The sequence below is a fragment of the Ranitomeya variabilis genome, chromosome 3 (genome assembly GCF_051348905.1).
Source record: "Ranitomeya variabilis isolate aRanVar5 chromosome 3, aRanVar5.hap1, whole genome shotgun sequence".
Lineage (NCBI taxonomy): Eukaryota > Metazoa > Chordata > Amphibia > Anura > Dendrobatidae > Ranitomeya > Ranitomeya variabilis.
The window spans coordinates 766,794,845-766,866,933 of NC_135234.1; positions in this window are offsets into that span (position 1 = coordinate 766,794,845).

The following is a 72,089-nucleotide window of genomic DNA, read 5'->3' on the forward strand; positions in this document are numbered from 1 at the left end:
TTACATCAACACAGTTTAAACATCCTAGCTCCTTAGGAAGAAGGTAACGAGGTATTCTCATACCCAAACGCCACCTATGGCAAGAAAAAGACATCCTAGCTCCTTAGGAAGAAGGTAACGAGGTATTCTCATACCCAAACGCCACCTAGGGCAAGAAAGCTCAGGAAAAGAAAATGGGGAATAAGCAAACAAAGTCGGAACCAGAAGAATTAGATATCTATACTATCATAAAGGAGAGAAGTGGTGAAGATGCCACTAAGGGGCTGAGAAAGATTTTTAGTAAGTTTGGAGTTACTAGGGCAGAAGCTTTTAGTAGAAAACTATGGGAAGGAATTCAGGAAAGAAAAAAAGGCATAATCAGAGACAAGAAATGGATAGATCAGATCCAAGCGTTGATTGATGTCTCTAGGGTAGCAGAAAATGAGGGATGGACATATAATCAACAGAGTAAAAAGTGGTGTATTAGACCCGCAGGCTGTGGAGAAAAACAAAATGTGGAATCTAAAAATACCCCACCCCCATACCTTAACCCACATGCCCCATCTTTTCTCCAAACACCACCTCAAAGTTTAGCCGGACCAGGAGGATGGGTATGTCCGCACTGTGGACAACAAAATCCAGACTGGAGAAATGATTGCCTAGCCTGTGGTACACCTAGACATGGCGCTGTACTTGCCCCTGTTAGGGTAGTACCAAGACCCTTTAGGGAACCTGGTGCTGACGGAGTAATGGGAACTAGATACCACCAAACTCGACAATATTTCCCTTGGTCCCCCGCTGAAGGCATGTCTCTCTTGCATAACGCACCAGATCCCACCCAGTGTCCAGTTAGATTTGCACAATATATACAGCAAATTATGCAGACTCACGCAGGAGTTTGGGCAGATGGAGAAGAATTATGTAGAATGAAAATGACTCCTGGACTCTTCCAGGAGCTATTAGCAAATCTACAGGTACATAGGCCCCAAGCAGGAGATGGTGCCTTACAAACGATAGAATCAGGTACGCAATTTGTAGATCACTTAATGGTTTTCATGAGGGAGAGACAGAGGCAGAGAGGAACAACGGGAGTGGTGGCTCAGAAATCTGGACAATCAGTAGACGAATATTATCTAAGTGTAGAAAATAATTTCAGAGATGAAGGCATGGATCTAACCGCTTCAGGAATGATGAGGTTAGTTACAAAAACCTTTATAGATGGATTGTCTCCAAAAGTGAAGGAAAAGCTTAAGGCCGCAACCCCTGATTGGAGAACCTTGGAAGACCCACACTTGGCTAGACAGAAAGCTGTAGGGATAGAAATGGACTTAAGAGAAAATTCTAAGCCAGTAAGAATTGCACAGGCTAATACTGGCTCTGCTAATCAAAAGTTTACTTGTCATTACTGTAAGAAGCCAGGACATTTCCAAAGGGAATGTAGGAAGAGAAAAGCAGATATAGATTCAGGAACCTTTGTACCCAAAAATAGGATAAATAACCCAGCGCCTGATCAAACAGACAGCTCAGAATGACTGAAGGTTATGCAGGTCTCTCTTCCTTCTAGAAGACCAATAATACAAGTTGAGGTTGAGGGTAAAAATGTACCTTTTCTGATAGATACGGGAGCAACATCCTCCATTTTAAATCAAGACTTTTTACCATATCCTGACAATATATCCTCAAAGGTAACATATGCAGAAGGGTATGATGGTAAAATTCAGGCGTTGCCCTTTACAAAACCTTTAAATGTGAGCTTTGGCCCTAAAACTTTTGTATCCAAATTTTTATTTGCTAAAGGTGCACCTACCTGCTTGTTGGGTACTGATGTCTTAAGTAAAATGCATGCAAACATCCATTTTAGAGAAGATGGCACAGTTATGCTGACCATCCCTGAAGATGCAGAAACTCTGGAACCATATGTTAGAATACAGGCAATGGAGGATTTTCCCGAAATTTACACTCAACAAGCAAAAATTGACTTGTCTCGGGTTCCTGACAGCCTATGGGCAAAAGGAGACACTGATGTAGGATTTTTATCAGTAGCTCCTATACTGTTAGAAACTGCCCCGGGAACCATTTTACCTCAGCTCAGGCAATACCCCATCAGCGCCCAGCAAGAACAGGCGATTTCTCAACAAATTCAGGATTATGTGTTACAAGGTGTTTTGGTAGAAATCAGGTCACCCGCCAATACACCCTTATATCCTGTTAAAAAGAAAGTTTCCTCCAAAGAAACTATGGTGAAATATCGCATGGTGCACGACCTACGGGAAATCAATAAGGTTTTGGCACCGGTCACCCCTGTGGTCCCGAATCCTCATACCTTACTGTCTCAAATTCCCAGCACTGCTGCATATTTTACGGTAATTGACTTATCAAACGCATTTTTTTCTGTGCCACTACATAAGAACTGTTGGCATTTGTTTGCCTTTACATTCAAGGGTAAACAATTAGCATGGACAAGATTGCCACAAGGTATGGTACACTCCCCAACTTTGTACTCTGAAGCAATGCAGACCGTGCTGAAAAATTTCACCCCAGAACCAGGAGTAGTCATTCTACAGTATGTAGATGACTTACTTATTTGTTGCCCTGATGAGCAGACGGCAGTTACCTCAACTGTTAATTTCTTAATTTTCCTAGCGCAAGAAGGCTGTAAAGTAAATAGACAGAAACTCCAGGCTTGTCAACAAACAGTCGTGTTCTTAGGTCACTGCATATCACAGGGCATCAGACACCTCACACCTCAACGTACGGAAGCCATACGTAACATGCTTGAACCCAGGAATCACAAACAGCTGCGTGCTTTCCTAGGTATTGTTTCACACTGTAGACAGTGGATCATACATGCAAGTCAACTCATGCAGTCTTTATATGACTGTATTGCCAACACGCCATATTCACTCAGTGAAGAGGCTAAAACAGTCATTTTCCTCTTTGAAAACAGCACTGGTATCAGCTCCGGCTTTGGGACTCCCAGACTACACTAAACCTTTTCAATTGATGGCAGCTGAGATATCCTCACATGCTACAGGGGTGCTCACACAAAAACATGGAAACAAACAGAGACCTGTGGCATACATATCAGCTCATCTGGACCCTGTAGCTAGAGCCGCACCTTCTTGTGTAAGAGTAGTAGCCGCAATTTCACTGTTATTAGATAAAGCTTCTGAGATTGTTCTTGATCACCCACTTCTAGTTCAGACCACTCATGATGTACATGGCATTCTTAACCAGGTCCAACCTAAACATATTTCAATGGCCAGACACCTCCGTCTCCAATGTTCCCTACTACTGCCGCCCAACATTTCCTTTGCCAGGATTCAGACTCTTAATCTCGCGTCTTTGCTCCCTTTAGAGTCTGAGGGGGGTACCATACCTGAGGAAACTGCACTCTCCAACTCCTTTGACCCATCAAAGTCAATGCATGATTGTGTACAATTAATGGAACAAGAGACTCAGGGCTTATGTAATGTACTTGACAAGCCACTCTGTAATGCTACATTTGAACTTTTCATAGATGGCAGTAGATATGCAGATATGAATGGACAATTTCATACAGGTTATGCGGTAGTAACTCAGCATGAAGTGCTGAAAGCAGAACCTCTCCCTGCTAATCAGTCTGCACAAGAAGCAGAACTTACGGCATTGGTTGAAGCTCTAAAAATAGCCAAAGATCAGACAGCAAACATATACACTGATTCTAGATATGCACATGGCATTATTTTCGATTTTGGCGTAATATGGAGAGCCAGAGGTTATATGACTGCTTCAGGCCAACCTGTTAAACATGCCTCCCTCATTAGACAGATTCTGGAGGCAGCACAAGAAACTAAAGAAATAGCGGTGATAAAGGTAGCTGCACATGTGAGACTCGACACCGAGGAAGCCAGGGGTAACGATAAAGCCGATAAGGCAGCAAAACAGGCAGCACGTAAACCCTTACATCATGCCCACACACTAGATAGCTCTGAAGATGATGAGGAGAGATTGAAGGAAGCTCAGAAACAGGTAGACGACGAAGAACGAGGGCAGTGGCAGAAAAAAGGGGCAGAAGATCAGCAAGGATTATGGAAAAAAGGAACTTTGTTGTGTTTACCCAGAGCCTGGTACCCCGCAGTGGCAAGTGACCTCCACCTACCCACGCATGTGTCGGCAAATGGTATGACGCTCAAGGTAAAAGAAAGGTGGTTGGCTCCAGGCTTTGGTAATTTTGCTCGGAACATGTGTGCTGCATGCGCTATATGCCTGGCACACAATCCAGGTCAGACCATTAAAACCCCAACCAAGCATCATGTAAGACCACTGTATCCCTTTCAAAGACTCCAGATCGACTACATCCAACTTCCTAAGTACAATGGATACGAATATGTGCTTGTGTGTGTGGACATGTTCTCAGGGTGGCCAGAGGCTTATCCAGTTCGTAAAGCCTCAGCAAAAACTACTGCCATTAAAATAGCACATGAACTGATACCCCGTTACGGCATGCCTGAGGTGATCGAGTCAGATAGGGGTACCCATTTTACTGGGGAAATATTCCAGAATGTTATGAAAATGTTGGGAGTAGAAAACCAGTTTCACACTCCGTATCACCCACAGAGTTCAGGTAAAGTGGAAAGATTAAATGGAACAATAAAATTAAAAATCCAGAAGGCCATGGCAGAAACAGGAAAGCCTTGGACCGAGTGTCTACCACTTGCCCTGTATTCCATCCGAAACGCCCCAAGGGGGAAGGCTAAGCTGTCACCACATGAGATTCTTTTTGGTAGAGCAGCAAATTTGGGTTGTTATTTTCCACAACAACTGATGTTGAATACTGAGACTTTAACTGCTTATGTACAAGAATTACAAAAACGTTTAACTAAAGTGCATTCGCAAGTTTTTGCTTCCCTTCCAGATCCAGAAAATCTCGAAGGAGGCCACAAGTTGGAACCTGGTGATCAAGTCTACGTGAAAAGACACACCAGAAAGACTCTGGAACCGAGATTTGACGGACCTTTCCAAGTCCTGTTAACAACTCCAACAGCAGTCAAGCTTGAAGGAAAGGCATCATGGATACATGCAAGCCATTGCAAAAAAGCAGTATAAGACTCATGATATTGATGTTAATAATGTTAACCTTAACGGAGGCATGGGAAAGACTGAATTCTCTAGCCCCTTTGAACAATAGATTCGTACAACATCATAGAAAATTAGTGCATGACTTGTTAAATAATACGCAACCCCTGGCAGATTGTTGGATCTGTACCCATTCACCAGTATCAGCCACAAGTATACCTATTCTAGCAGTTCCCGTGTCAGCTGAAGAAATATTCGCTTGGCCTAATTGTTCAGACAACCTGGCCAACAACCAACCTGGCAATACTAGACTATGGAATACTACAATCGCCATACCAGTTGTGGGATGGGTAGAATTTCCTTGGTGGCAGGGCAATCTTACAGGAAAAATAGGCAACTTACAATATTTAGCACTCAGAGGAGGAGCATGGGTACCTAGGAATAAGACTGGATTAACTGATTTAGGACAGGTCCCCACTGAAAATCTACAGCTCAGTTTCAGTACAACCACCCCTTCCTCTGATGCTTTCAAACCTACAGTATTGGAAAGATACATACATAATAGAAAATGGGAACATTCTGAGTTGTTCCCCCAAGGTGATGCAAACAGTTGTACAAGTAAGCCGGGGAACCTGGTTTGTAATGAATCCAATGAGTATGTCAACGGAATGCATGTATGTGGGAATCCCGCAGCCGGGTACTGTAGCCCCTTGGGACAAAAACCCTCTTGGTGTATGCTTCAGAATGTATCTAGTTTTGTGGATTTGGCTCACAGATTGGTATTGCAGCACTCAGCTTTGTGGGATCTGCCTGAGGGTACATTTTGGATATGTGGAGAAGGAGCATATAAATGGCTTCCCGTAGGTATAAAGGGTACTTGTACATTAGGACGCCTAACCCCGGCTACTTTCATAATTTCAAATAAACAAGTGAATATGCAAGCCGTGCCCAAGCACACACTGTATAAAAGAGCTGCAGATAACTCACCACGTCCCTCGGGGAGGCCGCATATAGTACAAATGGGAATTCCCAACAAAATTGCTAGTACCATTTTTATTTATCCTATGTTAACACAGATGTGGGATAAATTAGTTAGAGCCACGGATTATCTAGATGACCAGATTTGGGATATATTGGACATATTAAATACTAGTATAGCTGTACAGAATCAGCTTATAATAGTCACTAACCAACATACCCTGGTATTGGATTACCTAACTGCCTCACAAGGGGGTATGTGTCAAATCATCGGACCCACCTGCTGTCATTATATAGACCCAAATAGTACTATGAGTATGAGATTTAAATTAGAAGACGTACAACGACTCAGGGATCAGTATGACAAAGACAATGACCAAAATAAGGATAGCTGGTGGTCAGATACCTTTTCTTTTCTTAACCCGGCCAATTGGTTCAGAGGGATCGGTGGGTGGGTTACCGGGATTATGCAAAGCCTAATACATACAGTTATGGTTATTGTAATTATATATGTATTATTCAAGGTTGTACTCAAGGGTATCTCGGTATGCACAAATAAATTTTGTGTAATGGATGCGAGAATATAAAGTTTTTTTGTAATATCACAAAAAGAATGACTAAAATGATCGACAAGGTTTTGAATGGAATATGTCAAAGGGGGGATTGTGAAGAGCAGAACAAAAATGATTACCTCAATGAACCAAAAAAAAAAAGAATTTGTGATAAATATTGACCTGTCCATTCAAGGACATTTTAGCTATAGTATGAAATCCTGTTTTTCTTGTCTGTGGAATTGCCTTTGTACTGTTTGTTGTGAAACTGCCGCCCACGAAACTGTTTTCTTTTCTTTTCTTTCTTTCCTGTTTTGTCTCTTTGTTTAAACATGCAAAACTTGTATAACCACTAAACCTACCGAAACAACTATATAAAGAAGGGATAGCACCTTGAAGGCAGGCGTGCTTCAGAGACTTCCCAGTGATACACTATACAAGACGTGTCTTGTGTATTATTTCTGGTGATTCCCCACTTCCAAAGGCTTCTCCGACTGAGTGTGATCCTGACACTAGTGTGGCATATACGAAAGTCTGAACTTGTGTTTCTCTTTTTATTTTATTTATAATTCTTTTAACATAATTATTTCACCCTTACCAGAAAGGAATGAACAAGAAATGCTAGGCAAAAGTCCAAAAATCAAGCATCCACAATAGACTGCAGTATTGGTGTGGCATGCCCAAATGTCAAGTTTGACTCCTAAAGTAGATGAGTAAAAAAATATTATTCCATTAGGCATCATCTTTGAGAGATAGATACCTGCAAATAATAGTCTGGAGTTTTGTCAATTTTCTTTAGTATTTTTTTTTTCATCTGAATTATTCTTCCCTTCCTTGTGGGACACACACTTTTCTCTGGCAGACACTGAGTTTAGAATTTTGCTCTTTAAGCAATATTGTTGGCTTGCTGCTTGCTTCTGCATGAAGAAAATGTGTAATTGATATGCAGCAGCTGCCAGATACACTATATCACTGAGTGATCAATTACCCCATACTGCTGTTGTTACCATCTCTTCCACACTTATTTGTTCCTCACACAACCGCCTCCAAGATTTCTCCCGAATAGTCCCCATCCTCTGGAATTCCACACCTCAACACGTCCAATTATCCACCACCCTCGGATCCTTCAGACGGAACCTGAAAACCCATCTCTTCAGGAAAGCCTACAGCCTGCAATAACCATTCTGCCGCCTAACCACCACCCGAGCTGCCTCACCACCACCAGAGCTGCTGCACCCCCGACCTTCTGTCTCTTCCCCTTGTACAGCACCAGGGAATTAATGGCGCTATATAAATAAAAAATAATAATATTCTGTATTTTTCGGATTATAAGATGCTCCAGATTATAAGACGCACACCAAATTTTGAGGAGAAACATTAGAAAAAATTATTTTTTAATAAAATGGTGGTGCTTCTTATAATCCATGTGTCTTATTGCTTACAGGGGGTGGTAGGTGTGGTGAAGTGGGGTCCCAGGGTCGCTGCTGGAGGAGACAGGAGTGGGGTGATGCTGCAGGCCGTAGGCTAGGATGAGGGGTGCTCCGATGTGCGGCACGCTGATGTGGAGGTCTTGTGCTGGTGCATGTCCGGTGCTGCTGCCAGGTGTCTCCGGGTGCCCGGCAGTTGCTGGCTGGTGCTGTGGGTGTCTCCAGTGCCCAGCGGTGCTGAGTGCGTGTCCGGCACTGCCCGTGGCTCTGACGACATTTTGCCACAGGCCAGAGCACCAGTAATTCCACGGTTCCCTGTGCGTGTGCGGTGGACTCCGGATATATGGCCGCCGCCGGGGGCGGCTCATGCATAGATGGTGATCTCAGGACCAAGATCTCGAGAGATGAGATCTCAGTGCTGAAACCTCATCTCCCGAGATCTTGGTGCGGAGATCACCATCTATGCATGCGCTGCCCTCGGCAGCGGCCATATTTACGAAGTCCACCGCACACGCACAGGGAACCGTGGAATTACTGGGGCTTTGGCCTGTCGTAAAATGTTGGCAGAGCCCCAGGCAGCGTTGGACACCCATGCAGCACCGCTGGGCACCGGAGACACCCGCAGCACTGGCCAGAAACCGCCAGGCACCCGGAGACACCCGGACACCCACTCATCCCAGCCTGCGGCCTACACCCATGGTATCGGTAAGGCATGTCCACTTTGTAAGACGCACCCCCATTTCCCCCCCAAAAAAGGGGGAAAAAGTGCATCTTACAAAGCGAAAAATGCGGTATCTCTCTAGATCAATTAAATAAGTGTGATGTAACACATTATTGTCTGCAGTATTTATCCAACGTTTTTCAGCTCTTTCAGTTTATCTCAGTGGCTAAGCTGTGAGCTATTAAGCACCAAAAATGAAAAAGGAAAAAAAACACTTCCGCACTGCTGTTATAAGTTAGACCCTTGAGTCTCCCTATGTTATTGCCAATTGCCGCTTTAGCCTGAAATATGGAACAAATTTACCGGGGTGCTGCTGTATAATAGTCCATAAATGATATCCAAAAAAGAAAAAAGATGAAGCGCACTCACCGGTAGTAAATCCAAGTCTTTATTCTAAGTCTTTATTCGGACATAACTTAATGTGCTGCAGGGAGGGTGGTGAACACTCGGACGACAGCTGTTTCGTGCTTAATGCACTTCAACAGGTCCTGTTGAAGTGCATTAAGCACGAAACAGCTGTTGTCCGAGTGTTCACCACCCTCCCTGCAGCACATTAAGTTATGTCCGAATAAAGACTTGGAATAAAGACTTGGATTTACTACCGGTGAGTGCGCTTCATCTTTTTTCTTTTGTGAGCTATTAAGTCCTTTTACTATCCAGATTTACAGTTGTGCTCAAAAGTTTACATACCTCAGCAGAATTTTTGCTTTCTTGTCCTTTTTTCAGAGAATGTGAATGAGAGCACCAAAACTTTTTCTCCACTCATGGTTAGTGGTTGAGTGAAGCCATTTATTGTCAAACTACTGTGTATTCTCTTTTTAAATTATAATGGCAATCAGGGGCTCTGTAAAAACAAATTGTTTGGAATGCAAAGAAAAACCCAGAAATAACATCAGCTGAAATACAGGACTCTCTGAAAACTAGCGATGTGGCTGTTTCGAGATGCACAATAAGGAGGCACAAAGTATCTCACCTACACAACACAAAACAGCACAGAGACAATCCTCAAAACTAAAAAAAAAGGTTATTTGGAGTGATGAGACCAAAATTTAACTTTTTGACCACAACCATAAATATTACATTTTGAGAGAGGTCAACAAGGCCTATGATGAAAAGAACACCATTCCTACTGTAAAGCACGGAGGTGGATCGCTGATGTTTTATGGGTGGGTGTGTGAGCTACAAAGGCACAGGGAACTTGGTCAAAGTTGAAGGAGAGATGAATGCAGCACGTTATCAGCAAATACTGGAGGTAAATTTGCACTCATCAACCCGGAAGCTGCATGTCACGCCGCCGCCTCTCATGCCGCTTCCCCCCGACTCCCGCTATGCTTACCATCCCGCGGCATCCTGGCGAGGTCCTGCTTGTCCCCCGGCATCTGCTTCTCTGCTCGTTCGGCCAGCTCTGCTTCCCTGTCGGATGCATGCGCGCACTGGCCTCAGCGGTGCACACTTCTCTTCCTGATCTCGGCCGCTCCCTCCAGCTCACTCTATGCTCCTGGAGGACCCTGACCCGGAAGGTACTCCGCCGCTCTGTTTATCAGTCCCCCTCTTCCTCCTGACAGTGCTTGACTGTCATTTGTATTTTTCAAGTGATTCTGGCTCACATCTCTCTGCGGTCTCTTTACCCTGCTTGTCTGCTCTGCCGTTTGACCTGTGCTACTCTGCTACTCTGTCCATTGTCCTTATCATTGTCCTTCTCTTTGCTCTCCTCTAGTGCCAGTTTTTCTGTGTCTCCAGCCAGTCCGTGTTCCAGTGTCTTGGCCGTGTCAGCCTACTAAGTGTCTCTATCCCGTTCGTGTTCCTATTACCCCGCTGTTCCAGCCTGTCAGTGTCTTCTACGTCTGTGTTCTCGTGTCTCCACCATAACTGTCTGCGTCGCAGTCCTGCCCGTGTTCCCGTGCTCATTCTGTGTCATTCTTCCCTCCTGTCTTTCCTTGCTCCCGCTCACATTCCAGTTCTCTGTCCATGGGTACCAGCTGCCATGGCAGTAGTCTCCCCTTGGCCTGCCCCTAATGCTCCCTGTATAGGGGGTGGTCCACCAGGTCTACTCGCCCTAGGGAGGTTGACTGTCGTGGTCCAGTGCATTCACCTTTGGAGTTCCTCCAGCTCTTACACTGCGCATGAGATGCACTTGGACGTTCCAGCTTGACAACGATTCAAAACACACGACCAAGTCGACCTGTCATTGGCTACAGTAGAACAAAGTGAAGGTTCTGGAGTGTCCATCTCAGTCTCCTGACCTCAATATTATTGAGCCACTCTGCGGAGATCTTAAGCGCGCAGTGCATGCTAGACAGCCCAGGAATTAACTGGAACTGGAGGCTTTTTGCCAAGAAAAGTGGGCAGCTTTACCATCTGAGAAAATAAAGAACCTCATCCACAAGTACCACAAAAGACTTCAAGCTGTCATTGATGTTAGAGGGGGCAACACACAGTAATAAGAAATGGGGTATGTGAACTTTAGATCAGGGTCATTTGGATGTTTTGAGTTGACATTATCATTTATAAAGAGAAAACACAGTAGTTTGACAATAAATGGCTTCACCAAACCACTAACCATTCATATTATCTGAAAAAGGCCAAGAACGCAAAAATTCTGCCTGGGTATGTAAACTTTTGAGCATAATTGTATAAAAAACAGGTCACAGAAAGCATAGGCTTAAAGGGAACCTGTCACCCCCCCAGGCGTTTGTAACTAAAAGAGCCACCTTGTGCAGCACTAATGCTGCATTCTGACAAGGTAGCTCTTTTAGTTCGGTTCCCTGGCACTGCTGAAAGAATCGTTTTTGAAATTTGTCCCTCATACCGTGAAATCCCCAGGGGGGCAGGTCTCTCCCCCCTAACACAGACGCCTCCCAGACGTCACTCAGGCCCTCTGCGCGCCGGGCGCCGCCTCCTCTTCCTTCAGTAATAGAAAGTAATAGGGTACGTCACGTGCTAATTATCATGTGCTAATCCCATGATCTAATTGTCCTCATATGTCACTATACAGTGAGGTCCTGTAGCAGCAGTGAAGCGTGCACATAGGACTCTATTAGCACTCCTGCAGACCCCACGTGCATGGACACAGCGCAGCCAGCAGCTGCAGGCAACACACCTACTTGTTCGTCAGCTTCCCTGCTCCGCTCACTGTATGGCAGCAGATGCAGCGTGTGCTGCTCACGGTGGAGGCGCCAATGTGTCACATGCGGTGCCGACTTTCCCACTTGTCAGAATCGGCCCAAGTGATACATTCTCCGGCGCAAGAGCTATGACTGTAGTGCAGGAAACTGTGCCGACGCTACTGGAGGAAGAGGAGGCGGCGCCCGGCGCACAGAGGCCACAAGTGACGGCTGGGAGGCGTCTGGATTAGACCTGCCCCCGTGGCGATTTCACGGTATGAGGGACAAATTTCCAAAATGACTCTTTCAGCAGTGCCAGAAACAAGAACTAAAAGAGCCACCTTGTCAGAATGCAGCATTAGTTACATACGCCTGGGGGGGGGGTGACAGGTTCCCTTTAACTAAATGGACATTTTCTATGACAAATGTTGTGACAGTTGAATGAAAGGTGTAAATCTAATTAGTTAGAATCTAAAAAAAATAAATTATAATTTGCCTAATTGGCCGTAGTCCTACGGTAGATGTCACTGGTTTGTCACTGCCAGCCTGCTTGTATGAATATATAAAAATTTGAACATAACATTTTGGTCATTTGCAGCTGTTTGACACAATAATGTTTTTTGTTTTTTTTTTAAATTAGTGAGAATTAAGTAATTAGTAAATTTGAAAGTTCTTTCACAATAGTTGTCTCTTCAGTGATCTGTGAAATTTCCCTGGCCAGATAGAAACCTTATGTCTTGGGGACACATGAACCATTATCTTGTCTGTACTTGAAGATCCTTAAAGAATCCAGTGAAATGTGAAGAAATTCGTCCTTAGAAATCACCGAATGATTCAAGCACCAAATAATCCCCCGGAGTAGTGCTGTGTGTAACCTCTTACAGATTAGACGATCACCTTTAGTGCACAATAGCTTCTGATTTTTTTCGCTAATGCAGCAAATTTAGAATTTTTAAACAGATTTATTTTTGTCATCTTGTTATGGAAATTGAAATATTATTTTTCATATACGGCAGAACAAAATACATGCAAAATGTTCACAATTTTATGCCTATAACTGTCAGCAGTCACTGCTAGAAATTAGTAAATATTTTGAAATTGAAGCTTAAGATTCGCCAAGAATTTCCCTAAAATTTGATTCTCTGCAAATCAATTTACCATAAATCAAAAATACTGCAAAATCTCCAATTACTCTGAAAAATGCCTCAGACATTAATCTCTTTTCCTCATACACTCACTTTCCTCACTACTGTGCTACCACACACTATCTGTAATGGCTAATCAGGGTTTTATGCTCATGGTTTCCTTATCTCTGTGGCTGAACTGTGACATTGTGATGTCCTCTCAACTGTCCAGATTCACCATTAAAAAACATGGGCTGCTTTTCCTGCCTCTGCTTCTATACAGGCTATGATAGACCCTACTATCAGTGCTAGGCAGGCAGTGTATGTGGGTATATAGATATCAGGGCTAGGCAGGCAGTGTATGTGGGTATATAGAGATCAGTGCTAGGCAGGCAGTGTATGTGGGTATATAGGTATCAGTGCTAGTCAGGCAGTGTATGTGGGTATATAGGTATCAGTGCTAGTCAGGCAGGCAGTGTATGTGGGTATATAGAGATCAGTGCTAGGCAGGCAGTATATGTGGGTATATAGATATCAGTGCTAGGCAGGCAGGCAGTGTATGTGGGTATATAGAGATCAGTGCTAGGCAGGCAGGCAGTGTACGTGGGTATATAGAGATCAGTGCTAGTCAGGCAGGCAGTGTATGTGGGTATATAGAGATCAGTGCTAGGCAGGCAGTGTATGTTGGTATATAGATATCAGTGCTAGTCAGGCAGGCAGTGTATGTGGGTATATAGATATCAGTGCTAGGCAGGCAGTGTATGTGGGTATATAGATATCAGTGCTAGGCAGGCAGTGTATGTGGGTATATAGAGATCAGTGCTAGGCAGGCAGTGTATGTGGGTATATAGAGATCAGTGCTAGGCAGGCAGGCAGTGTATGTGGGTATATAGATATCAGTGCTAGGCAGGCAGTGTATGTGGGTATATAGATATCAGTGCTAGGCAGGCAGGCAGTGTATGTGGGTATATAGACATCAGTGCTAGGCAGGCAGTGTATGTGGGTATATAGAGATCAGTGCTAGGCAGGCAGGCAGTGTATGTGGGTATATAGAGATCAGTGCTAGGCAGGCAGGCAGTGTATGTGGGTATATAGAGATCAGTGCTAGGCAGGCAGTGTATGTGAGTATATAGATATCAGTGCTAGGCAAGCAGGCAGTGTATGTGGATATATAGAGATCAGTGCTAGGCAGGCAGTGTATGTGGGTATATAGGTATCAGTGCTAGTCAGGCAGGCAGTGTATGTGGGTATATAGAGATCAGTGCTAGGCAGGCAGTGTATGTGGGTATATAGGTATCAGTGCTAGTCAGGCAGGCAGTGTATGTGAGTATATAGAGATCAGTGCTAGGCAGGCAGTGTATGTGGGTATATAGATATCAGTGCTAGTCAGGCAGGCAGTGTATGTGGGTATATAGAGATCAGTGCTAGGCAGGCAGTGTATGTGTTGAGGAGAGCCATAAGATCAAATACTTAATTAACCTCAACACATAAGGTAATTGAGGAAAGCAACCTATAACATGTATTGTTTAACCTTACATAAGTTTTCCTCAGACAAAGTAAGACACTTAAGATGGCTGCCATCTCCTATACCAGAGCCATGCGGTCTGATGAACAATGAAGACACTGAAGATGGCTGCCATTTCCTGTTTTAGCAGACCATGCGGTCTGGTATCCAAGACGACGCCCAAACTGATGACCTCATGGATCCACCCACAGCGACGCCCACTCTGATGACCTCACGGACCAACCCACCTTGATGACCTCATGGATCCGCCCATGGACTTGCTCATGCCCAACCCACTAACCAATGGAATACATCCGATCACTCCCATTTTAGAGCTAACCGAGCCCCCTTACAGGAGATATATAACATTGTGTTTTCACTAATAAAAGCCCTTCTTGGAGCTGAGCCACACATTGATCAAGAAGAGTTACAGCTGACTGTGTCTGGTGTATTTCTTTAGTGCACATGATCAATATCCATTAGGCCAGGAGTAGGCAACTAGAGAATTGAACATTTATATTAATTGTTCAACCCTAATATTTGGCCGCCCAACCTGGGGCCAGCAGAGGAAGAGCCCTGAACCGTGAGGACCGGCGGGTGGAACGGCTGGATGCACTGAGTACCCCGAACCTGGAGACTGATCAACTCCTTAACAGAACACGGTAAGTCTGCTGATTTTTATAATCTGTAGTCTTTACCTGTGTCTTTCGGGGTATCCTGTGCAGATTGCCTGACCGTGTCCGGTTTTCTTGGTATCTGTAAGACGGCAGAAAGGGTATCTCCGCTGCTGGTCATTTAATTGCAAGAACCGTCACATGTTATAGTTGCCTACTGCCTGTTACATGTTGTGAAGAGGGGAGATGACAAATAGAAGTGTTTACAGAGGGCTAGAGGCAAGTGATAAAACAGGAAAAGCAGGTTTCTAGGAAAGAGTGAATAAGCAAGTGTTTACAGAAGGGGAAGCATTGTGTTTGGAACAGGATGAGAAAGAAAAGCATGTGGAGAACGGGATAAGCAGGTTTTTTTTATAGAGAAGGAAAGAAAGCAAGTGTAGAAAAAAAATAAAATAATTTTTGTCTGTGGTATACGGTTGTCGCCTGTGATAAGATTTTCAGTTCTGTACATGAGGACTAGGACCTTGAGTGAATTGACTCGGCCTAGGGGGACCCGGTAAATCTTGGAGCGAATTGGCTCAGTTCGGGCATAATAAATTGTGTAGCGGCTCATTGAAACTTGGAGCGAATTGGCTCAGTTTGGGCCAATTAAATTTATAGTTTTTCTTTTTTTGCCCCGTGACATCGAGTGAGTTGACTCTGCACGGGGACCGGTAAGTTAGGGAGCAATTTGACAAAGTAGGGAATAATTGGTTTGTAAAGTACGGAGCACGGAAGTCAGACAGGGACCACGTGACAATAAGCAATAGGAGCTGGGTACTGCAGACTCAGTTCCCTTTAGAATCTCAGGTTTGAGTCATCTCCCCCGTCTTATTGTTTGTTTGGTGTTTGTTATCTTGATAGATAGATATATATACTGTGTATCTATAGAAAGATGGAGAAAGTAATGCAGTTCTGCCGTATGGGCACTAAGCCAAATTCAGATGGCAAGTTAGACTCATGCACATTAGTGGAAATTGTGTGGAATGCCAGAAGGGGGATGGTTACAGCCCCTGGAGTGGAAGCTTGTCTTGAAAGAAAGAAAAGGTATCCTGGAAGATAATGGATTGTTGTCTATTGCTAGGGCAGGAGAAAGAGTCTCTGAAAGTCTGTATATAAAAAAAAAAAAAAAAGGGAAAAATTGGAAATTGGGTAGAAGAGAAAAGGAATAGAAAGAATAGAGTTTTGACCTATGTGTACTACAAAAATATATCCTGTGAGCGGCCACCACCGTATAATGGTGGCCCAGAGCCATGTGGTAAATGTAATGGTGGCCATTTTGTTAATGGCCAATGTGTTAAATGTGATAGCAGCCAAAATGGTGGCCCAGAGCCAGGTGCTAAATGTAATGGCGGCCATTCTGTTGGTGGTAAATACAATTCTGACGGCAGCCATCTTGTTGGTGGTAAATATAATTCTGACGGCAGCCATCTTGTTGGTGGTAAATATAATTCTAATGGCAGCCATCTTGTTGGTGGTAAATATAATTCTGATGGCAGCCATCTTGTTGGTGGTAAATACAATTCTGACGGCAGCCATTTTGTTGGTGGTAAATATAATTCTGACGGCAGCCATTCTGTTGGTGGTAAATACAATTCTGACGGCAGCCATTTTGTTGGTGGTAAATATAGTTCTGACGGCGGCCATCTTGTGAATGGCAAAGGTGTTAATTCTGACGGCAGCCATGTTGTGGATGGCGAATGTGCTGCTCCTGGTGGTGAACATCTCAGATTAAGGTTACACGCCACATCACCAAATCCTTGTTACCCAGTAATGACCACTAACGGCCAATACTATATTCCTTCGGGAAGTGAACAGGCTTTACCCATGTTTCCTATCTAAGTTGTTTCCAATGGGGCACCAACCCTTTCCTCTATCACTCCTGTTGTGAATCCAGCAGTCCTCCCACCTGGATCGTCCCCAGCACCTACCCTTTCTACTGTCACTTCCACTGCCAATTTAGCCGCACACCCACATGAGATGCTCCAAGCAGCGGCCTCTCCTCCCAATGCTTCCACAACAGCACTCTCACGCAGCCTACATAACCCTATGCCCAGTACCTCACAGGCTGTCTCACAGCCAAGCGCACACCTGTATGGGACGGTGGCGACTGCATCAAAGGGGGGCTCAATCTGGGAGGAGGATACCAATAGCACAGGAAACACAAAGGAGAGGGAATGTTGGCAACCTAATTTTTGAAAAAGAACTTCCTGAGGGACCCTTGTTAGTGGTGGAAAAGGGTGACATAACAACAATGGAGACAGACGCTATTGTTAATGCTGCCAATTCTCGGTTAGAGCACAATGGAGGTGTAGCTAGAGCTATAGTGGAAGCAGGAGGGGCGACTATTCAAGCTGACAGTCGAATCATTGTTGAGTCACGTGGTCAGATAGCTGTTGGGGACATAGCGGTGACTAAAGCTGGCAGTCTCCTGTGTAGAATGATCATACACACTGTGACCCCTACTTATGACCCTATTCATCCAGACGTTAGTGCTCAACAACTTCGTGCAGCAATAACTCGCATTAATGAGGACAGGACTGTTAAAGCTTTTAAGACTGCCTGCGTCACCTGGAGCCCATACCATGATACTGGAGCTGCCCAAATAGAGCCCTTCATTCCAGGACTGTTACCTCCTCCGGCTCCTCATACACAAGGGACTACATCTGCACTCCCGGTGCCATCTCTGCTCCCGCTTCAGGTGCCACCGCCAACAGTGCCAATGCTCATGTCTGAGGAGCCCACCATCTGTGTCAAGTTTACACCCCGGCACGCTGCTACTCTGTTGAACCAAGTTCTAGATCCAGAAAAACAGCCAATGCCTTTCTACAGGAGCATGACGAGACATGGGACTCTGGTGTTGAGTTCTGCCAAGAACCTAAGACAAGGGCCTCGGATGAGTTGGCTGACCTATCAATTATTATTGTTGCCAAAGGTTTCCAGATGCCTCAAAGCTGATGCAGCCATTGTACGATGACCTCAAGACGTCAGCGTTTCCACTATGTACTAAATCCGTGGAAGCTTTCTACGCTCTTAAACAGGCCATACAGTCTGCACCAGCTCTTGGAATCCCAAATTATCAACTACCTTTTTACTTGTTTGTCAGTGAAGTAGCAGGACATGCTTCCGGAGTCCTAGCACAAAAACATGGGGGAAGAACAAGACCAATCGGCTACTACTCTGCCCGCCTGGACTCTGTGTCTCAAGCTTCCCCGACTTGCCTCAGAGCTGTTCATGCTGCACATATGCTTCTGGACAAAACTTCTGATATCATCTGAGGACATCCAGTTCTCTTAATGGCTCCACACGACATAATTGCTATTGTTAGAACCTAAACATCTGTTGTTGCAGCATCATATGAGACTCCAATGTTGACTCTTGGTTCCGGATAATGTCACTCTTGTCCGCTGCAGCATCTTCAAACTGTCCACGCTGCTTCCTCTTTCCAGGGGGGATGTGGATGATACTGATGCTCTCGGAGAAGATGCCTCTACACACTCAGAGGATCATGACTGTCTTGAACAAATGCATGAAGAAGTAGCCTCCCAGAAAAACGTGTCTGAAGACCCACTCCCACATGCTGACCTGACGTTCTTCACTGATGGTTCCAGATTTGCAGATAAAACAGGAAGGTTCCATACGGGATATGCCATGGTTACACATGACCAGGTCATCTCAGCCGGATCCCTACCATCGCACGTCTGCACAAGAAGCGGAACTTAAGGCTTTGAAGTTGGCTTGTCAGGAAGCAACAGAGAAGGTGGTCAACATCTACACGGATTCAAGATACGCTTTCGGAGTGGCTCATGACTTCGGCAGTATCTGGGCAGCCAGAGGATACCTAACGTCCAGTGGAACTCCTGTAAAACATGCTGCTACCATGCAAGAACTTGTGGTCGCTCTGAATCTACCTTCAGAGGTTGCAGTGATTGAGATCAAAGCTCACGGGAGACTGGATTCTCCAGAAGCAAGGGGGAACTTCTTTGCTGACAAAACAGCAAAAACCTATGCTGCGGATCCATTTGGGAAAGAGAAAGCAGCGGTGTACGTGTCACAAGACACTGAAGAAGGGACTAAAGGCTCTCTTATGAGGATCATCCATCTACATCAAGACAAGACATCAGATGATGAAAAGAACTCATGGCAGAAAGGAGGAGCTAAAAAAAGGATGAAGATGGAGTCTGGAGGGTGAACACAAAGGTCTACCCCGTAATCTGTACCCTTCAGTGACAGAATGGGCACACGGTATCACCCACAGAGGCAAGAATCGGATGAATGACCTGATTTGGAAGACTTATATGGCACCTGGGATCTCTACTGTCACCCAAAATTATTTCAAGTCCTGCCTTGTGTGTGCAGCATGCAATCCAGCAACGCCTCAGAAAGTTACTCACAAACATTTGGCTAAACCACTTTATCCCTTTCAGATTGACCACATTCGAATGCCAAAAGTAGGGAAGTACGAGTATGTACTGGTAGTGACTGACATGTTCTCAGGATGGCCCGAAGCCTAGCCAGTAACCAACATGACTGCCAGAGTGACTGTTAAGAGACTGATGACTGAAGTAGTCTGCAGATATGGGGTCCCAGAGGTAATTGAGAGTGACCAAGTACCTGCGTTCACTGCAGCACTGACTAAGGAACTATGGGCACTGGTGGGAGCGGATTTGGGTTTACATACTCCATATCACCTACACAGCAGTGGGAAAGTAGAAACACTGAATGGCACCTTCAAAAATAAAATACTGAAAGCCAGTTAGGAGGTCAGACTTGGACGGACATTTTGCACGTTGCCTTATACTCAGTCAGAAACACTCCAAGGGGTCCCACTAAACTCACACCATACGAGATTCTTTTTGGGGGGGCCTCCAAGATTGGGTCAATATTTTCCACAACAGCTAGCCTTAGGAAGTGATACTCTTGTAAATTATGCAATTGTTGTTACTAAAGAACTGTCAATAACACATGTACAAGTTTTATCATCCATTCCAGGTCCAGATTCCAGTGACGGTACCCATACTTTCTAACCTGGTGACTACATGCTAGTAAAGAAGTCCATCCGAAAAGACATTCCTGGAGTCGAGATTTAAGGGTCCCTACCACATGCTCCTGACTACTCCTACTTCGGTCAGGGTTGCTGTGCGCCTCCTGGATCCATCTCTCACATTATAAAATTGTTAGACAGTTAGGGACAGAGTAGGATCTGACCTGCTTGTCAAAGTCCAGCTACAAAGGGAGGTTTTCCACAAGGGAAAACTTGTCTCAAACTGGTGAAAACTCCAATTCCCCCTCCCGGGCAAGACGGTCAGATCTAGGATGTGTACAACAGGGTTAGTCGCATGTGTATTTTACTCTAAGTAACCATGGAGATGGGAGATTGGAGAGTAATAGATCCAGCAGGTTGGGAAGTCCCGAGGACACTGGTAACACGCTCCGGTATACCTCCTCAGTATACCCATAATCGGTCACACATTCTCTGGTGTCTATAGCATCCATATTGTCATGAAGCTTCTGATGTCATAATAACACTTAACATCGGTGGGTTAGGGAACCACGGTGGGATCAAGATAAAAGAAAAGGTTAATAAAGTATTTAGGGGGGACTGTTGAGGAGAGCCATAAGATCAAATACTTAATTAACCTCAACACATAAGGTAATTGAGGAAAGCAACCTATAACATGTATTGTTTAACCTTACATAAGTTTTCCTCAGACAAAGTAAGACACTTAAGATGGCTGCCATCTCCTATACCAGAGCCATGCGGTCTGATGAACAATGAAGACACTGAAGATGGCTGCCATTTCCTGTTTTAGCAGACCATGCGGTCTGGTATCCAAGACGACGCCCACACTGATGACCTCATGGATCCACCCACAGCGACGCCCACTCTGATGACCTCACGGACCAACCCACCTTGATGACCTCATGGATCCGCCCATGGACTTGCTCATGCCCAACCCACTAACCAATGGAATACATCCGATCACTCCCATTTTAGAGCTAACCGAGCCCCCTTACAGGAGATATATAACATTGTGTTTTCACTAATAAAAGCCCTTCTTGGAGCTGAGCCACACATTGATCAAGAAGAGTTACAGCTGACTGTGTCTGGTGTATTTCTTTAGTGCACATGATCAATATCCATTAGGCCAGGAGTAGGCAACTAGAGAATTGAACATTTATATTAATTGTTCAACCCTAATATATGTGGGTATATAGATATCAGTGCTAGTCAGGCAGGCAGTGTATGTGGGTATATAGAGATCAGTGCTAGTCAGGCAGGCAGTGTATGTGGGTATATAGATATCAGTGCTAGGCAGGCAGTGTATGTGGGTATATAGATATCAGTGCTAGGCAGGCAGGCAGTGTATGTGGGTATATAGATATCAGTGCTAGGCAGGCAGTGTATGTGGGTATATAGAGATCAGTGCTAGGCAGGCAGTGTATGTGGGTATATAGAGATCAGTGCTAGGCAGGCAGTGTATGTGGGTATATAGGTATCAGGGCTAGGCAGGCAGTGTATGTGGGTATATAGAGATCAGTGCTAGGCAGGCAGGCAGTGTGTGTGGGTATAAAGAGATCAGTGCTAGGCAGGCAGGCAGTGTATGTGGGTATATAGAGATCAGTGCTAGGCAGGCAGGCAGTGTATGTGGGTATATAGAGATCAGTGCTAGGCAGGCAGGCAGTGTGTGTGGGTATATAGAGATCAGTGCTAGGCAGGCAGGCAGTGTATGTGGGTATATAGAGATCAGTGCTAGGCAGGCAGTGTATGTGAGTATATAGATATCAGTGCTAGTCAGGCAGGCAGTGTATGTGGGTATATAGATATCAGGGCTAGGCAGGCAGGCAGTGTATGTGAGTATATAGATATCAGTGCTAGTCAGGCAGGCAGTGTATGTGGGTATATAGATATCAGCGCTAGTCAGGCAGGCAGTGTATGTGGGTATATAGAGATCAGTGCTAGGCAGGCAGTGTATGTGGGTATATAGAGATCAGTGCTAGGCAGGCAGTATATGTGGGTATATAGATATCAGTGCTAGGCAGGCAGTGTATGTGGGTATATAGAGATCAGTGCTAGGCAGGCAGTGTATGTGGGTATATAGAGATCAGTGCTAGGCAGGCAGGCAGTGTATGTGGGTATATAGATATCAGTGCTAGGCAGGCAGTGTATGTGGGTATATAGAGATCAGTGCTAGGCAGGCAGTGTATGTGAGTATATAGAGATCAGTGCTAGGCAGGCAGTATATGTGGGTATATAGATATCAGGGCTAGGCAGGCAGGCAGTGTATGTGAGTATATAGATATCAGTGCTAGTCAGGCAGGCAGTGTATGTGGGTATATAGATATCAGGGCTAGGCAGGCAGGCAGTGTATGTGAGTATATAGATATCAGTGCTAGTCAGGCAGGCAGTGTATGTGGGTATATAGATATCAGCGCTAGTCAGGCAGGCAGTGTATGTGGGTATATAGAGATCAGTGCTAGGCAGGCAGTGTATGTGGGTTTATAGAAATCAGTGCTAGGCAGGCAGTGTATGTGGGTATATAGATATCAGTGCTAGGCAGGCAGGCAGTGTATGTGGGTATATAGAGATCAGTGCTAGGCAGGCAGTGTATGTGGGTATATAGATATCAGTGCTAGGCAGGCAGGCAGTGTATGTGGGTATATAGATATCAGCGCTAGTCAGGCAGGCAGTGTATGTGGGTATATAGAGATCAGTGCTAGGCAGGCAGTGTATGTGGGTATATAGAGATCAGTGCTAGGCAGGCAGTGTATGTGGGTATATAGATATCAGTGCTAGGCAGGCAGGCAGTGTATGTGGGTATATAGAGATCAGTGCTAGGCAGGCAGGCAGTGTATGTGGGTATATAGAGATCAGTGCTAGGCAGGCAGGCAGTGTATGTGGGTATATAGATATCAGTGCTAGGCAGGCAGTGTATGTGGGTATATAGATATCAGTGCTAGGCAGGCAGGCAGTGTATGTGGGTATATAGAGATCAGTGCTAGGCAGGCAGGCAGTGTATGTGGGTATATAGAGATCAGTGCTAGGCAGGCAGGCAGTGTATGTGGGTATATAGAGATCAGTGCTAGGCAGGCAGCCGTGTATGTGGGTATATAGATATCAGAGCTAGGCAGGCAGTGTATGTGGGTATATAGATATCAGTGCTAGGCAGGCAGGCAGTGTATGTGGGTATATAGAGATCAGTGCTAGGCAGGCAGTGTATGTGGGTATATAGAGATCAGTGCTAGGCAGGCAGGCAGTGTGTGTGGGTATATAGAGATCAGTGCTAGACAGGCAGGCAGTGTGTGTGGGTATATAGAGATCAGTGCTAGGCAGGCAGGCAGTGTGTGTGGGTATATAGAGATCAGTGCTAGGCAGGCAGGTAGTGTATGTGGGTATATAGAGATCAGTGCTAGGCAGGCAGTGTATGTGGGTATATAGATATCAGGGCTAGGCAGGCAGGCAGTGTATGTGAGTATATAGATATCAGTGCTAGTCAGGCAGGCAGTGTATGTGGGTATATAGATATCAGGGCTAGGCAGGCAGGCAGTGTATGTGAGTATATAGATATCAGTGCTAGTCAGGCAGGCAGTGTATGTGGGTATATAGATATCAGCGCTAGTAAGGCAGGCAGTGTATGTGGGTATATAGAGATCAGTGCTAGGCAGGCAGTGTATGTGCGTATATAGAGATCAGTGCTAGGCAGGCAGTATATGTGGGTATATAGATATCAGTGCTAGGCAGGCAGGCAGTGTATGTGGGTATATAGAGATCAGTGCTAGGCAGGCAGGCAGTGTATGTGGGTATATAGAGATCAGTGCTAGGCAGGCAGGCAGTGTATGTGGGTATATAGATATCAGTGCTAGGCAGGCAGGCAGTGTATGTGGGTATATAGAGATCAGTGGTAGGCAGGCAGTGTATGTGAGTATATAGAGATCAGTGCTAGGCAGGCAGTGTATGTGGGTATATAGATATCAGGGCTAGGCAGGCAGGCAGTGTATGTGAGTATATAGATATCAGTGCTAGTCAGGCAGGCAGTGTATGTGGGTATATAGATATCAGGGCTAGGCAGGCAGGCAGTGTGAGTATATACATATCAGTGCTAGTCAGGCAGGCAGTGTATGTGGGTATATAGATATCAGCGCTAGTCAGGCAGGCAGTGTATGTGGGTATATAGATATCAGTGCTAGGCAGGCAGGCAGTGTATGTGGGTATATAGAGATCAGTGCTAGGCAGGCAGGCAGTGTATGTGAGTATATAGAGATCAGTGCTAGGCAGGCAGGCAGTGTATGTGGGTATATAGATATCAGTGCTAGGCAGGCAGTGTATGTGGGTATATAGATATCAGTGCTAGGCAGGCAGGCAGTGTATGTGGGTATATAGAGATCAGTGCTAGGCAGGCAGGCAGGCAGTGTATGTGGGTATATAGATATCAGGGCTAGGCAGGCAGTGTATGTGGGTATATAGATATCAGTGCTAGGCAGGCAGTGCATGTGGGTATATAGAGATCAGTGCTAGGCAGGCAGGCAGTGTATGTGGGTATATAGATATCAGTGCTAGGCAGGCAGGCAGTGTATGTGGGTATATAGATATCAGTGCTAGGCAGGCAGGCAGTGTATGTGGGTATATAGAGATCAGTGCTAGGAAGGCAGTGTATGTGGGTATATAGAGATCAGTGCTAGGCAGGCAGTGTATGTGGGTATATAAAGATCAGTGCTAGTGGAGCGCCCCCACTGCCGCAGGGCCGAGGGGTACCCGGTATCGGGCCTCTGAGTCTCTGTTCTGGGGTTGCCACGGTGGCTAGACCCGGTCCGTGACCCTGCTGAGGGGCGTCCAGTGAAAGGTGGTGGTAAATGGTGGTGATATTGCGGTGCAGTGTAGGTCGTAGTAAATAACGAGGACACCAGGTTGCAGTCTCTTTACCTCTTTACTGAAGGTTTTAGAATCCTCAGTCCAGAGCGCTGTCAACAGGGCTGTCAGAGACCGGCCGGTCCAAAGGCACATCAGGAGTTCTCTTTACAGGTGGGAATCAGTGTCTACCTTCTAGCGCTGTGTGTTGTAGTCCTTCCCTGCTGAGCTCCCGGGATAGTCCTCACAACTGAGTCTGTCTGTCTCTGATGTTCGTTCTCTCCGTCCCCCAGATGATATGGTAGGACGCACCCGTATGACGGGGTAGGCCTGGAGTTCTTCCGGGACCCTAGAGTCGCCCCTCTCCCACAGCTGCCTCCGTTGTCTGCTTAGGTGATTTGTGTGAGACAGCCAACCTATAATTGGCTGTCCGGCCGTGGTTTGCAGTAGTACTTAGAGTCTCTTACTTGCTCGGCGTTCCGGCCACCGACTGTTTGCGCCTCAGAAGGATGTTGCCTCGGTGTAACAGCACGACTCCTTCTGGTCCTAATGCCTCTTTTCTGTATTCCCGTGGTTCACTGGTTAGTTCTGCTCTTAGGAGTCTGCCAGGATCCCATCCCTGACAGGTCCTCTCACTAGCTCTTCCCAGTTACTTCTCTCCCTGTCTTCCTGTCCAACCCCCAGTTTTACCAGAGTGTGAGGAGTGGCCTACTAGATAGAACCACCCCCCCTGGTGGCCGGAGTGTGAAGTGTAGTGTGAGTGTTACCTGGTCAGAGAAACTCCTTTAGTGCAATCAGACGTAACATCACTCCCCTTAGTGACAGAGCGACATTACTGCAACGACCAGGACTCTGGGGCGCTGCACTCCCCCCCGGTTAAATCCAGTACTCCCGGACTGGGAAAACAAGAACAACAATACATGTTAACAGAAAACACACAAAATTTTGAAATAGCATAAACAATTAAACATAACAGTGCTTCCCTGTTGTGATTTTGCTTTTTGCTCCCTCTAGTGGTCATTAGTGATTTGACTCTGGAGCGTCTGTCTTTTCCTATATCCTCACCTGGGCCGTTAGTTCAGGGGCGTTGCTATATAAGCTCCCTGGACCTTCAGTTCAATGCCTGGCATCGTTGAAATCAGAGCTAATCTGTTGTGCTCTTGTCCTCTGATCCTGGTTCCTGTTTTTCAAGCTAAGTCTGCTTCTTTGCTTTTTGCTTTTGTTTCGTTTGGTATTTTTGTCCAGCTTGTTCCTATCTGTATCCTGACCTTTGCTGGAAGCTCTAGGGGGCTGGTGTTCTCCCCCCGGACCGTTAGACGGTTCGGGGGTTCTTGAATCTCCAGCGTGGATTTTTATAGGGTTTTTGTTGACCAGATAAGTTATCTTGCTATATTCTGCTATTAGTAAGCTGGCCTCTCTTTGCTGAACCTGGTTCATTTCTGTGTTTGTCATTTCCTCTTACCTCACCGTTATTATTTGTGGGGGGCTTGTATCTTGCTTTGGGGTCCCTTTCTCTGGAGGCAAGAGAGGTCTTTGTTTTCTTCTCCTAGGGGTAGTTAGATTCTCCGGCTGGCGCGAGTCATCTAGCGATCACCGTAGGCATGATCCCCGGCTACTTCTAGTGTTGGCATTAGGAGTAGCTATTTGGTCAACCCAGTTACCACAGCCCTATGAGCTGGATTTTTGTATCTTGCAGACTTACCCGTTCCTCTGAGACCCTGTCCACTGGGGTCATAACAGTATGCCAGGCCAGTATTAAATGTTTAATGCATTGCAGAAGTGGGATTATAAGAAAGAAAATTTTGAGTTTTTTTTCCCCCTCTCATTTTTTTTTTTTCTTTTCCCCTTTACCTCAGAGTGGCTTAAGCTTGCTGCAGACATGAATGTCCAGACCTTGATTACAAGTGTGGACCAGCTTGCCGCTCGTGTGCAGGGTATACAAGATTATGTTACCAGAAATCCTAGGTCTGAACCCAAGATTCCGATTCCTGAACTGTTTTCAGGAGACCGATTTAAGTTTAGGAATTTCAGGAATAATTGTAAATTATTTTTGTCCCTGAAACCTTGTTCGTCTGGAGACTCTGCTCAACAAGTAAAAATTGTTATTTCATTCTTACGGGGTGTTGTCGCAGGTCTCGACCTACTCTCTGATGAGTCCACTGTAGAGATGAAGTCACGGCACCGGAGAGATAAGACACAGTACGCCAGGGCTGTATTTGAAATATCTCTAGTTTTTAATGAGCTTACACACACTTTTATGCATTCTTGTGTTGGAGGCGGATTCCCCATGTATTGGCTAAGAATCGGAGTGTTTTACTCCCTAATCTCCCTACACTTTTGCAGACATATCTTACACAGTACATCATTCTTTATCTTACCAAGGACATTCATTCCTTTAGCTACATTTGTAGGGGGGTAGCCCAGCGCCAGTGTGTCTGTCTGTATTTTGCGCTCCTTCCATTAGTTCTTAGGAATTCACGATAACAGCACAATGAAGAATAGTGAATTGTATCTTACTTTTCTGACCTCTAATAACACTTATACAAAATGGAGGCGAGCAAGGTAAAATGGATTCTGCTCTAACATTCCCCCATTTTATTCACTATTCTGAATAAGCTGTACCCTTTTTTTTTTTTTTGTTAGTATATATCATCATCATCTATGTGAGTGCAGAATTTCCCAGTACATACAGAGATACACTTAAAAACTATTTTAAACACTATATATGCAATAAGGACAATCGCTACTATATGCAACAGGCTTTGCAAAACCCCAGCTACCCAGCCCCCGATCCCCTTAAACCAATTGGCTGGGTTTAGGAAAGAGAAAGTATCTGACCACCAGCTGTCCTTAGTGCGGTCATTATCTTTGTCATATCGGTCTCTGAGTCTTTGAACATCTTCTAACTTTAGCTTCATCTTTAGAGTGCTATTTGGATCTATATAATGGCAGCAAGCAGGTCCAATAATCTGACACATACCACCCTGTGCTGCTGTTAGATAGTCTAGTACTATAGTATGCTGGTTGGTTACTATAATGAGTTGATTTTGGACAGCAATGGTGGTATTTAATATATCCAATATATCCCAAATTTGATCATCTAGATAGTCTGTGGCCCTAACCAGTTTATCCCACATTTGTGTAATCATAGGGTAAATGAAAATAGAACTGACAATTTTATTGGCTATACCCATTTGCACTATGTGTGGTCTCCCTGAAGGGCGGGGCGTGTTATCCGCAGCTCTTTTATATAATGTATGTTTAGGTATTGCCTGTGTATCTAATTGCTTGTTTGGAATTACAAAGGTGGCCGGAGTCAAACGACACAGAGTGCAGGTGCCCGTTACCCCTACTGGTAGCCATTTATATGCATTGTTTCCACACACCCAGAACATATCAACAGGTAAATCCCATAAGGCTGAATGTTGCAGCACTAATCTATGTGCTAAGTCTATGAAGGCTGAGACACTCTGGAGCATGCACCAAGGTGGAGACTGTCCTAGAGGACTACAATAACCCACATCAGGATTCCCACAAGTGGGGGTTCCTGGAACATATTCAGAGGACTCATTACAAGGTATATTACCTGAAACACTAGCGCAAATATCTTTAGTACCTTGTAAAAACAGACTAGAAAATTTCCATGATGTGTTATGTATCATTCTTTCTAATAGTATTGGTTTGAAAGCATCAGTAGAGTATGAAGTCACATCAAAACTAATTTGCAAATCATAGGTTGGAACTCGCCCTAAATCTGTTAGTCCAGTCTTATTCCTAGGTACCCAGGCCCCACCCTCATAGGCCAAATATTGTAGATGCGTACTACTTCCTGAGAGATTACCTTGCCACCACGGGTATCCCACCCATCCTACAATCGGTATACCCACTGTAGTGTTCCATAACTTAACATTATTTGTGACATTGTTGGCGAGTGTGTCAGAACAATCAGTCCAGGCCAACAGTTCCTCAGGTGACACAGGGATAGCTAGGAAGGGGATACTTGTGGCTGACGTGGGTGAGTGCGTACAGATCCAACAGTCTGATAAGGGCTGGGAATTTTCCAACAAGTCATCTATCAATTTTCGGTGATGTTGCACAAACTTATTATTCAAGGATGTTGGAGAATTCAGACTGTCCCATGCGATTACGCATAATATCATGGAAATCGAAACCAGCCAAAACATTGTTTCCTTTATCGGCTGTCCGGTTCTTTAACTCGCTTGCAGTGTGATGCGTGGATCCAACTAGGTTTTCCTTCGAGCTTGACAGCTGTGGCTGTGGTCAGGAGCACTTGGTATGGTCCGTCAAATCTTGGATCCAGGCTCTTCCGGACGTGCCGCTTTATCACTACCCAGTCTCCTGGCTCTAAGGGATGGTGTCCAGGATCCTTGTCTGGGTCTGGAAGAGAACTGAAGACAGTTAGATGCACTTTGGCAAGGTGTCCATGTAAGGCCTGCACATAGCTAGTCAAGTCCTGGTACTTGAGCTGCAACTGTTGTGGAAAGAAACATCCAAGATTGGGGCCCCTGCCAAACAGAATCTCATACGGTGACAGTCCTGTCCTCCTGTTTGAGGTATATCTTACTGAAAACAAAGCTAGAGGAAGGCATTCTGTCCATGGTTTACCAGTCTCTGCCATTGCCTTCTGGATTTTAAGCTTAAGAGTTCCATTTAGTCTCTCCACTTTTCCACTGCTCTGCGGATGGTATGGAGTATGCAATGCTTGACTTACCCCCAGTGCTGCCATTACCTCTGACATGATCTCTCCAGTAAAATGGGAACCCCGATCGCTTTCAATGACTTCAGGAACTCCATACCTGCATATGATCTCAGCCATCAGTTTCTTCGCCGTTGTCTTAGCCGTAGCTTTGGCAACTGGGTAGGCTTCTGGCCAACCTGAAAATAAATCAATGCAGACCAACACATACTCATACGTCCCTACCCTAGGCAACTGAATATAATCAATCTGCAGTCTCTGGAATGGGAAAAGGGGCCGGGGAGTGTTTGGATGGGGTTTTCACTGTCCTACCCTGATTATGTGTGGCACATACCATGCAGCTCTGTACCTGCCTTTCTGCGCAGGTGGAAAACCCGGGGGCAATCCATTGTTTCTGTAGGGTGTCACACATGGCCGTCTTCGAGTGGTGCACATTCCCGTGCAGAACCTGTGCCATCATTGGGTACAGTACCTGTGGTAGGCAGACCTTTTCACCCCTCCCCCATAGCCCAGTGACGGTATCAGAGCAAGCCCCTATCCATTGCCACCTATCTTTCTCCTCCTTACTTGCCTGTTCTTGTAACCGGGCTAAGATGTCTTTCAACACAAGTGGAGATGGTGGGGTGTCTAGGTGATGTACTTTAGAGGCTACAGGAGTGCTTGCTGCTTTCTTGGCAGCCTGGTCTGCCAGTGCGTTACCCTTTGTCCGTCCATCAGTGCCTTTGGTATGTGCCTTTACCTTTATGATGCCTGCTTGGGTGGGAAGCTGTAGTGCATTCATAAGTTGCTGGACTGCCTCAGCATGTTTAATGGGGTGGCCATTTGCTGTCAGGAAAGCCCTGGCTCTCCAGATAGGCCCATAATCGTGTGCAATGCCAAAAGCATACCTGGAATCAGTGTAGATATTTACAGTCTTACCTTCTGCTAGTTTGCACGCTCTGCTTCTTGTGCAGACATATGAGCTGGCATTGACTCTGCCTTGATTACCTCATGTTCTGAGACCACAGCATATCTGGTACAGAAGCGTCCTTGGTCATCTTGGTGACGGGATCCATCTACAAAAAGCTCAAAATCAGCATTAGGTACTGGCACACTAGAGACAGTAGGGAGACCAGCCGTCTCCTGAGACATCAATTCCAGACAATCATGTGGTTTAGATATCTGATCTTTTTCCTCTGGATCCATTCTGGAAAGAAAAAGAGTGTCCTTTTCCATGTCACCTACCCCTCCCCCATTTGGATCCATAGGAACTTGGAGAAGAGTAGCGGGGTTTAGGACAGTGCACCTTTTCAGAGTCACATTAGTAGGCATGAGAATAGCACACTGAAGTCGCAGCTGTCTGGCCATAGACAGGTGGCTAGGTTGTACTTGGTTAAGGATACTATGTACATCATGCGGGGTATGGACCGTCAGTGGGTGATCCAAAACCATCTCTGAAGACTTGTGTAGCAACAGCTGGACAGACAACAGGCTCGAACACAGGAAGGACTTCCTCTTGCCACCGTATCCAAGCGGCCGCTGTAATAAGCAACAGGTCTCTGTTTGTCTCCATGAAGCTGAGTCAGCACACCCGTAGCATGTCCTGCATTCTCATGAAGAAAAAGGTTAAAAGGAAGGGCATAATTGGGGATGCCCAAAGCTGGAGAAGAAACAATGCACAATTTCAGAGAGTAAAAACAGTCAAGTGCCTCTGGTGTAAGACAGAAGGGGACAGGTTGCATACGGTCATATAGAGGTTGCATTAAGATGGAGGCAGACCGAATCCATGGACGACAGTAGGAAGTTAGTCCTAGAAACACACGGAGGCCCTGCACATTCCGTGGGGGCTGCATGTCCATGATAGCCTGTTTTCGCTCAGGGGTGAGGTGCTTTTTCCCTGGAGAGAGACAATGTCCAAGAAACACAACAGTACTTAAGCAAAACTGTAATTTTTGTTTGGATACCTTGCACCCCTGTTCATGGAGGAAAAAGAGTAAAGAGATCGTGGCCATTTTACACAGAGAATGAGAAGGAGCACACAGCAATAGGTCATCAACATACTGAATGAAAGCTACTCCTTTAACATGCCAGCCTTGTGATACTGACAAACTAGGTGCAATGGAACACTGAAAAAGGCATTTGCTAAGTCAATCACTGAAAAACAAATACTGTTAACAGGTATGTGTGCCAACAAGGTGTGTGGGTTAGGAACCAAGGGAGCAAGCAGTTCTGTTGCGGCATTGACTGCTCTGAGGTCATGGACCATTCTATAATTCACCGGCTCCCCAGGCCTAACCTTCTTCTTTACTGGATATAGGGGAGTGTTGCAAACGGACTGTGTAGGCACAACAACCCCTGATTCCAGCAATTTTTGTAACTGTGCGTCTATTGCAGCCTCCTGAGCAGCACTCAAGGGGTACTGACGCAATAGGGGTGGTGCTGCCCCTGGTTTCAATTTGACTATTATGGGAGGAACTTTTAGTTTTCCCACATCAGTTTTGCCTTTTGCCCACAGATCAGTGGGGAGTTGATCCAAGGCAGGTGCAGTGAATGGATCACTTTCTGCAGTACTTGCAGCTGCATCCAGGGCCATAATCTTGCAGAGGGTACTGGGTTTAAGTCGAGGGGTCATAGTCACTGTTCCGTCATCATGGTAAGTAATAACCGCCTGTAGTTTCCGTAAAACATCAGCACCTAGCAAATTGCATTGTCCCCTGGGGGCTACCATTAACTGTGTCAGAATGGTCTTCCCACAAATAGAGAGGGGAATGGGTTCTGTCAGCCCCAAGGTTTGGGTCGGCGCATTGAAAGGTGTGGCCATGACAAAGTCGGTGGTGTCACGGAAGGGTAATGGACAGTCTGAAAGCGTGATAACTGAGTTGTCAGCTCCTGTGTCAACCTGAAAGTCTGCTGTAGTTCCTCCTGGCAGGCTCACCTGTACTGTACAGTCGGGGGTGGGAGGTAGAGTGACTAGAGGACACAGTTGCAGGCTGCCAGTTACCTATTCGTCGGTCTGGGGGGTAGCAGGGGTGGGAATCTTATCTGGGTATGGGTTTGTGCGACAATCTTTCCTAAAATGTCCTGGTTTCTTACATCCGTAACACAATCTAGGACCCGTAGTGGGTCCTCCACCTCTCTGTGAGGGTCCACTCCTCTGAAAGTGAACCTTAGTTTTCTGCGAGTCCAAACTGACTCCATGTGCAATCTTAGCAAGATCGCCTGGGGGGCAGGATCTCCAATCTGGTCTACTTGCCATCACCTTCTCTCTCACATACTTATCAATCCCTTGCATATATGCATGACTTAACAAACGTGTCGCAGTTCTATCATCTTCACCATAACCCATATCAGACCACCGTTGTTGCAACCTGTAGAAATAATCAATGGGGAGCTCCTTCGGGTCCTGGACACAGTCTTCTAAATGCACCGATACTTCTTCCTGTCTAATCTTACAGGCTTTTTCCAGTGCCTCAACAAAGTCAGACCCTGACCTGGCATTATTAGGTTCTCCGTCTTGGGGACCATTTCCCCCTGGGTACATTTTATATGTCTCAGCTGTCAGTCGGGTGGAAGGTGCTTCCCCCAGGGCTGAACGCACTAACTGTTGCATGTCCTGTCTGGTTGCCTAGTAAGTGTGCTGTATCACCCCACACTGTCTGGCAAAAGTCACAGGTCGTTGGTTAATGTCTGGCAGCTGGGCAGTCAAAGACATCTGTTCTGTGGGAGACCATGGCTGATACCTACTAGCAACATGGTAAGTCGGAGGTCCACTATCAGTTGCACCGTGTGGGTTTTCATGAAGTCATGCCATTTACCTGAATCTAATTCCCCTGAGGGGTGGAAGCCTCCTGCCTTCAAGAGCACACTAACCTGCTTCTGGGATTCCTTCCCTTCTGGACTATTCTCTGGACTAATTCTCTAGCACTATGGAACCCTGTACTTAGTTCCCAATTCTATTGCTAGTATACGTGCAGGCTGAAAACTATCAGACAGACCTTTCCTCCTCACCGAGAGAAGGCTATGTCATCCTGCGTTAGCCCTAAACATGCAGGCTGAAAACTTATCAGACGGACTTTTCCTCCTCACCTAGAGAAGGCTATGTCCTCCTGCCTTAGTCCTAAACCTAAACTATAGGTTTACTGTGCTTACAGGTTATTGTATAAGCTTGCTTCCAAGATTGATAACACAGGTATATGAACAGACAACCCACAAACACTCCACAAGCACACCATACAAAGATCATGGGGTCAATCATTTTAGTCTAACAGTGGAGTCATCAGTATCCACACAATGAGGGTTAACATCTGGGTTCAAGGGTACCTGAGCCGGGCAAAACCCGTGATCTTACCTGGTCCTGGTCGACTAGAAGAAGGGGAAAACCCGTCCACAAGTGGAATGACGTAGGCAGAATATAATCAGTATTCTCACCCCAGCGCTGTGTGATGCCACTAGTCCCGGGAAGTCCCCTGGTCCATTACTGGAGTCGGCCGGGTCCCAGATGAAGCACTCAGGTCCCTGTTCGGGCAGCCAGAATTGTTGTCGCAGGTCTCGACCTACTCTCTGATGAGTCCACTGTAGAGATGAAGTCACGGCACCGGAGAGATAAGACACAGTACGCCAGGGCTGTATTTGAAATATCTCTAGTTTTTAATGAGCTTACACACACTTTTATGCATTCTTGTGTTGGAGGCGGATTCCCCATGTATTGGCTAAGAATCGGAGTGTTTTACTCCCTAATCTCCCTACACTTTTGCAGACATATCTTACACAGTACATCATTCTTTATCTTACCAAGGACATTCATTCCTTTAGCTACATTTGTAGGGGGGTAGCCCAGCGCCAGTGTGTCTGTCTGTATTTTGCGCTCCTTCCATTAGTTCTTAGGAATTCACGATAACAGCACAATGAAGAATAGTGAATTGTATCTTACTTTTCTGACCTCTAATAACACTTATACAAAATGGAGGCGAGCAAGGTAAAATGGATTCTGCTCTAACAGGGGTGACCCTCAGGATTGGGCTTTTTCGTTGGCGCCAGGAGATCCGGCATTGGCTGATATTGATGCGTTTTTTCTGGCGCTCGGTTTACTTTATGAGGAACCCAATCTTGAGATTCAGGCAGAGAAAGCCTTGCTGGCTATGTCTCAGGGCCAGGACGAGGCTGAGGTGTATTGCCAAAAATTTTGGAAATGGTCCATGCTGACACATTGGAACGAGTGTGCACTGGCCGCTAATTTTAGAAATGGCCTTTCTGAGGCCATTAAGAATGTTATGGTGGGTTTTCCCATTCCCACAGGTCTGAATGATACCATGTCCCTGGCTATTCAAATTGACCGGCGGTTGCGGGAGCGCAAAACCGCAAATTCCCTCATGTTGTTGTCTGAACAGACACCTGATGTGATGCAATGTGATAGAAAAACCGCAAATTCCCTCATGGTGTTGTCTGAACGGACACCTGATTTGATGCAATGTGATAGAATCCTGACTAGAAATGAGAGGAAAATTCATAGACGCCAGAATGGCTTGTGCTACTACTGTGGTGATTCTACACATGTTATCTCAGCATGCTCTAAACGTATATCTAAGGTTGTTAGTCCTGTCACCGTTGGTAATTTGCATCCTAAGTTTATTCTGTCTGTAACTTTGATTTGCTCACTGTCATCTTATCCTGTCATGGCGTTTGTAGATTCAGGTGCTGCCCTGAGTCTTATGGATCTCTCATTTGCTAAGCGCTGTGGTTTTATTCTTGAACCATTAGAAAATCCTATCCCTCTTAGGGGTATTGATGCTACGCCATTGGCAGAAAATAAGCCGCAGTATTGGACACAGGTTACCATGTGCATGACTCCTGAACACCGCGAGGTGATACGTTTTCTCGTTCTACATAAAATGCATGATTTGGTTGTTTTGGGGCTGCCATGGTTACAGACCCATAATCCAGTCCTTGACTGGAAGGCTATGTCAGTGTCTAGTTGGGGCTGTCGTGGTATTCATGAGGATTCCCTGCCTGTGTCTATTGCTTCTTCTACACCTTCGGAAGTTCCGGAGTACTTGTCTGATTATCAGGATGTCTTTAGCGAGTCCAGGTCCAGTGCATTGCCTCCTCATAGGGAATGTGACTGTGCAATAGATTTGATTCCAGGCAGTAAATTTCCTAAGGGAAGACTGTTTAATCTGTCGATACCTGAACATACCGCTATGCGTTCATATATCAAGGAGTCTCTGGAGAAAGGACACATCCGTCCGTCTTCTTCCCCTCTTGGTGCGGGATTCTTTTTTTGTGGCTAAAAAGGACGGATCTTTGAGGCCTTGTATTGACTATCGGCTTTTAAATAAGATCACTGTCAAATTTCAGTATCCTTTGCCGCTGTTGTCTGACTTGTTTGCCCGGATTAAAGGTGCCAAGTGGTTTACCAAGATAGACCTTCGTGGTGCGTACAACCTTGTGCGCATTAAGCAAGGGGATGAATGGAAAACCGCATTCAATACGCCCGAAGGTCATTTTGAGTACTTGGTGATGCCTTTTGGGCTCTCTAATGCCCCTTCAGTTTTTCAGTCCTTTATGCATGACATTTTCCGGAACTATCTGGATAAATTTCTGATCGTTTATCTGGATGATATTCTGTTTTTTTCTGATAATTGGGACTCGCATGTGGAGCAGGTCAGGATGGTCTTTAAAATTTTGCGTGAAAATTCTTTGTTTGTCAAGGGCTCAAAGTGTCTTTTTGGTGTACAGAAGGTTCCCTTTTTGGGGTTCATTTTTTCCCCTTCTGCTGTGGAGATGGACCCAGTCAAGGTCCGAGCTATTCTTGATTGGACTCAGCCCTCGTCAGTTAAGAGTCTTCAGAAGTTCTTGGGTTTCGCTAACTTCTACCGTCGTTTTATCGCTAACTTTTCTAGCATTGTGAAACCTTTGACGGATATGACCAAGAAGGGCTCCGATGTGGTTAATTGGGCTCCTGCTGCCGTGGAGGCTTTCCAGGAGTTGAAACGTCGGTTTACTTCGGCGCCTGTTTTGTGCCAGCCTGATGTCTCGCTTCCCTTTCAAGTTGAGGTGGATGCTTCAGAGATTGGAGCAGGGGCCGTTTTGTCGCAGAGAGGCCCTGGTTGCTCTGTTATGAGACCTTGCGCCTTTTTCTCTAGGAAGTTTTCGCCTGCGGAGCGAAATTATGATGTGGGCAATCGGGAGTTGTTGGCCATGAAATGGGCATTTGAGGAGTGGCGTCATTGGCTCGAGGGTGCTAAGCATCGTGTGGTGGTCTTGACTGATCACAAAAATCTGATGTATCTCGAGTCTGCTAAACGCCTGAATCCTAGACAGGCCCGCTGGTCATTGTTTTTCTCCCGATTTGACTTTGTTGTCTCATATTTACCAGGTTCAAAGAATGTGAAGGCCGATGCTCTTTCCAGGAGCTTTGTGCCTGATGCTCCTGGAGTCGCTGAACCTGTTGGTATTCTTAAGGATGGTATTATCTTGTCAGCTATTTCTCCTGATCTGCGACGTGTGTTGCAGAGATTTCAGGCTGATAGGCCTGATTCTTGTCCACCTGACAGACTGTTTGTGCCTGATAAGTGGACCAGCAGAGTCATTTCCGAGGTTCATTCCTCGGTGTTGGCAGGTCACCCAGGAATTTTTGGCACCAGAGATCTGGTGGCCAGATCCTTTTGGTGGCCTTCCTTGTCTAGGGATGTGCGGTCATTTGTACAGTCCTGTGGGACTTGTGCTCGAGCTAAGCCTTGCTGTTCTCGTGCCAGCGGGTTGCTCTTGCCCTTGCCTGTCCCTAAGAGACCTTGGACACATATCTCCATGGATTTCATTTCTGATCTTCCGGTGTCTCAGGGCATTTCTGTTATCTGGGTGATATGTGATCGCTTCTCCAAGATGGTCCATTTGGTTCCTTTGCCTAAACTGCCTTCCTCTTCCGATCTGGTTCCTGTGTTTTTCCAGAACGTGGTTCGTTTGCACGGCATCCCTGAGAATATTGTGTCAGACAGAGGATCCCAGTTCGTTTCCAGATTCTGGCGATCCTTTTGTAGTAGGATGGGCATTGACTTGTCGTTTTCGTCTGCTTTCCATCCTCAGACTAATGGACAGACGGAGCGAACTAATCAGACTTTGGAGGCTTATTTGAGGTGTTTTGTCTCTGCTGATCAGGACGATTGGGTGACCTTCTTGCCGTTAGCTGAGTTTGCCCTTAATAATCGGGCTAGTTCCGCCACCTTGGTTTCGCCGTTTTTCTGCAACTCTGGTTTCCACCCTCGTTTTTCTTCGGGTCATGTGGAACCTTCTGACTGCCCTGGGGTGGATTCTGTGGTGGATAGGTTGCAGCGGATCTGGAATCTTGTGGTGGACAACTTGAAGTTGTCACAGGAGAGGGCTCAGCGCTTTGCCAACCGCCGCCGCGGTGTGGGTCCCCGACTACGTGTTGGGGATTTGGTGTGGCTTTCTTCCTGCTTTGTTCCTATGAAGGTTTCCTCTCCCAAATTTAAACCTCGTTTTATTGGTCCTTACAAGATATTGGAAATTCTTAATCCTGTATCCTTTCGCCTGGATCTACCTGTGTCGTTTGCTATCCACAACGTGTTTCATAGGTCCTTGTTGCGGCGGTACGTTGTGCCTGTGGTTCCTTCTGCTGAGCCTCCTGCTCCGGTGTTGGTTGAGGGCAAGTTGGAGTACGTGGTGGAGAAGATCTTGGATTCTCGTCTCTCCAGGCGGAGGCTTCAGTACTTGGTCAAGTGGAAGGGCTATGGTCAGGAAGATAATTCCTGGGTGGTCGCCTCTGATGTTCATGCGGCCGATTTAGTTCGTGCCTTTCACGCCGCTCATCCTGATCGCCCTGGTGGTCGTGGTGAGGGTTCGGTGACCCCTCACTAAGGGGGGGGTACTGTTGTGATTTTGCTTTTTGCTCCCTCTAGTGGTCATTAGTGATTTGACTCTGGAGCGTCTGTCTTTTCCTATATCCTCACCTGGGCCGTTAGTTCAGGGGCGTTGCTATATAAGCTCCCTGGACCTTCAGTTCAATGCCTGGCATCGTTGAAATCAGAGCTAATCTGTTGTGCTCTTGTCCTCTGATCCTGGTTCCTGTTTTTCAAGCTAAGTCTGCTTCTTTGCTTTTTGCTTTTGTTTCGTTTGGTATTTTTGTCCAGCTTGTTCCTATCTGTATCCTGACCTTTGCTGGAAGCTCTAGGGGGCTGGTGTTCTCCCCCCGGACCGTTAGACGGTTCGGGGGTTCTTGAATCTCCAGCGTGGATTTTTATAGGGTTTTTGTTGACCAGATAAGTTATCTTGCTATATTCTGCTATTAGTAAGCTGGCCTCTCTTTGCTGAACCTGGTTCATTTCTGTGTTTGTCATTTCCTCTTACCTCACCGTTATTATTTGTGGGGGGCTTGTATCTTGCTTTGGGGTCCCTTTCTCTGGAGGCAAGAGAGGTCTTTGTTTTCTTCTCCTAGGGGTAGTTAGATTCTCCGGCTGGCGCGAGTCATCTAGCGATCACCGTAGGCATGATCCCCGGCTACTTCTAGTGTTGGCATTAGGAGTAGCTATTTGGTCAACCCAGTTACCACAGCCCTATGAGCTGGATTTTTGTATCTTGCAGACTTACACGTTCCTCTGAGACCCTGTCCACTGGGGTCATAACACTTCCCTTTATGGGAGGTGAGGACTCTTGAACGTTGCGAAAGTTAGGTCATGCACAGTTTATGACTCTCAGTTCAGTGGTTGAAACAGCGGGGACCCCGGGTAAACAAAGGGGTCCCCCTTTTGAAAGTTTTTGAGCAATTCACCGTCCATTACTCTATTGTCCATTTTAAAACCTGTAACAAAAGATATGCACACAAACATTTTTAATTAAATAGCAGCCCTTATTAATACCTCCAAGTTTTGTAGCGGAGGGGAGTTTGGTTCTGAGTGCTGCGTGTGGACCTTTGCAGCGCAGGGGTTGCTATTGGCCTAACAGGGCCCGCTATGCTTGCTACCGCTGGTGTAGTGCACTGTCTTCTAGCTACACTTCTAGTGAGTCTGGGTAGCACTGGCAGGTTGGGGCTCTCAGAGCTGCTGCTATCATCAGTGGGTACAGCAGATTCACCGATAGCAGAGGGAGGATTTGCCGGTTCAACGGTTGGCATGGCATCTTCAGGTAGGGCTTGTTGAGGTTGCGGGGCCGGATGATCTGGTACCACCATGGCTTCTGGTGGGTCCGGCTGTTGAAACGTTAGAACAGGTACCATGATGGCCTGATTTATCTGAGTCCAGGACTGGGGAAAGTTACCAAGGACGGTATGGATCATCTTCTCCTTTTCCACCGGCGGGGAGATTCCTGGAGCCGGGTCCCTCTCTCTCAACTTATCGGGGCAGACCTTAAGGTGATCCCTGGATACCGCTGTCGAGGTCTCCCCTCTGTCCTTGCTGATGAGACAGACCTTCGTGTTGTCGAAATCGGATGGCAGGATGGTATACGGTTCCGCTTCCCATTGGTCATCGAGCTTGTGTAGTCTCCTCTTTCGTTTAAGTACTTGCTCACCAGGTGACAGGGGAATCGCAGGAGCGTGCTGGTTGTAGTCAATTTCTTGTTTTTGCCTAGCCTGGGCGAGACTTCTTTCCACGCACTCCTGTACTTTGCGGTACCTTCGCTGCCTTTCTGTATCCCAATCTGCATCCGGCGAGGTATCTTCGGGGACTAGGACCCCCATGTCCAGATCAACGGGTAACTGGCTAGGCCTTCCCCTCATTAGGTACGCTGGAGTACAGTTGGTGGAATTTACTGGGATGTGATTGTAGATATCCACCAAGTCAGGCAACTTTGTCGGCCACAGGTTCCGTTCCTCTACGGGCAAGGTCTTCAATAAGTCGATCACCACCTGGTTCATCTTTTCGCACATCCCATTGGTTTGAGGATGGTACGGCGTGGTTCGGATCTTCTTACACCCGTACAGTTGGCAGAACTCTTGGAACACTTCTGCTTCGAATGCTGGTCCATGATCGGTCAGTACCTTCTCCGGTCCTTCCTGCGTAAGCTACATGGACCGCACTCCCGACACCACTTCTCAATGGCTCTCTTCATGCCAATCCAATAGAACCTCCCTCGGAGTAGCCTCTCTAGCTTCCTCCATCCGAAGTGTCCGGCTCCATCGTGGTAGGCTCCCAGAACCATGGGCGCATCTCGCATTGGCACCACTATCTGCCACACCAATTCATGAGTACGTGGGTCGATGCTCCTCCTGCACAGCTTGCCATCATGGATAAACAGTTTGCTTCTCCCCTTCCACAGCTGTTGCGTTTCCTGTGGATCATCTGGGCCGGGATGCAACCCTGCCTGCGTCAAGAGCTCTTTCACCCGACGGACCCGCGGGGTCACCATCCTGGGTTTCTGCCCACCCGTGATGGGACAGGGGATTCAGCGTGGCATCCGGTTGGTTCCTGTGCCTGTTCTTCACATGATGAGAGTTCTGAGTGGCTTTGGGGCGATGGAATGCAGGCAGCTCCACCTCTTCAAGTGCCTCCGGGTCTTCTCCCGTTTCTGGCAAATTGGGCATTCGGGACAAGGCATCGGCATTGGCATTCTTGTGTCCTGCCCGGTACTTGATGGTGAAATCGTAGTTAGACAGCCGGGCCATCCACCGCTGTTCCAAGGCCCCGAGTTTGCCAGTATCCAGATGCGTTAGCGGATTGTTATCCGTGAAGACGGTGAATTTCGCGGAGGCCAGGTAGTGTTTGAACCTCTCTGTTACTGCCCAGACGATGGCAAGGAATTCCAGCTTAAAGGAACTGTAGTTGTCAGGGTTTCTTTCCATGGGACGGAGTTTCCTGCTGGCGTAAGCGATCACCCTTTCTTTGCCTTTCTGGACCTGGGACAGCACGGCTCCCAATCCCACATTGCTGGCATCTGTGTACAGCACAAACGGTTGGTCGTATTCGGGGTAAGCCAGTACCTCTTCTCCCGTCAGTGCCGACTTCAAACAAGCGAAGGATCCCTCCAGCTCCTCGTTCCAATCAAAGGGGGTGTTCCTCCCCTTGGTCTTCTTTGGTTGGCCCACCAACAGGTTTTGCAAGGGTGCGGCCTTCTTAGTAAAGTCCTTAATGAACCTCCGGTAATAGCCTACCAGCCCGAGGAACTGCCGGACTTCGTGAAGGTCACTGGGCCTTGGCCAGTCCTTGATCACCGTGACCTTGTCGGGGTCTGGGGCCACTCCCTCAGCGCTCACCACATGGCCCAGGTACTGCACTTTAGGTTTCAGCAGATGACACTTGGACGGTTTCACCTTTAAGCCGAAGTTGGACAGGGCTTTAAACACCTCGGCCAGGTGCTTCAGATGGTCTTCGTAGGTCTTAGAGAAGACAATGACATCATCCAAATACAGCAGCACGGTTTCGAAGTTCATGTGTCCCAGGCAGCACTCCATCATCCTCTGGAACGTCCCGGGAGCATTGCACAATCCGAAGGGCATGTAATTGAATTCGCAGAGACCCATTGGTGTCGTGAAGGCCGTCTTCTCTTTGTCCGCCTCCGCTACAGGAACCTGCCAGTACCCACTGGTGAGATCTAAGGTAGAGAAGTAGTTAGCAGATTTTAAGGCAGCCAGAGACTCCTCTATCCTGGGCAGTGGGTATGCGTCCTTATGTGTAATGCGATTCAACTGCCTGTAATCAACACACATCCTCATTGTACCATCTTTCTTTTTAACAAGGACTAAGGGAGCTGCCCAGGGGCTACAGCTGTCTCTCACCACCCCAGCCTCCTTCATTTCCCGCAACATGTCCTTGGCACACTGGTAATGAGCTGGGGGTGCAGGGTGATATCTCTCTTTTATGGGTCGGTGATCTCCCGTGAGGATATGATGTTGGATCCCTTTCACCTGCCCAAAATCTAAGGGGTGTTTGCTGAATACCTGCTCGTACTCGTGTACCACCGTGTAGGCCTCCTGTTTTTGATGGGATGGGGTAGAGTCAGTGCCCACATGCAATTCCCGACACCAATCTTTCGAGTGCTCTGCAGAACCATTGTCCTCCGCCACGTTTGACGGGACCAAGGGTTCAGGTGTCTGTATCACACTGTTATTAACAGTGAACAATTTGGCGAGCCTGGCATACTTGGTGAGGTGAACCTCTTCCTCCCCACAATTGAGGACACGTATGGGCACTCTCCCCTGGCGAACGTCGACCACCCCCCGGGCTGTCAGAATAGTAGGCCTATTGTCTGAATATACGGGTTCTACCAAGGCCTGGTAGTCCTTTCCCCTGAGGCCTATGGCTGCCCGACACCATATTAACATTTCACTCCTGGGGGGTATCGCGATGGGGTTTGAATCACTCACAGTGACACGACCAATCTCACCACCAGTCAGCTCTACCTGCTGTCTCTGCATCAGAGCTCTGATTTCCTTCTGCAGGGCACGTTGCTCACTGTGGCCAGCGGTTTCTGCCACCTGTTGCAACAAAACAATAACTTCTGCAAGACAATTTTCTATAACATTAGTACCAAGAGTCATCATGGGATTACATTCTCGACGATCAATATCAACAATCACAATCCCTTGGGCTTTCAATTCCACCCGCCTCACCTTGATGGTGACCTCCTTATAACCCACTTGTGGCAACGGCTGACCATTACTGGCTATTATGGTGAAATCATCGTCAGGGCCACGAGTAATATCGGTGTCCTCCCAATACCGTTTATAAAGCACGTAAGGTATAGTCGTCACCTGAGAACCGGTGTCCAGCAAAGCGTTCAAGGGGATTCCATCAACCACTACAGGGAGAACTGGTCGTCCTCCAATGTACTTGGTTCTCCAATGCTGCGGGCCTGACCGTCCTACTCCTGGGGGTTGGCCCTTTGCCCCAGGGGTTGCTCGTTTAAAGGACAGTACCTTGCAAGGTGGCCCACCTGGTGACAGCGGCGGCAGATGGGTCGTCCGTCCTGGTGGAAGCGATCGTCGTTCCGGCCTCTGGTCGGCGGAGTCCTCCTCTGTCGCATCCAAGGGACATCCTCTGGTCTGGAGGCCAACTGGATCTTCTCCTTGGGGGCCTCCTGTAGGGACTGCACCGTCCGGGCCAGGGCAGCAACGCTCTTGGTTAGCTCCTGCATCTGGAGGCGAAGTCCTGCAGGGGAGTCGTCCTCTAGGCTCTGGGCATCGGCCTCGGCGGCGACTGGGGCATCCGACGCCACCTCCTGGTGGTATGTGAGAGCGGGACGCCGGGGAGGTGCTGCACGGCTGGGCTGTCGCTCCTGCAATGCCTGGATAGCTTTATCTTTGAATTGCGCAAAAGTCAAGTCTGGATTTTGCATGGCCAGGAAGTGCAATTGGCTCCGTTGGTGACTGCACAGGAGCCCCTCAATGAACCGCTCCTTCAGGAGTTTATCCTCATCCTGCATGCTGCCGGGGTCACTCTGCTTAATGGCCCGCATCGCCTCCTGGAGATTAAGGGCATAGTCCCGTAAGCTATCCTGCGGTCTCTGTTTGCATCCATAGAAAGTCAGTTTAATTTCTGTAGCAGTGCGAGTATCGAAGGTGGCTTTAAGCTTTGCAAAAATCTGCTGTGCAGTTCCCTTATCCTCGGCGGGCCAGGACTTCAATTCTCTCAGAGCCGCCCCAAAGAGTTGGCCGGTTATCATATGAACCTTCTGAGGCTCTGTCAGGGGATAGAACTCGAGCAGGCTGCAGAGCCCTTCCTTAAAGTCAGTGAATGTATGCGACTCCCCAGAGTATCGTGGGAGCCAGGCCGCTCCGGGCAGGTACGGCATAAAGAAGGGCATTATAGCTTTTGTGTTAGCGGCAGCGTCTGACTGGCTGAGGGGAACAGCGGGTTCGGCGGCAACCGGTGGTTGTATTAGGGCCGTGGCTTCGCCCGCTGCGGGGCCCGGAGGTGCCCCTGCATCCCCGGCTGCGGCCTCTTCCTTCGCTCCTCCCGACTCGGACATGGCTGGCCCTTCCTCCACTAACCTGCTGGAGATCGGAGTTCCTCTTCCGGGATCGGCACGTTACCGCGCTTTCTCGTTCCGCGCTTCTTTTTGGCTGGTCCCGCCCACGAAGCTGAGGCTCCTCCCTCCGCACACTGCGATGGCGAATCGTGGCGGGAACTCCTGGCGGCAATTGTCAACGCACACTCTTTGCAATAAGTTACAGTCCAAGCACAATAAATCACAGTTCCAAGGCACACATGACCTGATTCTTCAGGCTTAAGTAAATCCTGTTCGTGAAGCCAAAATGGAGCGCCCCCACTGCCACAGGGCCGAGGGGTACCTGGTACCGGGCCTCTGAGTCTCTGTTCTGGGGTTGTCACGGTGGCTAGACCCGGTCCGTGACCCTGCTGAGGGGCGTCCAGTGAAAGGTGGTGGTAAATGGTGGTGATATTGCGGTGCAGTGTAGGTCGTAGTAAATAACGAGGACACCAGGTTGCAGTCTCTTTACCTCTTTACTGAAGGTTTTAGAATCCTCAGTCCAGAGCGCTGTCAACAGGGCTGTTTGAGACCGGCCGGTCCAAAGGCACATCAGGAGTTCTCTTTACAGGTGGGAATCAGTGTCTACCTTCTAGCGCTGGGTGTTGTAGTTCTTCCCTGCTGAGCTCCCGGGATAGTCCTCACAACTGAGTCTGTCTGTCTCTGATGTTCGTTCTCTCCGTCCCCCAGATGATATGGTAGGACGCACCCTTATGACGGGGTAGGCCTGGAGTTCTTCCGGGACCCTAGAGTCGCCCCTCTCCCACAGCTGCCTCCGTTGTGTGCTTAGGTGATTTGTGTGAGACAGCCAACCTATAATTGGCTGTCCGGCCGTGGTTTGCAGTAGTACTTAGAGTCTCTTACTTGCTCGGCGTTCCGGCCACCGACTGTTTGCGCCTCAGAAGGATGTTGCCTCGGTGCAACAGCACGACTCCTTCTGGTCCTAATGCCTCTTTTCTGTATTCCCGTTGTTCACTGGTTAGTTCTGCTCTTAGGAGTCTGCCAGGATCCCATCCCTGACAGGTCCTCTCACTAGCTCTTCCCAGTTACTTCTCTCCCTGTCTTCCTGTCCAACCCCCAGTTTTACCAGAGTGTGAGGAGTGGCCTACTAGATAGAACCACCCCCCCTGGTGGCCGGAGTGTGAAGTGTAGTGTGAGTGTTACCTGGTCAGAGAAACTCCTTTAGTGCAATCAGACGTAACATCACTCCCCTTAGTGGCAGAGCGACATTACTGCAACGACCAGGACTCTGGGGCGCTGCACTAGGCAGGCAGTGTATGTGGGTATATAGAGATCAGTGCTAGGCAGGCAGGCAGTGTATGTGGCATACTTTAGTGCATATGCAGCGCCCCAGAGTCCTGGTCGTTGCAGTACTGTCGCTCCACCACTAAGGGGGGCAATGTTACGTCTGATGGCACTTAAGGAGTTCATCTGACCAGGTATCACAGTCACACATTACACTTCACACTCCGGCCACCAGGGGGAGCAAAGGGTTCTATGTATTAGGCCACTCCTCACGCTTTGGTAAAACTGGGGGTTGGATAGGAAGTGAGGGAGAAGCTGACTGGGTTTTGCCCAGGTAACATCTAGTGAGAGAAGAGGTGGCTTGGGAAGATTCAGGGGGGTCCCTGTCAGGGGTGGGATCCTGGCAGAGGCCTAGCGAAAAGGACAGAACGTTACGGAGCCGTGCCTGCACTTCACTGTGGCGGCATCTTAAGAAAGGGCACGAAGCGAAGTATATTGTGGAGAAGTGAGAAACGAGATCACAGCACAAAGGCGATATAACCAGAAGGAGTCGTGCCCCGAGATCGGCAACATTCTTCTGAGGCGCATAGCCGGTGGCCGGAACGCCGAGGAAGTATTAGGCTCTACGCATTACTTCAAACCAACGGCAGGACAGTTAACTCTAGGTTGGCTGTCTCACCTAAATCACCTAATGAAGAAAACGGAGGCAATTGTGAGAGAGGGGCGTCTCTAGGGTCCCTATAAAATAACTCCAGGTCTACCCCCTCATACGGGTGCATCCTATCCATATCATCTGGGGGACGTAGAGAGAACAGAAACATATACGACAGTTGTGAGGACTATCCCGTGGTGCTCAGCAGGGAAGTACTACAACACCCAGGCGCTAGGTAGGCTACTGATTTCCACCTGCAAAGGGAACTCTGGATGTGCCTTCGGACCGGCCGGTCTCAGCCAGCCCTGTTAGCAGTGCTCTGGATTAGGGTTGAGCGACTTTCATTTTTTTAAGATCGAGTCGGGTTTTGTGAAACCCGACTTTGTCCAGAGTCGAGTCGAGTGCAGTCGGCCGATTATCGCTAAAAGTCGGGGATCGACCGAAACACGAAACCCAATGCAAGTCAATGGGGAAGCATAGTCGGCAGTGAGTGGAGGCCAGGAAAACACCTACAGTGCCCATTTTAATGCCAAAAACATCCATTCTTGTTTCTGAAGCTTGTCAATCTTAATTAACTTTATAATAATAGTTGTTCAATGGAACTTGGGGGTCATTTGGCAAATTTGTGGGGGGTAGGGCTGGTTCAAGGTTTTAGTGGGCCCAGGAATCGTGGACTACGTCACGGCGGTGGAGCAGGGAGAGGAAAGTATTTCAACGTTGCAAGTGCTGTGATCCTGAGCAAGCAGGGGGGCACACTTGTTCGCATTGGCACTGGCACAGGGCCCCTCAAAGTACAGCGGTGTGTTTGCACGGCGGGGGCGCCTCCCACCAGCAGCGACACTTTTGCGTACTCTGAGGGGCCCTGTGCCAGTGACGTCGCCAACGAGTATGCCCCCCCCACCTGATGAAGGAACCTGCACTTTCATCTGCACCTTCCTCTTTGTCCCTGTGTAAGGTGGTATAACATGCGGGAAGGGGAACCTTACTTTCAGCAGGGTCAGATTCTGGCTGTGTAGAGTGCAAGGGGAATGTAGTGGTCTAGGTCAATGTACCAGCAGACTCATCTAGCAGTGGCTGGGCAATGGGCAGGATGAGGAGGAAACAGATATAGGGCCAAAGAATAAAGTAGGCTAAATGCAGTTCAAAATTGGTAACAGGACAGGACTAAACAGGCGGCATTGCTTTGTTCAGTGGAGTAGCAAACCCAGGAGCAGCAGACACTGTTTTAAGGGCCCAACCACACTAGTAGGCCAAATGCAGTTTAATATCTGATACTATAGGCCCAAAGCCAGAAGGTTGAAGCTCAGCTTTATTCAGTTGAGGAAAAACACCAGGCAGGGGCAGACACCGTTAGTAGGCCCTAACCACCAATTTTTGAAAACACAGCACTTAATGAGAGCCAGAAGGTTGAAGCTCAGCTTTATTCAGTTGAGGAAAAACACCAGGCAGGGCAGACACCGTTAGTAGGCCGTAACCAAAGTTGAAGGCCAAATGCAGTTTAATATCTGATACTATAGGCCCAAAGCCAGAAGGTTGAAGCTCAGCTTTATTCAGTTGAGGAAAAACACCAGGCAGGGGCAGACACCGTTAGTAGGCCCTAACCACCAATTTTTAAAAACACAGCACTTAATGAGAGCCAGAAGGTTGAAGCTCAGCTTTATTCAGTTGAGGAAAAACACCAGGCAGGGGCAGACACCGTTAGTAGGCCGTAACCAAAGTTGAAGGCCAAATGCAGTTTAATTTCTGATACTATAGGCCGAAAGCCAGAAGGTGGAAGCTCCGATTTAGACAGTGGAGGACAATTTGAATTATGGACTGCAGACAGACTTAGTAGGCTGTCCCCTGTGGACCATGCATCCAACACATTAACCCATTGTGCCGTAATGGACACGTAATCTTCCGTGGCCATGCCTACAGGTCCATGCGTCTGTTGTCAGGTGCACCTTTGTGGTCAGTGGAGGAGTATTGCAAGTAGGGGCCGCAGACAGGCTCACAAAGGCCTAACATAACAAACAGTAGGCAGTCATGGCAGTTTTACATCGGTTACATGGATACACAGGCAGGCACTCCAGGCAGCATTGTGGTCAGTGGAGGAGTATTGCAAGTAGGGGCCGCAGACAGGCTATCAAAGGTCTAAAATAACAAACAAAAGGCTCATGGCAGTTTTATATCGGTTACATGGATACACGGGCAGGCAGCATTGTGGTCAGTGGAGGAGTATTGCAAGTAGGGGCCGCAGACAGGCTATCAAAGGCCTAAAATAACCAACAATAGGCTCATGGCAGTTTTACATCGGTTACATGGATACACAGGCAGGCAGCATTGTGGTCAGTGGAGGAGTATTGCAAGGAGTGTCTGACACAGTTAGTACTCCAAAAAAATAAATAGATGTTAATGTCTCGCAAAACAACTATAAGTAAAATAAGGGTGGCATGCTTAGGTACAGGGGTGGGCTCATCTGCAGAGTTTATGACAAAGTAATTTGGCAGTAAATTAGTATTTACTGGTGTCAATATAGGACACTGACCCAGACTACTTTAACTAGCATCATAGATGCAAACAAATTGGTATTGTTTGTCAGTGCCAGGCATTGAATGATGTCAGTGCATAGACATTGGTGGAGCTGTGCGAGATAATTTTGCACGTGGTACAGCACAGTTTGAGCTGGGGGGGGGGGAACTCTCTTGTGGCCGGCGGTACCGCCCCAGGGCCCCTCATGTTACAACGGTGTGTCTGACGTTGGGTGCGCACCACCACCGCCAGAGACACTACATTGTACTATGAGGGACCCAGTGGCAATGCAGTCGACCAAAAGCGGGCACACCCGCCTCTTCAGACAATCAGCACTGTAACGGGTGCTTGCGCCAAGTGGCGAGACAACGGCCCCGTGGGGGGATTTTTCCCATTGGGGGAGGTGTAAACATGTCGTATGCTGGACAAACAGCTGCTGCAAATTAACAGATTGGAACACTCAGTAAGACCAGTCCACAAGCAAGACCTTTTTATAGGAAAGCTAGGTGTCAGCCGGGAAAGGTGGGGCAAAATAATTTGAAATCCAGGAGTGGTTCATTTTAATGAAGGTGAGATCATCCACATTTTGGGTAGCCAGACGAGTCCTTTTTTCGGTTAATATTGAACCAGCAGCACTGAATACTCTTTCTGATAGCACTCTAGCTGCTGGGCAAGCAAGCTCCTGCAACGCATATTCTGCCAATTCAGGCCAGGTGTCTAATTTTGATGCCCAGTAATCAAATGGGAATGACGGCTGAGGGAGAACATCGATAAGGGAAGAAAAATAGTTAGTAACCATACTGGACAAATGTTGTCTCCTGTCACTTTGAATAGATGCTGCAGTACCTGTCCTGCCTGCGGTCATTGCGAAATCACTCCACAACCTGGTCAGAAAACCCCTCTGTCCAACGCCACTTCTGATCTGTGCACCCCTAACACCTCTGCCATGTAGCCCCCTGCAGCTTGTGTGAGAACCATCACCGGCGCTGTGTGCTGGGAATGCCTGAATCAAACGGTCTACAAGAGTAGCTTGTTTGGTTGCTAAGATTTGTTCGAGGTTCTCATGTGGCATAATATTTTGCAATTTGCCTTTATAGCGAGGGTCAAGGATGCAGGCCAACCAGTAATCGTCATCGCTCATCATTTTAGTAATGCGTGGGTCCTTTTTGAGGATACGTAAGGCATAATCCGCCATGTGGGCCAAAGTTCCTGTTGGCAAATCTGCGGTTGTGCTGGTTTGAGGGGCAGTTACAGGCAAATCTACGTCACTTGTCTCCCTTAAAAAAACAGAACCCGGCCTTGCAACGCCACTAATTTCTGTTGGCCCAGGAGAAGCTTCCTCATTAAAAAAGTACTCATTCCCATCATCCTCCTCGTCCTCCTCCTCCTCTTCGCCCGCTACCGCGTCCTCTACACGGCCCTGACCAGACAATGGCTGACTGTCATCAAGGCTTTCCTCTTCCTCGGCTGCAGACGCCTGCTCCTTTATGTGCGTCAAACTTTGCATCAGCAGACGCATTAGGGGGATGCTCATGCTTATTATGGCGTTGTCTGCACTAACCAGCCGTGTGCATTCCTCAAAACACTGAAGGACTTGACACAGGTCTTGTAGCTTCGACCACTGCACACCTGACAACTCCATGTCTGCCATCCAACTGCCTGCCCGTGTATGTGTATCCTCCCACAAAAACATAACAGCACGCCTCTGTTCGCACAGTCTCTGAAGCATGTGCAGTGTGGAGTTCCACCTTGTTGAAATGTCGATGATTAGGCGATGCTGGGGAAGGTTCAAAGACCGCTGATAGGTCTGCATACGGCTGGAGTGTACGGGCGAACGGCGGATATGCGAGCAAAGTCTGCGCACTTTGAGGAGCAGGTCGGGTAACCCCGGATAACTTTTCAGGAAGCACTGCACCACCAGGTTTAAGGTGTGAGCCAGGCAAGGAATGTGTTTCAGTTGGGAAAGGGCTATGGCAGCCATGAAATTCCTTCCGTTATCACTCACAACCTTGCCTGCCTCAAGATGTACAGTGCCCAGCCATGACTGAGTTTCAGTCTGCAAGAACTCGGACAGAACTTCGGTGGTGTGTCTGTTGTCGCCCAAACACTTCATTGCCAATACAGCCTGCTGACGCTTGCCACTAGCTGTCCCATAATGGCACACCTGGTGTGCAACAGTGGCAGCTGCGGATGGAGTGGATGTGCGACTGGGGTGTGTGGACGAGCTCTCGCTTCTGCATGAGGAGGAGGAAGAGGAGGAGGGGGGCGAACGCCTACAGCCAACTCTTTCCTTGACCATGGACTAGGCAAAACTATCCCAATATTGCTGTCCCCTGTGAACCCTGCATCCACCACATTCACCCAGTGTGCCGTGATGGACACGTAACGTCCCTGGCCATGCCTACTGGTCCATGCATCTGTTGTCAGGTGCACCTTTGTAGTCACAGACTGCCTGAGTGCATGGACGATGCGGTCTTTAACATGCTGTTGGAGGGCTGGGATGGCTTTTCTAGAAAAGAAGTGCCGACTGGGTAGCTCGTAGCGTGGTACAGCGTAGTCCATCAGCGCTTTCAACTAACCGGTAGGGCATCATCTCTAATGAGATTAGTCTAGCAATGTGGGCATTCAAACTCTGTGTACGCGGATGCGAGGATGAGTACTTCCTTTTCCTAACAAGAGTCTCATGTAGGGTGAGCTGGACTGGAGAGCTGGAGATCGTGGAACTAGCGGTGGTGCCGGTGGACATGGGTGACTGAGAGAGGGTTGGAGATGGTATTCTTGCTGGTGCCCTACATGCAGTGTTTCCTACTACTAACCTGGTGATTCCCTGACTGCTTTGGCCTGGCGACGAAAGCTGCACAGATACTGCAGGTGGTGTGGGAAATGGTCGGCTTACAGGGAGGGAAGGGATGTAGCGTTGCTGACTAGCTTCATTGGCCGAGGGTGCTGCAACCTTTAGGGACGTTTGGTAGTTAGTCCAGGCTTGCAAATGCATGGTGGATAAATGTCTATGCATGCAACTTGTATTTAGACTTTTAAGATTCTGACCTCTGCTTAAGGTTGTTGAACATTTTTGACAGATGACTTTGCGCTGATCATTTGGATGTTGTTTAAAAAAATGGCAGACTGCACTCTTTCTACTATCGGATACCTTTTCAGGCATTGCAGACTGAGCTTCTTTAACCGGATGGCCACGCTGTCCTCCAACTGGTTTTGGTTTTGCCACGCGTTTTTGGCCAGATACGGGCCCGGTAGATGGAACCTGTTGTGATGTTGATGCCTGCTGCGGCTCCTCCTCCTCCGCTTCAGAACTACTGCCGCCTGCACCCTGTTCCCCCAATGGCTGCCAATCGGGGTCCACAACTGGGTCATCTATGACCTCCTCTTCTATGTCGTGTGCGATTTCGTCTGTGTCACCGTGTAAGCCGGTGGTATACAGTGGGGCAAAAAAGTATTTAGTCAGTCAGCAATAGTGCAAGTTCCACCACTTAAAAAGATGAGAGGCGTCTGTAATTTACATCATAGTTAGACCTCAACTATGGGAGACAAACTGAGAAAAAAAAAATCCAGAAAATCACATTGTCTGTTTTTTTATCATTTTATTTGCATATTATGGTGGAAAATAAGTATTTGGTCAGAAACAAACAATCAAGATTTCTGGCTCTCACAGACCTGTAACTTCTTCTTTAAGAGTCTCCTCTTTCCTCCACTCATTACCTGTAGTAATGGCACCTGTTTAAACTTGTTATCAGTATAAAAAGACACCTGTGCACACCCTCAAACAGTCTGACTCCAAACTCCACTATGGTGAAGACCAAAGAGCTGTCAAAGGACACCAGAAACAAAATTGTAGCCCTGCACCAGGCTGGGAAGACTGAATCTGCAATAGCCAACCAGCTTGGAGTGAAGAAATCAACAGTGGGAGCAATAATTAGAAAATGGAAGACATACAAGACCACTGATAATCTCCCTCGATCTGGGGCTCCACGCAAAATCCCACCCCGTGGGGTCAGAATGATCACAAGAACGGTGAGCAAAAATCCCAGAACCACGCGGGGGGACCTAGTGAATGAACTGCATAGAGCTGGGACCAATGTAACAAGGCCTACCATAAGTAACACACTACGCCACCATGGACTCAGATCCTGCAGTGCCAGACGTGTCCCACTGCTTAAGCCAGTACATGTCCGGGCCCGTCTGAAGTTTGCTAGAGAGCATTTGGATGATCCAGAGGAGTTTTGGGAGAATGTCCTATGGTCTGATGAAACCAAACTGGAACTGTTTGGTAGAAACACAACTTGTCGTGTTTGGAGGAAAAAGAATACTGAGTTGCATCCATCAAACACCATACCTACTGTAAAGCATGGTGGTGGAAACATCATGCTTTGGGGCTGTTTCTCTGCAAAGGGGCCAGGACGACTGATCCGGGTACATGAAAGAATGAATGGGGCCATGTATCGTGAGATTTTGAGTGCAAACCTCCTTCCATCAGCAAGGGCATTGAAGATGAAACGTGGCTGGGTCTTTCAACATGACAATGATCCAAAGCACACCGCCAGGGCAACGAAGGAGTGGCTTCGTAAGAAGCATTTCAAGGTCCTGGAGTGGCCTAGCCAGTCTCCAGATCTCAACCCTATAGAAAACCTTTGGAGGGAGTTGAAAATCCGTGTTGCCAAGCGAAAAGCCAAAAACATCACTGCTCTAGAGGAGATCTGCATGGAGGAATGGGCCAACATACCAACAACAGTGTGTGGCAACCTTGTGAAGACTTACAGAAAACGTTTGACCTCTGTCATTGCCAACAAAGGATATATTACAAAGTATTGAGATGAAATTTTGTTTCTGACCAAATACTTATTTTCCACCATAATATGCAAATAAAATGATAAAAAAACAGACAATGTGATTTTCTGGATTTTTTTTTCTCAGTTTGTCTCCCATAGTTGAGGTCTACCTATGATGTAAATTACAGACGCCTCTCATCTTTTTAAGTGGTGGAACTTGCACTATTGCTGAATGACTAAATACTTTTTTGCCCCACTGTAGCGTCCGTGACGGGGCACCATAGTCTCCGCTGGGTTTGATTCTGCCTCAGTACACTGCGAGGGCAATGTTCTGGTCTGAGTGAAAGGAACAGCATAGTAATCTGGCTGTGGCTGTGCATCTGTGCACTCCATGTCCGAATTCAACTTCTAATGGACATGGCCTGTTAATTGTTTCACTGTCTAACCCAGGAACGGTATGTGTAAAGAGCTCCATGGAGTAACCCGTTGTGTCTCCTGACGCATCCTTCTCTCTTGTTCTGGGTGAAGAAGACAAGGAAGCGACTTGTCCCTGACCGGGAGCATCCACTGACGATGCACTGCTCTGACATTTGGCATTTTGCGAGGAGGAGGCGAAAGAGCTAGAGGCAGAGTCAGCAATGAAAGCCAATACTTGTTCCTGCTGCTCCGGCTTCAAAAGTGGTTTTCCTACTCCCAGAAAAGAGAGCGTTCGAGGCCTTGTGTAGCCAGACAAGGAACCTGGCTCAACAACTCGAGACTTAGGTGCTGTACTGCTTTTACCACGACCACCTGATGCTCCACCACCACTACCATCATTACCAGCTGACAATGACCGCCCACGGCCATGACCTCTTCCACTAGACTTCCTCATTGCTTGCAAAACGTAACCAAAGTAACACTATTTGTTACTGTAAAACAACTTATAAGGTGAACTCAAACTTCTGTAGGATTTATATATACCTTTATAGGTGCCTGACACTGAAAGGAAAATCAGGCCCAATGTTACACACTAGGTTTTCTGTGGCCCAATAATTTGAGACAGATGGCACACACAGGCCCAGCACTCAAGCAGAAATGCCAATCTTAATCTCCCACTATTTTTTTTTTTTTCTGGGAGAATTTACCCTAAAAAAAAAAAAAAAAAGGCCCAGTATTACACAGTGTTTTCAGTGGCACACAATGAGAGAGAGATGCCACACACAGCAATGGCACGGAGGCAGACTTGACAATATTTATCTCCCAATATTTTTTTTTTTTTTGGAAAAGGGAGAATGTACCCCAAAAAAAAAAAATGGCCAACTATTACACAGTGTTTTCAGTGGCACACAATGAGAGAGAGATGCCACACACAGCAATGGCACGGAGGCAGACTTGCCAATATTTATCTCCCACTAATTTTTTTTTGGAAAAGGGAGAATTTAGAAAAAAAAAAAAAAAAGGCCAAGTATTACACAGTGTTTTCAGTGGCACACAATGAGAGAGAGATGCCACACACAGCAATGGCACGGAGGCAGACTTGACAATATTTATCTCCCAATAATTTTTTTTTTTTTGAAAAGGGAGAATGTACCCCCCCCAAAAAAAATGGCCAAGTATTACACAGTGTTTTCAGTGGCACACAATGAGAGAGAGATGCCACACACAGCAATGGCACGGAGGCAGACTTGACAATATTTATCTCCCAATAATTTTTTTTTTTTTTAAAAGGGAGAATGTACCCCCCCCAAAAAAAATGGCCAAGTATTACACAGTGTTTTCAGTGGCACACAATGAGAGAGAGATGCCACACACAGCAATGGCACGGAGGCAGACTTGACAATATTTATCTCCCAATATATATATTTTTTTTTTTAAAAGGGAGAATGTACCCCCCCCAAAAAAATGGCCAACTATTACACAGTGTTTTCAGTGGCACACAATGAGAGAGAGATGCCACACACAGCAATGGCACGGAGGCAGACTTGACAATATTTATCTCCCAATATTTTTTTTTTTTTGAAAAGGGAGAATGTACCCCCCCCAAAAAATGGCCAACTATTACACAGTGTTTTCAGTGGCACACAATGAGAGAGAGATGCCACACACAGCAATGGCACGGAGGCAGACTTGCCAATATTTATCTCCCACTAATTTTTTTTTGGAAAAGGGAGAATTTATAAAAAAAAAAAAAAAAAAAGGCCAAGTATTACACAGTGTTTTCAGTGGCACACAATGAGAGAGAGATGCCACACACAGCAATGTCACGGAGGCAGACTTGACAATATTTATCTCCCAATATTTTTTTTTTTGAAAAGGGAGAATGTAACCCCCCCAAAAAAAATGGCCAACTATTACACAGTGTTTTCAGTGGCACACAATGAGAGAGAGATGCCACACACAGCAATGGCACGGAGGCAGACTTGCCAATATTTATCTCCCACTAATTTTTTTTTTGGAAAAGGGAGAATTTAGAAAAAAAAAAAAAAAGGCCAAGTATTACACAGTGTTTTCAGTGGCACACAATGAGAGAGAAATGCCACACACAGCAATGGCACGGAGGCAGACTTGACAATATTTATCTCCCAATATTTTTTTTTTTTTTTGAAAAGGCAGAATGTACCCCCCCAAAAAAAATGGCCAACTATTACACAGTGTTTTCAGTGGCACAAAATGAGAGAGAGATGCCACACACAGCAATGGCACGGAGGCAGACTTGCCAATATTTATCTCCCACTAATTTTTTTTTTGGAAAAGGGAGAATTTAGAAAAAAAAAAAAAAGGCCAAGTATTACACAGTGTTTTCAGTGGCACACAATGAGAGAGAGATGCCACACACAGCAATGGCACGGAGGCAGACTTGCCAATATTTATCTCCCAATAATTTTTTTTTTTGAAAAGGGAGAATGTACCCCCCCCAAAAAAATGGCCAACTATTACACAGTGTTTTCAGTGGCACACAATGAGAGAGAGATGCCACACACAGCAATGGCACGGAGGCAGACTTGCCAATATTTATCTCCCACTAATTTTTTTTTTGGAAAAGGGAGAATTTAGAAAAAAAAAAAAAAAAGGCCAAGTATTACACAGTGTTTTCAGTGGCACACAATGAGAGAGAGATGCCACACACAGCAATGGCACGGAGGCAGACTTGACAATATTTATCTCCCAATATTTTTTTTTTTTTTGAAAAGGGAGAATGTAACCCCCCCAAAAAATGGCCAACTATTACACAGTGTTTTCAGTGGCACACAATGAGAGAGAGATGCCACACACAGCAATGGCACGGAGACAGACTTGCCAATATTTATCTCCCACTAATTCTTTTTTTGGAAAAGGGAGAATTTAGAAAAAAAAAAAAAAAGGCCAAGTATTACACAGTGTTTTCAGTGGCACACAATGAGAGAGAGATGCCACACACAGCAATGGCACGGAGGCAGACTTGCCAATATTTATCTCCCAATAATTTTTTTTTTTGAAAAGGGAGAATGTACCCCCCCCAAAAAAATGGCCAAGTATTACACAGTGTTTTCAGTGGCACACAATGAGAGAGAGATGCCACACACAGCAATGGCACGGAGGCAGACTTGACAATATTTATCTCCCAATATTTTTTTTTTTTTTTGAAAAGGGAGAATGTGCCCCCCCCAAAAAAATGGCCAACTATTACACAGTGTTTTCAGTGGCACACAATGAGAGAGAGATGCCACACACAGCAATGGCACGGAGGCAGACTTGACAATATTTATCTCCCAATATTTTTTTTTTTTTTTTGAAAAGGGAGAATGTACCCCCCCCAAAAAAAAATGGCCAACTATTACACAGTGTTTTCAGTGGCACACAATGAGAGAGAGATGCCACACACAGCAATGGCACGGAGGCAGACTTGCCAATATTTATCTCCCAATAATTTTTTTTTTTTTGAAAAGGGAGAATGTACCCCCCCCCAAAAAAATGGCCAAGTATTACACAGTGTTTTCAGTGGCACACAATGAGAGAGAGATGCCACACACAGCAATGGCACGGAGGCAGACTTGACAATATTTATCTCCCAATATTTTTTTTTTTTTGAAAAGGGAGAATGTGCCCCCCCCCAAAAAAATGGCCAACTATTACACAGTGTTTTCAGTGGCACACAATGAGAGAGAGATGCCACACACAGCAATGGCACGGAGGCAGACTTGACAATATTTATCTCCCAATAATTTTTTTTTTTTGAAAAGGGAGAATGTACCCCCCCCCCAAAAAAAAAATGGCCAAGTATTACACAGTGTTTTCAGTGGCACACAATGAGAGAGAGATGCCACACACAGCAATGGCACGGAGGCAGACTTGACAATATTTATCTCCCAATATTTTTTGGGGGGAAAAGGGAGAAAAAAAAAAAAAAAAGGCCAAGTATTACACAGTGTTTTCAGTGGCACACAATGAGAGATGCGACACACAGCAATGGCACGGAGGCAGACTTGCCAATATTTATCTCCCAATAATTTATTTTTTTTTTAAAAGGGAGAATGTACCCCCCCCCAAAAAATGGGCAAGTATTACACAGTGTTTTCAGTGGCACACAATGAGAGAGAGATGCCACACAAAGCAATGGCACGGAGGCAGACTTGACAATATTTATCTCCCAATATTTTTTTTTTTTTTTGAAAAGGGAGAATGTACCCCCCCCAAAAAAAATGGCCAACTATTACACAGTGTTTTCAGTGGCACACAATGAGAGAGAGATGCCACACACAGCAATGGCACAGAGGCAGACTTGCCAATATTTATCTCCCACTAATTTTTTTTTTGGAAAAGGGAGAATTTAGAAAAAAAAAAAAAAATGGCCAACTATTACACAGTGTTTTCAGTGGCACACAATGAGAGAGAGATGCCACACACAGCAATGGCACGGAGGCAGACTTGCCAATATTTATCTCCCAATAATTTTTTTTTTTTGAAAAGGGAGAATGTACCCCCCCCAAAAAATGGCCAAGTATTACACAGTGTTTTCAGTGGCACACAATGAGAGAGAGATGCCACACACAGCAATGGCACGGAGACAGACTTGCCAATATTTATCTCCCACTAATTCTTTTTTTGGAAAAGGGAGAATTTAGAAAAAAAAAAAAAAAGGCCAAGTATTACACAGTGTTTTCAGTGGCACACAATGAGAGAGAAATGCCACACACAGCAATGGCACGGAGGCAGACTTGACAATATTTATCTCCCAATATTTTTTTTTTTTTTGAAAAGGGAGAATGTAACCCCCCCAAAAAATGGCCAACTATTACACAGTGTTTTCAGTGGCACACAATGAGAGAGAGATGCCACACACAGCAATGGCACGGAGACAGACTTGCCAATATTTATCTCCCACTAATTCTTTTTTTGGAAAAGGGAGAATTTAGAAAAAAAAAAAAAAAGGCCAAGTATTACACAGTGTTTTCAGTGGCACACAATGAGAGAGAGATGCCACACACAGCAATGGCACGGAGGCAGACTTGCCAATATTTATCTCCCAATAATTTTTTTTTTTGAAAAGGGAGAATGTACCCCCCCCAAAAAAATGGCCAAGTATTACACAGTGTTTTCAGTGGCACACAATGAGAGAGAGATGCCACACACAGCAATGGCACGGAGGCAGACTTGACAATATTTATCTCCCAATATTTTTTTTTTTTTTTGAAAAGGGAGAATGTGCCCCCCCCAAAAAAATGGCCAACTATTACACAGTGTTTTCAGTGGCACACAATGAGAGAGAGATGCCACACACAGCAATGGCACGGAGGCAGACTTGACAATATTTATCTCCCAATATTATTTTTTTTTTTTGGAAAAGGGAGAATGTACCCCCCCCAAAAAAAAATGGCCAACTATTACACAGTGTTTTCAGTGGCACACAATGAGAGAGAGATGCCACACACAGCAATGGCACGGAGGCAGACTTGCCAATATTTATCTCCCAATAATTTTTTTTTTTTTGAAAAGGGAGAATGTACCCCCCCAAAAAAAAATGGCCAAGTATTACACAGTGTTTTCAGTGGCACACAATGAGAGAGAGATGCCACACACAGCAATGGCACGGAGGCAGACTTGACAATATTTATCTCCCAATATTTTTTTTTTTTTGAAAAGGGAGAATGTGCCCCCCCCAAAAAAAATGGCCAACTATTACACAGTGTTTTCAGTGGCACACAATGAGAGAGAGATGCCACACACAGCAATGGCACGGAGGCAGACTTGACAATATTTATCTCCCAATTTTTTTTTTTTTTTTGGAAAAGGGAGAATGTACCCCCCCCCAAAAAAAATGGCCAACTATTACACAGTGTTTTCAGTGGCACACAATGAGAGAGAGATGCCACACACAGCAATGGCACGGAGGCAGACTTGCCAATATTTATCTCCCAATAATTTTTTTTTTTTTGAAAAGGGAGAATGTACCCCCCCCCCAAAAAAAAAATGGCCAAGTATTACACAGTGTTTTCAGTGGCACACAATGAGAGAGAGATGCCACACACAGCAATGGCACGGAGGCAGACTTGACAATATTTATCTCCCAATATTTTTTGGGGGGAAAAGGGAGAAAAAAAAAAAAAAAAGGCCAAGTATTACACAGTGTTTTCAGTGGCACACAATGAGAGATGCGACACACAGCAATGGCACGGAGGCAGACTTGCCAATATTTATCTCCCAATAATTTATTTTTTTTTTAAAAGGGAGAATGTACCCCCCCCAAAAAAATGGGCAAGTATTACACAGTGTTTTCAGTGGCACACAATGAGAGAGAGATGCCACACAAAGCAATGGCACGGAGGCAGACTTGACAATATTTATCTCCCAATATTTTTTTTTTTTTTTGAAAAGGGAGAATGTACCCCCCCAAAAAAAAATGGCCAACTATTACACAGTGTTTTCAGTGGCACACAATGAGAGAGAGATGCCACACACAGCAATGGCACAGAGGCAGACTTGCCAATATTTATCTCCCACTAATTTTTTTTTTGGAAAAGGGAGAATTTAGAAAAAAAAAAAAAAATGGCCAACTATTACACAGTGTTTTCAGTGGCACACAATGAGAGAGAGATGCCACACACAGCAATGGCACGGAGGCAGACTTGCCAATATTTATCTCCCAATAATTTTTTTTTTTTGAAAAGGGAGAATGTACCCCCCCCAAAAAATGGCCAAGTATTACACAGTGTTTTCAGTGGCACACAATGAGAGAGAGATGCCACACACAGCAATGGCACGGAGGCAGACTTGACAATATTTATCTCCCAATATTTTTTTTTTTTTTGAAAAGGGAGAATGTACCCCCCCCCCAAAAAAATGGCCAACTATTACACAGTGTTTTCAGTGGCACACAATGAGAGAGAGATGCCACACACAGCAATGGCACGGAGGCAGACTTGCCAATATTTATCTCCCTGCAGTTATCTCAGAAAAGTATGGCAGGCAGCTGTAAAAGGACTGCTGCACACAAAAGTGTGGACAAAAAGATAGCTGTGTAGAAAGGAAGGAAAAACAGGATTTGTGCTTTGAAAAAAGCAGTTGGTTTACACAGCGGCGTACACACAAAGCAACGCAGCTATCAGAGAGCCTTCTAGGGTAGCCCAATGAGCTACAGCGCTGAGGAAAAAAAAATGTAGCTTCCACTGTCCTGCAAACAAAAGGTGGTATTGGACAGTGGAAATCGCTACAGCACAAGCGGTTTGTGGCTTTATGTACCCTGCCTATCACTATCCCTGCTTCTGAAGAAGCTGCAGCAACCTCTCCCTATGCTTAGATCAGCAGCAGTAAGATGGCGGTCGGCGGGAACGCCCCTTTATAGCCCTTGTGACGCCGCAGAAAGCAAGCCAATCACTGCAATGCCCTTCTCTAAGATGGTGGGGACTGAGATCCATGTCATCACGCTGCCCACACTCTGCGTCCACCTTCATTGGCTGAGAAATGGCGCTTTTAGCGTCATTGAAACGCGACTTTGGCGCGAAAGTCGCGTACCGCATGGCAGACCCCACACAGTGATCGTCTCGGTTTCATGAGACGCCGACTTTGCCAAAAGTCGGCGACTTATGAAAATGAACGATCCGTTTCGCTCAACCCTACTCTGGATTGTGGATGCCGAAGCCTTCAGTAAAGAGGTAAAGAGACTGCAACCCTGTGTCCTCGTTATTTACTGCGACCTACACCACCACCTACACCTTTTATTGGGCACCCCTTAGCAGGACCACGGACCGGGTCAGGCCACTGTGACATCCTCAAAACCGATAGACCCGGTACCGAGTACCCCGCCGTTCTGCGTCTGGGGGCCGCTCCACATACAGCAAGAGGGCCCATCCCATTACTGTGTGCTGCTGCCTATTACAGATATTGACTGTATATACCTAGCCCCAGGTATCAGTGGCCAGGAATATTTTTTTTTGCATCTTAATCCTGATTATTTTATTTAAAAGCAATCCAGAGCACACGTTTTTTTTTTTCTCCATTTGCTTGTTGTTGGCACTGCAGAATACAGCCAGATCCTTTCCATAGTACAGCGTTAAAATGCAGCTAACAGAGGTTTGGCCGTCACAGCGATCACATGTGAGTGCCCAGAAAATTCTGCCATTTTTGTGGAACTGTAAAATTTTGCTGTAGTATCTTATACAAGTTCTTGACACCAGTTTGCTTAAAACAATATTTACCTACAGGGCAGATATTTTACACTGTGTTTTGTCCGTCACACGGATCGCCTATCATTGTGCTTAAAATTGTGCCATTTCAGGCCTCCATTGATTTTTGTTGTTGTTTGTTAGCCTAGTTATTGACACCGGTTTGCTGGCAAGCAAAAATAAAATCAGGCCAGATATTTAAAAGTGGGGGATCTCCGTCACATGCCTCACCTATCTGTGGGCTAAAAATTGTGGCATTTTTTGGGCTCCATTGAATTTTTTGGCTGTGTCTCAGTCTGTTTATTGACACTAGTTTGCTGTTTAAAAAAAAAATACCGTCCAGATATTTTGAAGTGAGGTATCTTCTTCACACGCCTCATTTATGTGTGGGCTAAAAATTGTGCCTATTGAGGGCTCCATTGAATTTTTTTAGGCTGTGTCTTAGCCTACTTATTGACACAAGTTTGCTGTTTCAAAAGAAAAATATACAGGCCAGATATTTGGAAGTGGGGTCACATGTTGTTAGGCACCGGGATTTTTTCCACTGCATGGGATAGATCCCAAGCTGTGTCTGGTGCTGTGGTCTCCTATTCAGGCTCAGCCGCTGGGATGACTGCTCAGCACAGACTCCGGTCCCAGCACCGTGCCCAGGCTTGTGCTGTATGTGCAGTTAATGCTGGCTCTCCAGCTAAACCTATGGTGACTACTGGTATATATGTGCAGCGTTGTGCTCTGGAGCCTAAGTCCAGATTTCACCCTACTAGGCATGTCTGTGATGTGGCTCCTTCTCATTGGTGCTCAGGCATCAGCTGCTCTGGTGAGGTGGCAGATTCAGATTGGTCCACAACCAAGGTCCTGTCTGACTGGACTTGAGCTTAAGGTATAAAAGGCTCTCAATGGCGCACACCGATGAGCTAGTATCAATTTATGCTCATGTGTGTATGAACTTTGCAACAGTGTGGTCTGTGTCTGCATGTGCTCAGGGTCGGCTGTAAGCCGTTAGAATTCCGGCACTTCTGGAGAGGAGTTTGTATGAATTCAGGGCTGGCGTATAGCCACTAGAATTGTGGCACCTCCGGAGAGGAGTTGTTTCAGTGTGGTTGCTGAATGTATGAATGTATCTCCTCATACTCATCTGTTATGATCCTTAGTGGTTGAGGATCACAAATTACTCCAGCTAAGTAACAAACATAGGACAAGCTCTAGGGAGGTGGCAAACTGGACTGACCGCAAATCTGAACCTATCCAAACACACTAGAAGTAGCCGGTGAACGTGCCTAAAAAATCCTAGACGTCTCGAGCCAGCCTGAGGGACTAACTACCCCTAGAGAGAAAGAAAGACCTCTCTTGCCTCCAGAGAAATAATTCCCAAAGATATAGAAGCCCCCAACAGATAATAACGGTGAGGTAAGAGGAAGGCACATACACAGGGGTGAAAGCAGATTCAGCAAATGAGGCCCACTAATACTAGATAGCAGAAAATAGAAAAGGGAATCTATGTGGTCAGTAAAAAACCCTTACAAAATATCCACACTGAGATTTCAAGAACCCCCACACCAACTCACGGTGTGGGGGAAGAAACTCAGTCCCCTAGAGCAACCAGCAAGCGAGGAAATCACATTTTAGCGAGCTGGACTAAAAACATAATGAACACTGATAATCAAAAAATGATCAAACAAAAACTTAGCTTGTCTTGGAGAGACTGGGAGCAAGGTAGACACAAGGAATCTGAAGAGCACTGAATACATTGATAGCAGGCAAGGAACTGAGTATCCAGGTGAGCTAAATAAGAAACCAACCAAGGATAATGAACCAGCTGATGCTGCAACCTGCAGAAAGACAACACTACACAGTACCGCTTGTGACCACTAGAGGGAGCCCAAAAATAGAGTTCACAACAGTACCCCCCCTTGAGGAGGGGTCACCGAACCCTCATCAAGACCCCCAGGGCGATCAGGATGAGCCGCGTGGAAGGCACGAACCAAATCGGCCGCATGAACATCAGAGGCGACAACCCAGGAATTATCCTCCTGACCATAGCCCTTCCACTTAACCAAATACTGAAGCCTCCGTCTAGAGATACGAGAATCCAAAATCTTCTCCGCCACGTACTCCAATTCGCCCTCGACCAGCACCGGAGCAGGAGGCTCAACAGAAGGAACCACAGGTACCACATACCTCCGCAACAAAGACCTATGGAACACATTATGAATGGCAAACGATGCTGGGAGATCCAAACGAAAAGACACCGGGTTAAGGATTTCCAAGATCTTATAAGGACCGATGAAGCGAGGCTTGAATTTAGGAGAGGAGACCTTCATAGGAACATACCGAGAAGACAGCCACACCAAATCCCCAACACGAAGTCGGGGACCCACACCGCGGCGGCGGTTGGCAAAGCGCTGAGCCTTCTCCTGTGACAACCTCAAATTGTCCACCACATGGTTCCAAATCTGCTGCAACCTATCCACCACAGAATCCACCCCAGGACAGTCAGAAGACTCAACCTGACCCGAGGAAAAACGAGGATGGAAACCAGAATTGCAGAAAAAAGGCGAAACCAAAGTAGCAGAACTAGCCCGATTATTAAGGGCAAACTCTGCCAAAGGCAAAAAAGTCACCCAATCATCCTGATCAGCAGAAACAAAACATCTCAAATAAGTTTCCAACGTCTGATTAGTTCGCTCGGTTTGGCCATTAGTCTGAGGATGGAAGGCCGACGAAAAAGACAAATCAATGCCCATCTTAGCACAAAAAGTCCGCCAAAACCTGGACACACACTGGGATCCTCTATCAGACACAATATTTTCAGGAATGCCGTGCAAGCGAACCACATTCTGAAAAAATAGAGGAACCAAATCGGAGGAAGAAGGCAACTTAGGCAAGGGCACCAAATGGACCATCTTGGAAAAACGATCACACACCACCCAGATGACAGACATTTTCTGAGATACTGGAAGATCCGAAATAAAATCCATGGAAATGTGCGTCCAAGGCCTTTTCGGAATAGGCAAAGGCAAAAGCAAACCGCTGGCACGAGAACAGCAAGGCTTAGCCCGAGCACAAATCCCACAAGACTGCACAAAGGAACGCACATCCCGCGACAAGGAAGGCCACCAGAAGGACCTAGCCACCAAATCTCTGGTACCAAAAATCCCAGGATGACCCGCCAACACCGAAGAATGAACCTCGGAAATAACTCTGCTGGTCCATCTATCCGGGACAAACAGTTTCTCTGGTGGACAACGGTCATGTCTATCCTCCTGAAATTTCTGCAGCACTCGTCGCAAATCTGGGGAAATGGCAGACAAAATCACTCCCTCTCTGAGAATACCAGCTGGCTCAGAAACTCCCGGAGAGTCAGGCACAAAACTCCTAGAAAGTGCATCAGCTTTCACGTTCTTCGGACCAGGCAGGTATGAGACCACGAAGTTGAAACGGGAGAAAAACAACGACCAAAGAGCCTGTCTAGGATTCAGGCGCTTGGCAGATTCAAGGTAAATCAGATTTTTGTGATCAGTCAAGACCACCACACGATGTTTAGCTCCTTCGAGCCAATGTCGCCACTCCTCAAATGCCCACTTCATAGCCAACAACTCCCGATTACCAACATCATAATTCCGCTCGGCAGGCGAAAACTTTCTCGAAAAGAAAGCACATGGCTTCATCACAGAGCCATCAGAGCTTCTCTGCGACAAGACAGCCCCTGCTCCAATCTCAGAAGCATCAACCTCGACCTGGAAGGGAAGAGAGACATCTGGCTGACATAAGACTGGAGCTGAAGAAAACCGGTGCTTCAGCTCCCGAAAGGCCTCCACGGCCGCAGGAGACCAATTAGTCACATCAGAACCCTTCTTGGTCAAATCCGTCAAAGGTTTAACCATGCTAGAAAAATTAGCGATGAAACGACGGTAAAAATTAGCAAAACCCAAGAACTTCTGAAGACTCTTAACAGACGTGGGCTGAGTCCAGTCATGAATAGCCTGGACCTTGATTGGGTCCATCTCCACAGTAGAAGGAGAAAAAATAAAACCCAAAAAGGAGACCTTCTGTACTCCGAAGAGGTATTTTGAGCCCTTCACAAATAAAGCATTAGCACGCAGGACCTGAAACACCATCCTGACCTGCTTCACATGGGACTCCCAATCATCAGAAAAGACCAAAATGTCATCCAAATAAACAATCATAAATTTATCCAGATATTCTCGGAAGATGTCATGCATGAAGGACTGAAACACAGAAGGAGCATTAGAGAGTCCAAAAGGCATCACTAAGTACTCAAAATGGCCTTCGGGCGTATTAAATGCTGTTTTCCATTCATCTCCCTGCTTAATGCGCACAAGGTTATACGCACCACGGAGATCTATCTTGGTGAACCAACTGGCACCCTTAATCCGAGCAAACAAATCAGACAATAGTGGCAAAGGATACTGAAATTTGACTGTAATTTTATTCAGAAGACGATAATCTATACAAGGTCTCAAAGAACCGTCCTTCTTGGCCACAAAAAAAAATCCTGCACCAAGAGGGGAAGAGGATGGGCGAATATGTCCCTTCTCCAAAGACTCCTTTATATAACTCCGCATCGCGGCATGCTCTGGTATAGACAAATTAAAAAGTCGTCCCTTAGGGAATTTACTACCAGGAATTAAATTTATAGCACAGTCACAATCCCTATGAGGGGGCAGGGCACTGGACCTGGGCTCATCAAATACATCCTGGTAGTCAGACAAAAACTCAGGGACCTCAGAAGGAGTGGAAGAAGCAATAGACACCAACGGAGTATCGCCATGAATTCCCTGACAACCCCAACTTGACACAGACATAGCTTTCCAATCTAAAACTGGATTATGAGCTTGCAGCCATGGCAGACCCAAAACGACAACATCATGCAAATTATGCAGAACGAGAAAGCGAATCACCTCCTGATGTACGGGAGTCATGCACATGGTCATTTGCGTCCAATACTGAGGCTTATTCTCAGCCAATGGCGTAGCATCAATTCCCCTCAGAGGAATAGGAAATTCCAAAGGCTCCAGGACAAAACCACAGCGCCTGGCAAACGACAAATCCATCAGATTCAGGGCAGCACCCGAATCCACAAAAGCCATAACCGGGTAGGACGACAAAGAACAAATCAAAGTAACAGACAAAATAAATTTAGGCTGTATAGTACCAATGGTGACAGGTTTAGCGATTTTTTTTAAGCGTTTAGAGCATGCTGAGATAACATGAGTAGAATCACCACAGTAAAAGCACAACCCATTTTGACGTCTATGACTTTGTCGCTCAATTCTGGTCAGAGTTCGGTCACATTGCATAGACTCAGGTCTCTGTCCAGAAAATACCGCCAAAGGATGAGCAGATTTGCGCACCCGCAAACGCCGATCAACCTGAATGGCTAAAGCCATAGAATCACTCAGACTTGTAGGGGTGGGAAACCCCACCATAACATTCTTAACGGCCTCAGAAAGACCTTCTCTGAAATTTGCAGCCAGGGCACACTCATTCCATTGAGTAAGCACCGACCATTTCCGAAATTTTTGACAATACACCTCTGCTTCATCCTGACCTTGAGAGATAGCCAGTAACGCTTTTTCTGCCTGATTCTCAAGATTAGGCTCCTCATAAAGCAGTCCAAGAGCCAGAAAAAATGCATCTACATTAAGCAAAGCAGGATCTCCTGGCGCCAGAGAGAAAGCCCAATCTTGAGGGTTGCCACGCAACAAGGAGATAACAATTTTAACTTGCTGAGCGGAATCACCAGAGGAATGAGGTCTCAGAGATAGAAATAACTTACAATTATTCTTAAAATTTTGAAACCTAGATCTATCTCCAGAAAACAACTCAGGAATGGGTATCTTTGGTTCTGACATAGGGCTATGAATAACAAAATCCTGAATACTTTGCACCCGTGCAGTAAGATGATCCACACTAGAAGTCAGAGTCTGAACATTCATGACTGCAGCTGAGCTCCAAACCACCCAGAGTTCAAGGGGATGAAAGAAGCTAAACAGACTGCAGCAAAAGAAAAGCGGGAGGAAGGAAAAAAAATGTACTCAGGTCTTCTTTTTATCCCATTTCTGCGATGCATTAAACACTTTCAGGCCTGCTATACTGTTATGATCCTTAGTGGTTGAGGATCACAAATTACTCCAGCTAAGTAACAAACATAGGACAAGCTCTAGGGAGGTGGTAAACTGGACTGACCGCAAATCTGAACCTATCCAAACACACTAGAAGTAGCCGGTGAACGTGCCTAAAAAATCCTAGACGTCTCGAGCCAGCCTGAGGGACTAACTACCCCTAGAGAGAAAGAAAGACCTCTCTTGCCTCCAGAGAAATAATTCCCAAAGATATAGAAGCCCCCAACAGATAATAACGGTGAGGTAAGAGGAAGGCACATACACAGGGGTGAAAGCAGATTCAGCAAATGAGGCCCACTAATACTAGATAGCAGAAAATAGAAAAGGGAATCTATGCGGTCAGTAAAAAACCCTTACAAAATATCCACACTGAGATTTCAAGAACCCCCACATCAACTCACGGTGTGGGGGGAGAAACTCAGTCCCCTAGAGCAACCAGCAAGCGAGGAAATCACATTTTAGCGAGCTGGACTAAAAACATAATGAACACTGATAATCAAAAAATGATCAAACAAAAACTTAGCTTGTCTTGGAGAGACTGGGAGCAAGGTAGACACAAGGAATCTGAAGAGCACTGAATACATTGATAGCAGGCAAGGAACTGAGTATCCAGGTGAGCTAAATAGGAAACCAACCAAGGATAACGAACCAGCTGATGCAGCCAACCTGCAGAAGGACAACACTACACAGTACCGCTTGTGACCACTAGAGGGAGCCCAAAAATAGAGTTCACAACACTCATCATCCACAACCGGTAGATCACCATGGTGACCGTGGTCCGTGATGCAACACCCACGTTATTGTTTTGAAGGGTGTTTATGATGCATGCCGTAAATACATTTTTGGACAGTATGTTGCTGTATACCCCCATGGGGAAATGTTTGTCAGCCTATACATTTCCTGCATAAGCATTACAAATATAGGAGACACGCTCCTTTGTAATGGGAACAGATTTTTAGGAGGCCATCCTCCACGTCTCTTCATCCACCACTCCTATATCGCCAGGGTGACCGTGGTCTGTGATGCAACACCCACATTATTGTTTTGAAGGGTGCTTATGATGCCCATAAATACATTTTTGGACAGTATGTAGCCGTATACCCCCCATAGGGAAATGTTTGTTAGCCCATACACTTACTGCATGGGCATTACAAGTATAGGAGACCTGCTCCTTTGTACTGGGAATAGATTTTTAGTAGGGCCTCCTCCATGTCTCTTTATCCACCACCACTAGATCACCAGGGCGACCGTGGTCCGTGATGTAACACCCACATTATTGCTTTAAAGGGTGTTTATGATTCCTGTAAAGTACATTTATTAACATTATGTAGATGTATATGAGTTGCCCGCCAGGGTACTCGATACCGGGTCCAGTACTCAAAGGGGGATGTCACGGTGGCGGCGACCCAGTCCATGGCCCTGGGTGCTCAATTAAAAGGGAAAGGTCTTTTAAGGGGGCTTTGTAATAAAGTTTGTGTTCATGACGCCACCTGTGGTATTCGGTCATTGGGGACCAATGCTGCTTAAAGGGGTCTGCTGGGGTGATGTTATGGCAGCTAGATGGTATACCTTCCCACAGGTGAAGTAGGTTCCCAGGGCTCCCTGTGTATAGGTGAAGATGGTGACAGGTGCAGTAAAGAACGAGGACACAGATTTGTAGTCTCTTTACCTGGTTTACTGGAGACTTCAGGCAACTTCAGTCCAGGGCACCAGATCACAGGTATAGGTAGGGTCCAGCCGGCTTGGAAGCAAATTCAGAGTCCCCTCTACCAGGTGGAGATGAAAGCCTTCCTCTTAGCACGGTGGTATTGTAGTCCCTTACTGCCTATGGCTTCTGGCAAGGTCCTCACAATTCCTCACTGTCCTCCATGAAGGTTAGGACACAATCCCGTATGACAGGTGGCTCGAGCCTTTTTATAGGGTCTCTATCACGACCCGGGCTCTATGCGCCACTGTGTCTCTTGGGTGTTAGGGCGGACAGGTGATATCTACTTCAGTTGTCCTGCTGGTTTCTTCTGTGCCTCTTAGAGTCTGACACAACCTCTGTTCCAGCTACCGGGAATCTGCGCTCTGCAGGGAGGTAGCCCAGTCACAGCTATCCTCCCCAGTTGTCACACTCCTGTGCTCTGCTCTCCTGCACACTTTCTACAAACTGTTCTTTCCTTCTCAGTTCTCTTTCCTCAGGAGCTGCAGCAACTCTGGCTGCACGGCCCCTTCAGTCTTTCTGATCGTCACGGTCTGACTGCCCTCTCCACTGTCTGCTCCAGACTACTCACTGACTTCCCTTCCAGCCAGAATATATATCAAGAGCAGCTCCCCGGAAAAATGGGTTCAGAGCCCCCCTTCTGGCCTGGAGTGCGAACATGTTGCATTTATGTGTTTACCTGATAGAAGAGATCTTCCCCTGCTTCCAAGCATCACAGCTCTTTCCCCATGAGGAAAGAAATGCCACTGTAACAACCAGGACCCTGGGGTGTTACATATACCCCCTCAGGGGGAAATGTTTGTCAGCCCATACCCTTACTGCATGGGCATTACAAGTATAGGAGACCCGCTCCTTTGTAATTGGATCATATTTGTAGGAGGCCATCCTACATGTCTCTTCCAAGGGGTATTGGTGTGTGTCCAAATTTGGGCCAGGCCTTGCATTCTCTGCATAGGCAAACAGTATGGGAGACTCACAGGCTTTATGTATGAGTAGGTGGAGGAAGCAGAACTCACAGGTTTTCTCTTTGACTGGCTGTCAGTGGGTGGGGAAAGCTGGACTTGCCAGCTTTCTCTATGAGTGGGTCAGTGAAGTAAGACTCACTGGCTTTTTATGAGTGGGCATGGGAAGCAGGACTCAGACTTCCTCTATGAGTGTATGGTGAAGCAGCATTTACATTTATTTTCTATGGCACCAGTTAAGGTAATCTAAGTTAGTACAGTATATTCATCAGGAATTATGGGGAAGAAGAGAAGAGCATTAATTTCTAATCAGCCCTTTAGGAGGAACAATTTTATATTGTTTTGTAAATGAACAGTGAGGCATGATCATGTGAATAATCTGGATCTGCCAGAATGGACCTTCACTTCAGCTCATGTAAGAGGGTCCAGAGAGAGCCTGGGATGTTTATATGGATCAACGCCTTTTAACAAGTGATGGGCAAATCCGTGAATTTTCATGTACAGCGGGTTTGGCCGAACATTTAAAAAAAAGTTTGGTTCAGGTGCCTGAACGGTACCTGAACCCAGACTCCATTCAGATGAATGGGAGTCCTGAACATTCGTTGTTTGCCACACTGTCATCTGCATGACAGAGTGGCAAACACGGGCTCTGATCGACTTCGGAGACATTGGATGTCCGGTACGAACCCTAGGTTTTACAGTTTTGCTCATCCCTAGTAATAACCACTAAGCCAGAGACATTTTGTGAATACTAAGGTGAACCATGAAATGCTACTGACATAGTACTGCACACGTAAAAAGTGGCAGATGTTAGTATAATCATTGGTGAAGTGGGAAGAGTCAACAAACCAATGGGCAGCAACTAATACATTGACTTTACATAATTTTTA